Consider the following 72,089-nt stretch of genomic DNA (forward strand, 5'->3'; position numbering starts at 1 on the left):
TGACAGGTATTGCTGTATAGCAAGTACAGTAAAATGTCTTCAGTGCTAGTGTTTGAAGTGGTGGTGGGGTTGGGGTCGGTTGGTAGACTTAGAGAATTGGTCAATATGCATTAGGGCTCGGGCCCCGGATCTTTTGAGACCCTAGTGCCCCTTCTGCAAATAGCTATAAAGAAAAGTACAAGGAAATCTAAGTTCAAAGGAGTAATTCACTGTCTGAAGTTTATCTATAATGAGGATAAAGTATTATTATGTGTGTAATTCAGGTGAAGTTTTAGACTATAATGATAACTTGAATCAACTACGACTCCTCAGTTTTTACTGTGGATCTGTCAGGAAAATATGCTGCCATTTAACTGGCAGTATATTAGAATGACAAGTCAGACTAAGGGTCCATTCACACGTCCGTTGTTTCTTTCCTGATCTGTTCCGTTTTTTTGCGGAACAGATCTGGACCAGATCTGTACCCATTCATTTTCAATGGGTCCTGAAAAAAAATCAGACATTGTGCTGTCCGTTTTTTTTCAGGACCCATTGAAAATGAATGAGTCCAGATCTGGTCCAGATCTGTTCCGCAAAAAACGGAACAGATCAGGAAAGAAACAACGGACGTGTGAATGGACCCTAAGGGCTTATGCACACAAATGTATTTTTTTGTCCGTGTCTGTTCCATTTTTTGCGGCCCGTACGTGGAACCATTCATTTTAATGGGGCCGCAAAAAAAACAAAAACGGAAATGACTGTGTGCATTCCGTATTCGTATGTCCGCAAGTCTGTTCCACAAAAAATAGAACATGTCCTATTCCTGTCTGTTTTGTGGACAAGGACAGGCATTGTTACAATGGATCCGCAAAAAAACGGATGTAACACGTATGTCATCTTTTTTTTTGGGCGGACTGTAAAATATAGTTGTGTGCATGAGCCTTAAAGGGGTTCTGTACTTTGTTTAAATTGATGATCTATCCTCTGGATAGATCATCAGCATCTGATCGGCGGGGGTCCGACACCCGGGACCCCCGCCGATCAGCTATTTGAGAAGGCAGCGGCTCTCCAGCAGCGCTGCGGCCTTCTCACTGTTTACCGCTGGCCGAGTGACGTCACGACTAGTATCAACTGGCCTGGGCGGGGCTAAGCTCCAATCAAGGGAATGGAGCTTAGCCGCGCCCAGGCCAGTGATACTAGTCGTGACTTCATTGGGCCTGCGGTAAACAGTGAGAAGGCCGCGGCGCTCCTGGTGCGCTGCTGCCTTCTCAAACAGCCGATCAGATGCTGATGATCTATCCAGAGGAACGTATGTATTTTGTGGTCTGCAAAAAATGCGGATGACGTCTGCGTGCATTGCATATTTTGCCGAACGGAACAGCTGGCCCCTAATAGAACAGTTCTATGTTTGTCCGTTCTATTTTTTGTGGAACGGAGATATGGAAACGGAATGCACACATGGAGTAACTTCAGATTTTTCTTTTTGCGGACCTATTCAAATGAATGGCTCCGCATACAGGCCACAAAAAACGTTCGGAACGGACACGGACAAAAAATATGTTTGTGTGCATGAGCCCTTATCGGAATCTTTAATGCCTTGGGCCCCTTTCACACGGGCGAGAATTCCGTGCCAGTGCAATGTGTGAGGTGAATGCATTGCACCCGCAATGAATCTGGACCCATTCACTTTAATGGGGCTGTTCAGATGAGTGGTGATTTTCACGCATCACTTGTGCGTTTCTATCTTCATTCTGCAGGACCTGCGCTGATGTCACCTGAGCACGATTACGTCATCAAAGGTCCTTTTGCAAGTCCTGAAAGAAGAAGAAAGATGATGATGCCGGTTGCATGAACAACAGGATGAGGTGAGTTAATTTTTATTAATTTTTTTAACCCCTAAAGCCACATTTTAGTAAGCATTCTGTATTAAGAATGCTATTATTTTCCCTTATAATGTTATAAGGGAAAATAATAAAATATACAGAACAACTAGTGAAGAAGTCCAGGTTCGGGTCTGGGTACCACAGTCAGTTTTTTATCACGCACGTGCAAAACGCATTGCACCCGCGCTATAAAAACTGAACATCGGAACGCAATCGCAGTCAAAACTGACTGCAATTGCGTACCTACTCGCACGATTTTCCCTGATCGCAGACGCAACGCATCCGGACCTAATCCGGACATGCCCGTCTGCAAGGATCCTTACTTTGCTCCACAGAGGTCTTGGATTTGAATCCCATCATTTTCATGGAGTTTTTCTGTTCTCCTTTTGTGTGTGTACGTCTCCTCTGGATTCTCTGTTTTCTTCCCAGCCTCCAAAATCATACTGATAGGTTAATTTTTTCCATATGAAAATAACCCTAGTGTGTCTGTGAGGCGGGGAGTTCAGATTGTTAGCACAGCGCCATACAGAGAGTGATGACAATATCTGTCCAGCTCTGCAGAATATGGCAGAACTATAAAATAGCTGCTATGAAGCAGGGCTGTGGAGTTAGAGTCAGTGTCCATTTTGGTGGAGTCGGTATAAAATAGACACCGACTCCAAAAATATATAATAAAGGAGTGGAAGAACTTGCTGTTTTGCCTGTCCCAAAGAGGGGGTTTAATTGCAGATGGCATTGCTGCTTTAATGAAACGGAGAGAGACACTGGTATTTAATAATACAATTCTTTTGGCAGCTGTTTACCTGGACCCAAGTCATCGTATATTGCTGGATGATCAACAGATTACTAAAGGAAAAGAAGCTCTGACTGAGGTAGCAACTAGGTCTCTTGCACACAAACTTTTTTTTTTTTTCCATTTACGTTCCGTTTTTGCGTTCTGTATACGGAACCATTAATTTCAATGGATCCACAAAAAAACTGAAGGTTCCCCATATGCCTTCCGTTTTACCGTTCCATTCAAAGATAGAACATGTCCTATTATTGTCCGCATAACGGACAAGGATAGTACTGTTCTATCAGGGGCCAGCTGTTCCGTTCCGCCAAAAAACGTAATGCACACGGACGTCATCCGTATTTTTTGCAGAACCATTTTTTGCTGCCCGCAAAATACTGAAAAAGCCGTTGTGTGCAATAGGTATTAGGGGAAATTGAGGAGTCAGGGCTTTGGCTTAGAAACACCCATTCAACAAAATATTGTTGCACTAGAGTTTTAAAGGTTGCAAAAAGGAGGTTGTAAAACATTTTTATGCTAAAAACAGGCGTAAAAATGTATGTCAATGACTTCGACCTCACCGATCGAAACCTTTAAAATGTCTGAGTGTTGAGACCCCCACCAATAGTTAGAACAAGGCGAGAGAGGCGTTGATATCACGCTGTTGTCACGGAATGTGTACAGGTAACAAGGCAAAGCAACATGTATAAACGACTCGCTGGATCCAAAAACTAAGGAACCAAGGGAGACCCCTGCAGAAGACCTGGCACTTTCCCTGGCTGCTCAGCCTATGCAAAGATCCGAATGGTGGAGGTTTGCATATCCACGAACCTTGACTATAAAGCCCTGAGCACCCTACAATAGTGAGGGGACACGACCACCGGCTCCCTACACGAGACACGGAGGGAGTCAGGGTCACCTGGGATCCAGCAAACAGATATTAACCGATAAAGGTACACTTAGCTTTGAAGCAAACAGGAGGCCAGATCAGCGTGCACACACACTCCAGGAAGTAATATAAGCCGCCCAGAAAAGCATTCTGGGGAGGCATTTAAAGGGAAGCAATTAACACATGACAGCTGAGAGAGGCTGACGAGAGGAGGAGCTGAATACCACAACACAGAAATTCAAGGAGGAGGTTCTGAAAGGCCTCTGTCAGAGCTTCTCAGCTGTCTGGTTGTGACAGCTGTCTCATCTCTGCAGGGGCTCACTGGAAGTCAGTTGGCCCGTCTCGGTTGTATCTACTGCAGTGAGGAGAGTGAGTGTCATATGCCTGCGCCTCTTTCTCCTCGTTTTAGCGATCATTCATTTATATGTCTCTATGACATATCAAATATTTTACCAAAACTTTTAACTAGAGTGACGGGTTTAAAGGACCAGGGCAACATCTTTAAGTTGTCACTGCACTCTGAAAAGTTTCTTTTATCTACACCTGTTAGATCCTGAACCTAAAACATTTTACCGCCCATGAAATCTGTGTGTGCTTAAGAAATTAGATTGTAAGTCTCGCTAGGGATTTTCACCTTCTTCCAGAATACTAATATTCTGGAAGAAGGTGAAAATCCCTAGCGAGACTTACAATCTAATTTCTTAAGCACACACAGATTTCATGATGATGGGAGACTTGTGATTTAAATCAGGGGTGCACAAGCTGCGGCCCTTGATACCAGTCTGTGCGGCCGCCAACCATCTGTAACAGATATGTATGTCTATGTCTTGCGGCTGCTCACATGTATTGTTCATGTATTCTCCCATTAGGTGGAAGTGTAACTAGACATTACTGATATATACTGTGTGTTCAATATGCCATAAATATAGTATTTCAGTTGTTGATACCCCTTTAAATTTTATTTTTGGCCCTTGTCATTGGTTTATTCTGGCAATGTGGCCCCCAACTATAAAACATTGTGCACCCCTTATTTAAAGGGAATCCGTCACCCTGATTTTTGACTATTTCTACACTAATACATGACTGGTACTGCACATAAGGAGTCCATATTGCTTCTTTTTAGTTTCCTACTGCCCCCCCCCCCCCCCTGTTCCGCTCTCAGCGATCAAAGCTGCACTGAAATACCCAGTCCAGACTGCTCTGCTGACATAATGGAGAGGATGCATGCGCGCATGCATGGCAGTCCCGACAACTTATTTCAGTGCAGCTTTTAGCACTGACAGAGGGGTAACAGGGGGCAGTAGGAAGCTAAAAAAAAATAGCGACCTGGATTCCTTATTTGACTCGTGTCAAGATCGCGGTGGCAGATTGTGTTTTATTTCCCAGCCAGCAGAGCCCACACAAGCTCACTACTGTATACAAAATTCCTTGCCGTGACTGTGATTAATGATAAATCAGAAGGGAGGCGAGGAACGGCAACCTATTTTGTGTCTCTTCATAATGGCATCCATCTTAAACTTGACTCTTAACACAGCACAATAATGTAATCTATGTGAAAATATTCTTAGCTCGTCTTAAGAAATGCACCTTCAGTTGCTGGAAACAGTCCTGGTATTCACAACATTCGTTCTCACCTCTGTATAAATCCCGCTCTCCGGGCCCCTGATATGAAGAGCAGCTTTCACAGTCACATACATAAACACCAGCAGTTAGAACCGGCTGCACTTCTGGAATGTAGGAGCTTACTTCATGAAAATGCCACTTTGTCTTTGGAAAGGGGAAAAAAGCCCAGAAGGCGTAACTGTATTCAGACTGCATCGCTGTTATCCTACTCCACAGTCTTCCTCTTGCAGATATGGTGACATTGGTCACCTTGGTCTGGATTTCAAAGGGAATATGTCACTGATAAACCAGGCACAAAGCTCGGCTGAATGTAATCATACCTGTCACTTAAAGATTTGTTTCTTTATTCAGGTGAAAATGTACTGTTAATCCAAACCGGAGAGGGGGAGGGGTCTGCCATTAGGTCAAGTCCTGTCTAAAGCCCACAGTCCGGGAAGATATAAGTGAGGGACGTGAACATGTGGAGTCACTGTGGGTAGAGATACATAAGGGAAAAACAATAATAAATTACATATAGGAGTTTATTATAAACCACCTAATATGGCAGATTCCACAGAAAATCTACTACTAAACGAGATAGACGAGGCGGCAAATCATAATGAGGTCGTAATTATGAGAGACTTCAACTACCCAGATATAGACTGGGAAACTGATCTCATAAAGGAAACCTTGGGAAAAGGAAATTACCTTTCCCAACTGACTAAAAAAATAATCCCATTTTGTGGCTGCATTCCTATTCCCAAGAACGTTCTCCCAGTTAGTGAGGCTAATGGCCTCTCTAAGGCTACTTTTACACTGGCGTTTCTGGCTCCGCTTGCGAGATCCGTTTCAGGGTCTCCGTTCCGCTTTTGAGGTGGACACCAAAACGCTGCTTGCAGCGTTTTGCTGTCTGCCTGACAATGCAGAGCCAAACGGATCTGTCCTGAATTACAATGTAAGTTAATGGGGACGGATCTGTTTTTCACTGACACAATATGGTGCAATTGAAAACGGATCCGTCCCCCATTGACTTTCATCGTAAGTCTGGACTAATACATTTTGACTTAGACTTTTTTTAAAAGAATAATGCAAACGGATCTGTTCTGAACGGATACAAGCGTTTGCATTATCGGTGCGGATCCGTCTGTGCAGATACAAGATGGATCCGCACCAAACGCAGGTGTGAAAGTAGCCTAAGCTTTAGAAACCAGTGTCAGGCAGCTGCTGCCAAGGCAATAAGATAATGGGTTGCATCAAAAGGGGCATAGATGCCCGTGATGAGAACATAGTCCTGCCACTTTACAAATCACTAGTCAGACCACACATGGAGTACTGTGTACAGTTCTGGGCTCCTGTGAACAAGGCGGACACAGCAGAGCTGGAGAGGGTCCAAAGGGGGGGGGCAACTAAAGTAATAACTAGAATGAGTGAATTACAGTACCCTGAAAGATTATCAACATTAGGGTTATTCACTTTAGAAAAAAGACAACTGAAGGGGAAGATTTAATAACTGTGTATAAATATATCAGGGGTCAGTACAGAGATCTCTCCCATCATCTATTTATCCCCAGGACGGTGACTGTGACGAGGGGACATCCTCTGCGTCTGGAGGAAAGAAAACATAGAAGAGGATTCTTTACAGTAAGAGCAGTGAGACTACAAAACTCTCTGCCTGAGGAGGTATTGATGGTGAATTCAATAAAAAAGGGGCCTGGATGTATTTCTGGAGTGTAATAATATTACAGGTTATAGCTACTATAGTGGGGTCGTTGATCCAGGGAGTTATTCGGGAATTGGCTTCTACCTCACACTTTTTTTTTGCCTTCCTCTGGATCAACTTGCAGGATAACAGGACGAACTGGATGGACAGATGTCTTTTTTCAGCCTTACAAACTTTTGGGGAATTTTTCTGACACAATGGAGAACATGAAGGTGCTTAGTGCTGTTGCCCTTTCACTGGGTTTTGACATTTACGGCCTATCCTTGGAATAGGTCATCAGTATCAGATTGGTGGGGGTCCGACTCCTGGTATCCCCACCATTCAGCTGTACGAAGAGGCCACAGTGAGTGCTTAGGCCTCTTCCTAAGCCATATGACGTTACATTCATCGGTCACGTGAGCTATGCGCTGAGCAGCAATACCAAACCCAGCCGCTTTTCAACAATTGGTGCTGTGCATGGTAAGCTGGGAGCTTTGGTGAACACTGCTGCTTCCTCAAATAGCTGATCGGCGGGGGTGTCAGGAGTCTGACCCCTGCCGATCTCATATTGATTACCTATCCTCAGGAAGTATCTGTTGCTGAGTTGACCGCATTAAAATTTTGTATGGGTATGGTCTTCCTGTGGTTGGGTATTCGTATGCTGGTTATTTTTCCTAGTAAGATTTTTTTTTAAGAAGCACTTCACATGTTCCCAAGTGGCACATGACCCTGCAGTATCGTGTTGCTTGAGGACATTTCAGCACTGAAGCCAGTCATTGGCTCCAGCAGCACAACCTGTTTGTGCACAGGGACCGGAAGTTCTGTGAAGGGAGAGAGAATGAAGTGACCGGCAGCAGGTGAGTATGTTTTTTTTTTTGACAGATACAGCAGGCTAAGGTTGAAATATAAAAAATCTCGACAACCCTTTAAGTTGTGAGGTCGGGCCTCTTTGGATTGGACTTGTTTTTACAGCACCTCTCACTGAAATTTGGAGGCCAAGTCAAAACCATGAACTGTGTGGCAGGGTGCATTATACTGCCATTGGGGACTACTGCTGCCCTGAAAGTGTTTACTTGGTCTGCAACAATGTTTAGGTAGGTGGTTTCTCTAAAAGTAACATCCATATGAATTCCAGGACCCACGGTTTGCCAGCAGAATATTCCTCCGGGCATAGCACTGCCTCCACATGCTTGCATTCTTCCCATATTGTATCCTGGCGCCTCAACTAGCACACACCCGGCTGTCCACATATAGAAGAAAACCTGATTCTTCAGAACAGCCATCTTCTTCCATTTTTCCATGGTCCAGTTTTGACGGTCATGTTCTATCCACTGACACCTTTCTAATTGTAGCCAGCATTAACGTTTTCTGCAAATTGTGCTACACCCACTTCTAGTATAGGATCAGACCAGACGGGCTAGCAGTCGCTCCCATCATGTGTCAATGTGCCTCGGGGACCCATGACCATGTAACTGGTTTACCAGTTGTCTGACCTTAAAACACATTTGGTAGGTACTTACTACTGCATATCGGGACAACATGGAAGTTAGAAAGTGATGTAATGTTTATATTGCTCGTATTGCTATTATTGCTTCATCAAATCATCAAGAAGACATGACACATATGCTAGTTTTAGATTAGGTATTTGTCACACAGCTCAGGTACCCACCCATGTTCTGGTGCGTCCCTGCCAGCTACAATAGTGATGCCTGGGCTTCTCTAGTGGTTAAAGGGGTTTTCCATGACTACAAAATTGATAGCCTTTCCTTCACATATGCCATGAATATCAAAACTGTGGGAGCGATAAGTCCTGTTCATTGTTTACCAGGTGCAGGTACTTCTTATAGCGGCTGTGATTGTTACTGCAGCCCACTACCACTCGAATTATACTCATACACTGCTTCAGAGTATATCAGGAGGGATTTGCAGTGCCCCATGCGCCATATTATAAATATAACAACGTACAGTACATGCCATCTACCAACACTTGTTACATTACACTCATCTGCTGCTTACTTACTATAGACCTATATGTGCATAACCAGAACATGGTATATAAATACAGACTCACTACATACAGACGTGGACAAAATTGTTGGTACCCTTTGGTCAATGAAAGAAAAAGTCACAATGGTCACAGAAATAACTTTAATCTGACAAAAGTAATAATAAATTAAAATTCTATAAATGTTAACCAATGAAAGTCAGACATTGTTTTTCAACCATGCTTCAACAGAATTATGTAAAAAAATAAACTCATGAAACAGGCATGGACAAAAATGATGGTACCCCTAACTTAATATTTTGTTGCGCAACCTTTTGAGGCAATCACTGCAATCAAACGCTTCCTGTAACTGTCAATGAGACATCTGCACCTCTCAGCAGGTATTTTGGCCCACTCCTCATGAGCAAACTGCTCCAGTTGTGTCCGGTTTGAAGGGTGCCTTTTCCAGACTGCATGTTTCAGCTCCTTCCAAAGATGCTCAATAGGATTGAGGTCAGGGCTCATAGAAGGCCACTTTAGAATAGTCCAATTTTTTCCTCTTAGCCATTCTTGGGTGTTTTTAGCGGTGTGTTTTGGGTCATTGTCCTGTTGCAAGACCCATGACCTGCGACTGAGACCAAGCTTTCTGACACTGGCTAGTACATTTCTCTCTAGAATTCCTTGATAGTCTTGAGATTTCATTGTACCCTGCACAGATTCAAGACACCCTGTGCCAGACGCAGCAAAGCAGCCCCAGAACATAACAGAGCCTCCTCCATGTTTCACAGTAGGGACAGTGTTCTTTTCTTGATATGCTTCATTTTTTCGTCTGTGAACATACAGCTGATGTGCCTTGGCAAAAACTTCGATTTTTGTCTCATCTGTCCACAGGACATTCTCCCAGAAGCTTTGTGGCTTGTCAACATGTAGTTTGGCATATTCCAGTCTTGCTTTTTTATGATTCGTTTTCAACAATGGTGTCCTCCTTGGTCGTCTCCCATGTAGTCCACTTTGGCTCAAACAACGACGGATGGTGCGATCTGACACTGATGTTCCTTGAGCATGAAGTTCACCTTGAATCTCTTTAGAAGTCTTTCTAGGCTCTTTTGTTACCATTCGGATTATCCGTCTCTTAGATTTGTCATCAATTTTCCTCCTGCGGCCACGTCCAGGGAGGTTGGCTACAGTCCCATGGATCTTAAACTTATGAATAATATGTGCAACTGTACTCACAGGAACATCTAGTTGCTTGGAGATGGTCTTATAGCCTTTACCTTTAACATGCTTGTCTATAATTTTCTTTCTGATCTCTTGAGACAGCTCTTTCCTTTGCTTCCTCTGGTCCATGTCGAGTGTGGTACACACCATATCACCAAACAACACAGTGATTACCTGGAGCCATATATATAGGCCCAATGGCTGATTACAAGGTTGTAGACACCTGTGATGCTAATTAGTGGACACACCTTGAATTAACATGTCCCTTTGGTCACATTATGTTCTGTGTTTTCTAGGGGTACCATCATTTTTGTCCATGCCTGTTTCATGAGTTTATTTTTTTACATAATTCTGTTGAAGCATGGTTGAAAAACAATGTCTGACTTTCATTGGTTAACATTTATAGAATTTTAATTTATTATTACTTTTGTCAGATTAAAGTTATTTCTGTGACCATTGTGACTTTTTCTTTCATTGACCAAAGGGTACCAACAATTTTGTCCACGTCTGTACATACAGCCCCACTACATACATTCGAAGCTCACTACATACATACAGCCCCAGAACTAACGTCAGCACTAGTGTTGAGTGAAGCGAGCTTCGAATGCTTCATGCACAATATAGAACATACTGCGATTTTTCCTGAACGTAGAGATCAGTGATAAACAACGCTTGTGTACACCCATTGAAATGAATAGGGTTAGGATTCAGTCCGGATGCTATGCGTTCACTGACCACATCACATCCGGATGGAAAAATCGCTTGTGTGAAAGAGCCCTTAGGCTATGTCCAAATGTAGCGTAGTTTTTCCATGGATTATGCTGCAGGTCTGCTTGTGTGGATCCAGTTTGTGATACCTGTCATGCGTATTCCTGGATTACACCTACTGCCATGGGTCTGTTAGGGTACTTTCACACTAGCGTTTGTTTTTTCCCGGCACTGAGTTCCGTCAAAAGGGCTCAATGCCGGAGAAGAACTGATCAGGTATATTCCCATGCATTCTGAATGGAGAGCATTCTGTTCAGGATGTCTTCCATTCTGTCATTTTGACTGATCAGGCAAAAGATAAAACCGCAGCATGCTATGGTTTTATCTCCGGACAAAAAAACTGAAGACTTGCATAAATGCCTGATCCGTTTTGCCGGATGACACCGGAAACCTGATCAGTCTTACAAATGCCATCAGTTGGCATTCGTTTTGGCGGAACTGCTTGCCGGATCACTCTGCCGCAAGTGTGAAAGTAGCCTTAGTCTTCAGTACCCTGGCCCAACCACGTGTTACTGTCTGACCTGTGATACAACTCATGGCCTTGCCCAGTGTCAGACTTGTGGAGCCTGGGGGCCTGCTGTACAGCTACATGCAAATACTACCTGCCTACACAGCGGCAGGCAGCAGCAAGATGCTGAATATGATTGATTAAGGAGTCCATGCAGTGATTTCCAGAAGACAGGTTATGGAGAAAGAGGATACTGTCTGGCCTGACTTTCTACATAGAAGTCCTCTCAGCCACCCAATACATCTATAATGATAAACTGCCTATCTGTATGTAGTGCAGTCTACTGCGCCATGTGTGCAGGGGGTGGGGAAACTAGGGGTTCACCTTGTTCAGGGTCCCAACGGGTGAGCCACCTGTTCCCCTGTGAGCCAGTCAAAGCCTGTACTCCAGGGCTTTTCTTGCTTTGCTTCCGAGGCTTCACTCATTTTGTACACCTTTTATCTTGTTTGCAAAAACTGATTTTCACATAGGGATTATTGATCTTATGATTATAATGACACTAGGCCATGTCATCGTAGTTAGATGGCAGGAAAGGACAGTTTCACACTAGCGATAAAATCTTATGGCAGGCTGTACCGGCAGAGGAACAGCCTGCCATAGTTTATCGTATCTGGTATAGCAGGAAAGACGGAGCACTACCAGGCCTTGTTTCTGGGATTCGGCAGGCACAGTTTTTTTTGTCCTGCCGAATCGGGGCACTAATGCCTGAAACAAGCCAGATCTTATTATAGCCAATGGAGCCTGGCAGTGCTTCCGACCTTTCCGGCTATGTCACATACGATGAATTCCAGTAGGCTGTTCCGGCAGAAGATTTTAAAGCTAGTGTGAAACTAGCCTAAGGCTACATGCACATAAACGTTGTTCGTTTCCGTGTCCATTCGTTTTTTTTTTTTGCGGATAGGATGCGGGCCTATTCAGTTCAATGGGTCCTCAAAAAATGTGTGTCTGCATCAGTATGTCCGTTCCGTAGCATGTCCTATTCTTGTCCGCTTTAGGCATTGTTACAATGGATCCGCAAAAAAAAAAACGGATGGCGGATGTCATCAGTTTTTTTTTGCGGACCGCAAAACACATACGGTCGTATGCATGTAGCCTAAAGGCGTACAAGGATCTGGAATTTTTGACAAGTATTTTCTCTCTTTTAAATCTGTTTTTACATTTTTCCTACTTGGTCAGGAAGGAAGTTGGCCCAGCAGGTTTGCTGTTTACTAGCCTCTTAATTGTTCGAGACATTCCTGGAATGTGCACACATACAATAAAGCCAGGTTACATATTGGAAATCATTGCACCAGATTAAATATGTACCTGCCATTATATCAAGTAGATGGTGTCACTCAGATCTGCATGGACCTCGCCGTATGTTTCTTACGTGACACAACGGCAGCGTGTAAAGAGAACTGAAGAATACTCTGGTAATGCATGTTCTGTACAAGGCTAAGTGAGATCGCTTCACCCTATCATACCTTATAATGACACCAATTATTGCCCATTTCATATATATTTTATAGGTACATGCACACGGCTGTATTTTTCATCCATGTGCTTTGTGCAGTTTTTGCGGATAGTACACTGACCCATTCTTTTCTTTGGGGCCATGCAGACATCAGTGTTCTTTGTGCATCTGCTTTTCCATTCCGCAATTTGATAGAACATCTTATTCTTGTCTGTATTCTATTGATCTGTATTTTGGGGATGTTTTTATTTTTTTTGCGGACTAAAATACAGACATGGCCATGTGCATGAGGTCTAAAATCAATGAGTCTGTGATTTACTGACTTCTGAAGGAAGCCCCAACAGACAGTTCACATGTGTAGAAAGCTGTCTTTAGAGAAATTCAAATACTGACACTCTAAAGGTACCTCTACATGGGATGTAATTTGCATTAGAAATATTCAACATGGGTTTTGCGGAGGTCCCACGGCAAAATGCGAATTGCGGCTTTCAACAGTGAATTCCACAGTGGAGATCCACAGTATAAATTGACATACCGTAGATTTAAAATCTGTACTGCAGGTGAATTTATACAGAAAACTTTCAGCAGCGTGTCTATGAGATTTGCTAAAATATCATCCATGTGGCTGGTACTATAATAAGCTGAAGATTTACTGCAATGGGGACGGATCGGCAGTCCGGGGGCACACATGAACTAGCAGCAGGACAGATCCGACAGGCTGTTCACCCGCCGGAACAGCCTGCCGGACTCCGCGTGTGTGAAACTAGCCTAACCAAACTCACAGCATCATAAACTCATAAGGAGCTGGCCTTATGCTGTATTTACCTTTGTAATGTCTTTGTGACTATGACAATCACAGGAAGAAAATGCGATGAAAAGACTCCTGTTTAGTACACCCTTAGGCTTAATTTACACTTTTTCCACACACGTACATTGCACATATAATACTAGTGCATAAATACATACAAATGCATCTCAAACATAGCACAGCACACAGGGAAGGACTGGCCAGAGACCCTACAAGGAATTTTTCTGGTGGGCCAATGCCCACAGGGCCACCTGAGCCCTTCTCACTGCTGCTGGGTACATACTACTGGGAGAATTGTACGGGTCATTATTAGATAAATGAAGGTAGGGCTGGCTCAGTGTTGTGGCCCACATGTCACACCCTAAGCCCCTGATCCATAATCATAATAGAGACAGAGGGCAGAACATGGCAGCTATTGATGACCACCACACAGGGACAGCTTCTGGGAGGGTATTTTGTGCTGCACTGTGGTTTTTACTTCTGTGGTATAGTATTCTGTGCTGCACTATGGTATTACTGACCCTGCCTACTTGTATTGGCTCCCTCTACTTGTGTTGCCCCAGTTTTTTTTCCAGGGCCACTTTAAGTTTCCATTCCGCCCCTGGCAGCACAGCCGATAGATGTAGATCCAATAAAAAAAACACTTTATTATACTCACAAGAGAAGGGTATAATGCACATTCAATGTATATTAAAATCCCAGGCGGCATACCAAGTGAATAGCTTGACCCGGGATTTCGTCACTCAGGGTGTTTCCGGGACATTTCTGTTTACAATGCGTGAAGTACGGTAAAAAAACGAGGATTTTTAACACTGTATAAAATAAGCGATCACCCGATAAACGTGCTTGTTTGTTGGGTGATCATAGACCTGTTTACACATGGCAATAAAAAGTGGTAATGAACATTTGTACAAATGTTTGTCCGCATCATCAGGCTGTATAAACGGTCCCTAAGGTTACTCAAAGACAGAAATTTCACTGTGACCCTTCCAGGACCTTACACACATTGATGTCACAGTTTAGCAGTTCATTGTGATGGCAGAAAAAGGTAATGCGGTGTAGCAAGACCAGGACTAAGGACTAAGCACGATTTCCATCAAGATCATCAATATTACAAACGTGGAAAAATCTGCTGTATGGTTCATTACATTGCAGGGCAGCAATAACTGTTCTGTAACTATAGTAAGTGATTGTCCCATAACCTGGGCAGATTTTTATGTCCAGGAAGTAAACAATGACGTTTCCTAGTAGAGATCCTGAAAACTGAGGAATTTATACAGAAAGTATAAAGGAAAATTGTGTAATATTTCATTATTCCATCATTTTTATTTGCTGAAACGGTGATACCCCTAGAAACTTACCCCAACCCATGTTTCCAGTCTAATTTCCTTCACTTGTCAGTAAACTGAAGCGAATATAATTTCTTTGTACTAAACCTGTCAAAGAAGAGGAATTGACATCAGAGGGTGATAAAATATTATTCTTTAGTGGTGTCATAGATGCCCCAGCCCCACATCAACCTTCTGGTGTTCAGGAAATGGCTTACAAAAATAAACAGTGCCATTATTAGCGTAATTGATAAAAGCCATACGGCCTGGGCTGATAGAGCCTCGAACAACGTTATGGAGAAAACAAACCCCTGCCATGCATGTAATGCCAAAATGTGAAAGCAAAATGAGGATCATTCATGGGAACCAGATTGTGGTTTAACTTTCTCAAAGTGATTTTATCATCTTAAATGTTGATGGCATATCCATAGGAAATGCCATAAATGTGTCTAAGATGAAAATAAAGGATATTAAAGAGAAACTAAAGAAAGAACTATTTCTGTATATTGATTTTTTATTAGAACATTACACACTTTCAGTGGCTGTAGACTTTCAACAGCCTGTGTAAATCCAAAGTGCCCATTATGGTTCCAATACGATCATGATTTTTGTCTTTTAACTATTAAAAAAAAACAATAAAAGTTAGAATAACCATGATTTTATGTGGCCTAAACAGTGGTGCAGATTTACTAATAGTGTCACACTTTGCACTGTGTAAGAAGACGTTTGTGTGCCAAAAATGTGTCCATGCGCCACAATTTCCTCTGTGCGCCAAAAAACTGTTTAGTGTAAGTTTACTTCAATTATAAAATGACCTCCAAAAATGTGCGAAAAATTTTGGCGCATAGATGTGCATTTGGGTCATGCCCCTTTGACATGAAGCCATGCCCTGTTGTTGTAAAGCCACACCCCTTGTCGGATGAGGTGTAAAATGCTTAGAAAACAGTGCAAAACAGTTAGTAAATGTGATACAAAGCATGCATGCCATTTTTGGGGCGCAAAAAAATAACACATTTTCAGTAGTACATCCGCTCGGCCCACTAGCGGGGGGAACATTATCCTGCTGAAAAATGCTAGTTGGAAGCTCTGCCATGAGAGGCAACACATGTGGCACAGGATATCCTGTACATATCACTGAGCTGTTGGTGTCCCTTGTATCACTAGGGGTGACCGACTGTCATATTTGATGGCTTCTCAGATCTTCAAACCAGCAGTTGGGGACGTGTGTCACTCCACAAAAGAGGCAGGATTGAAGAGCTTACCACCAGGCCTCCATACTCGAACCCAACCATGGAGGGATTCCAAACAGAATCTGGATTCATTGCTAGAGATGATACCGTTCTAGTCTGTAGCAGTCCAGGTTTCTCATTCACAACACCACTGCAAACAAAGGCAATGGTGGCTGGCGGTCAATGGCAGGACACTTAATTGGAGCCATGACACCAAATTTTTTTCCGCTAAGTGCCTGGAAATGGTCCGGACAGAGATGGGTCTGTAATGATAGTGCAGCCTGTGTCTGGATGGTGGACAACGAAACTGGGAACCATGGGCAGATTGGCCATAGACCTTACAGGGAAATTTTCCGGTGGGACGATGTCCAGGGGGCCGTCCTGAGCCCTCCTCACGGCCGGCCAGTGGAAGTTTTTGGGGGATGTATTTTGTGCTGCTGGCAGTATTTTGTGATGGACTGTGGTATTAGGCTCTGTTGGGTGGTATACTTTGCCACAATATGGTATTGCTGGCCCTGCCCTCCATCAATTTGGACCCAACTACAAAACAGGGCCAATTTTTTTTTTTTTTTTTTTTCAGGTGGGAACTGCTCATGCTTGTTGGCAGATCAAGCAATCCTCTGTACTGGTGGTCTTTCTGGGCCATCCGGAACCTGTTTGCTTTATGTGTGCACCCTCACCATTGCTCCCAACACCTCCTAACAGCTTGGTCACAGTGCCTAAATGACGGAAATTCATCAGACTGACCATTCTGCTTCTTTGAGTGCATCATAGAGGCATGTCTAGTATTTAACGATCTCTAACAAAGTGGTAAACTACCCAAAAGTAACCTCTGAGAGCCATTTTATGGGGAAGCACTTTTACGTCCTCTTGTGGCAAGACCAGTGTCTAATCAGACTACATCTGTAATTTACATATCTGCCTGAGACATAACTGCATATCGAGTTTTGCAGCTATCCGACATTTCTATCTTTGGTGCGTTACTATATTTTTTGTTAATGACAGTATTTCCCATAAAAAGCCACTAAAAATGTGTGTGTGAATCCACCTTCTCTCTGTCCTAAGATTTCAATCTTGCGGTAATCACTTTTCAGTATATTCCTTTGATAATGCAGTTTAGTTGCAGATAAGGGTATATTCACATGAGTGCACATTCCTGTGACTGTCCCAGTTATCTAAATGGTGCTTGAAGACATCTATGTGCTTGCTGCTAAAACAGGCTTTTTAAAGGGGTTCAGGAGGAAACCGGACAACACATGATCTACCAGCAATAAAGAAGTCTATGGCCTTCATGACGGATCCGTCCCATTTCCGTTATGCAGGGGAGTCCTTCCCCTGCATAACGGAAACCGTACGGATCCGTTTTGCAGCCCATAGACTTCTATTATGACGGACTGAATAACGGAATGCCTCTAAAGGCATTCCGTCATAAAATTGCGTTATAGTCCGCGGTAACGGAATCTATAACACAATTCTGGCTTTACCACCAAACGAAGCATGAACGAATTTCAAAATATGAAATTCGTTCATCTCTAGATGTGATAATACAAAATATGTAGAGGTATTTTTTCAATTTCTAAACTTTTTCTTTACTTGGGGATTTTTTTTTTTTTTTTTACTATTTATTAGTCCTACAAATGGACTTTGACATGTGATTGATTTCTGCTATAATACACTATACCACTTATGTAGTACAGTGTATTATGTTGTCATTAGAAAATTGACAGGCAACCTATTAGGCATACACCGAAGGCAGACCTGGGAGCTTTCATTAGACTCTCAGCTGCTATGCAAAGGCTTCAGCAACCTATGTTTACAGTTACAGGGGGCAGATGGATAACAAAGGGAGCCCCTGCCTTCTGAAACCACTTCAATGCCGTGGTTGCAACTGACAGTGGAATCTATGGGCTTAAATGGCAGAGATCAGGGGGTTTCTCTGATCCTGTCCTTTAGAGCAGGTGCCCAGCTGTCATTAGTCAGCCAGACACCCGTGCCTGTGCTGGGCTAAACCTGCACCACCATAAAAAGGTGTATCTGCAGGTTTAAATCCCATTAGTGACCACTTTAAAGAGAACCTTTCATGAATCCAGACATTATGAAATAACTAGCAGGTTTCATAATGTCTGGATTCATGAAAGGTCCTCTTTAAAAACATGTATGAGTGGTCAGTAACAGGTTAAATTCACATGGCGTGAAGAGTGTGGATTTGCCACTGCAGATGATTCTACTGCATTGTACAGTAAGAAATCTTATCCACACCTGCCGACTTGAAATGTCAATACCTTCTGCAAATCTCCACCTTTGCAATGCAGCGGTGAAATCTGAAGCCATATCTGTGACACAATTTGTACATAATTCATTCTGCAAGGATTCTGCAGAAATATCATGCAGATTTGGCTACAGATTGTCCCCTTTGCATCTGCCATAATAAGGGAGAGCCAGAAAGCCCCCATACATGTAACATGGGTTGGCAAATATGTCTGACATTAAAGGGATATTCCCATCACAGACAAAAGGGGCATATCGCTAGGATATGCCCCCATTGTCTGATAGGTGCGGGTCCCACCTCTGGGACCCGCACCTAAAATGAGAATGAAGCGGGGAGAGCTGTGGCTGGAGGACCATGGATTTACCGGGGTCTGTCCACCACCAAGTGCTGCTCCCGTAGAAGTGAATAGGAGCGCACCACGCACCCCTGGCTCCTGCTCCCATTCATTTCTATGGGGCAGACGGAAATAGCCAAGCCAGTGCTCGGCTATTTTTGGCATCACCATAGAAATGAATGGAGGGGGATGCGCAGTGCGCCCTCCGCTCATTTCCCCGCTCTGTTCTCATTGTAGGTGTGGGTCCCAGAGGTGGGACCCGCACCTATCAGACAATAGGGGCATATCCTAGAGATATGCCCCCATTGTCTGTGATGCGAATACCCCTTTAATGTGTATGGGCAGCGTCAGTCTAGGTTCACATCATGTTGTTGTCACTGTGGTTAAAATGCTGCGACCAGATCACCTGATGTCTGGTCCACATGGACCATATATAGCATGAGGGGATGCAGGACACCCATGGAATGATACTGGACAGGAAATGGTAGGTGAAATATATTGCAGAGTTATGTATTTTTACATTTTGTGGCTAGAGAAGAATGGAGGCTGTATATTGTTACCTGCTGTTTGTATTTTGTGTTAAGCGATGTATTGTGTGCTTGGTAGAGGGCCTGGTAAGAAAAAATATTTATTAGGGAGTCTAGAGGCGCATTTACACCTGCCGTGGAGCAGCAGGTTGCCGGGAAAGAAGCATTCCTTCCCAACAGTTGGCTGCTCGTTCCGTGGAGGTGAAGAGCTGTATTTACATGCAGCAATCCCCTCCATAGTATGAGGGCAAACGGACTGTTGGAATCCCTCGTCCTCATACAGTTGCATTGTTTCTGGGCAGCAGATCTCCGTTTAGACCACACGATCTGCTGCCCAAAAGTGATTATTTAGGTGTCTGCATGTTTTGCTCATTCATCGGGTGATCGGCTGCACCTTTATACGGGCAGATTGTCACAGGAACGTTTGTTCCTGATATCCTGTATGATTATTGCACCATCTAAATCCACTTTAAAGGGAGTCTGTCACCAACCTTTCATGTTTTACACTGCTTATATACACTACTCACAAAAAGTTAGGGATATTTGGCTTACGTGTTAAATTTATTGAAAATGTAAAAAATTCACGCTATAGTGATATTATAGCATGAAAGTTGGGCATTTAAGTAGAAGCATATAAAGGTGATTTCCTCATCTCAAACAATTTATTGAAACAAAAGCCAACAACAGTGGTGGGTATACCCCCCACAAAAAATGTTAATGTCTCATAACTTGTCATGTGGCCTTGAGCATCAAATACAGCCTCACAACAACGTATTCGGCTGTTCATAAGTCGACTTATTGTCTGCTGAGGCATGGCATCCCACTCTTCTTGAAGGGTGGCCCTCAGGTCATTGAGGTTCTGGGGTACAGAGTTACGAGCCTCTACACAGTGAATAGGCTGATCCCTTAGGTTTTCAATGGGATTCAGGTCTGGAGAAAGTGCAGGCCACTCCATTTGAGGTACCGCAGTCTCCAGCAGCCGTTCCCTAATGATGCAAACTCCTCGATGAACTGGTGCATTGTCGTCAATGAAGATGAAATTAGGCCTGTGTTGTTAATGCAGAGTAGCATGGGCTTGTCACTGTACCATTCAGGAAGTGTAGGGCAGTTCTGTATTGACTAGACACACCTGCCCACACTGTAACACCACCACCACCAACGGCTTTTCTGGTGACAACAGTGGCTGATGCATAGCGCTCTCATTGATGGAGGCAGATTGGGAACTTAAAGTGGCCCTGGAAAAAATAACTAAAAGTGCCCCCATGTTGGAGTGTCTATATTGACCAGAGGTGGGGCAAGATAAGTAGGAGTAGTCAGCAATACCATAGCAAAAAATACCATATACCACAGTGCAGCACAATATATTGAACTAAAAGCTTTCCAGTGTTGGACATCAATAAATGCCATTTTCCTCCTCCAGTTGTCTCTGATTAAAATATGGAGCAGGGGGCTTAGAAAGTGAGATGCGGGCCATAGTTGAATTCAGGAGGACATGTGCGGTCACTGGCTCGGTACGTGAATGCTTGAGTCTCACAGCATTAATTACCACTGAGATCTTATTATGTACATGGCCAGCGGCAGACAGAGGCGTTAGGGCAGCCACCTGGGCATCAGCCCACCAGTAAATTTCCCTGTAAGGTCTATGGACAATACTCCCTTGGTTTGTGGCAAACATTTCTGCTCAGCATGAATTGACTTTCATCAGTGAATTGCACTGAAGCCCACTGGTCTTCTATCTGGCTGGGTGAAGGTGAGCTGGTTTTTCTCTATGGCTGTATGTGTCTGCTCCTCCCTGTTCCGATGCTATTAATTAGCATACAGAGCGCCTAAACAAAATGAGGGCACAACGGAGGAGCAGATCATGAAAACAATTAGCGATATGACGTCTAGGGAACATGGGCTACAGTGTGAGGTATCACTTATATAAAGTAAAAATTGCTAAATGGTCCTCTTTAACTTTATCCACTATGTATGCTGCTAGCATTATCTGATTACCCTAGAAATTACTGATATTTCAGTGATGTGCTAGCCTGCTTGCAATTACTTATGCTTCCCATGTTCTCTTTTGCTGGGTACAGGAACATGCCGCAGTATGTTCATGCCTCTGTGTGCTGCTAGCACCACCTGTGTTCATTACTGGAATAGTTGACTCTTTACATGCATTCCCTCATGCAACCACAAGAGGGTGCACTGTGTAGAGGAAGTGACTAGCAGGACAATACAGTGCTTTGTTATTCCACAAGTTGGAGCTCTGTAGCCACTGGAGGAATGCAGCCGGCCTACGCCCTAAACACTGCAATGTGCATACATCACATAATTACCTTAAGCCTCGTACTGCAATGATCTAAAAAGGGGCATTAAAAAAAAACACTTTGCACGTCATTAACTAAAGCTTTACTGTTAACAAAATTGCTAAATTTTACATTTTTGTTTTGTCTTGTTACTATGTTTTGTTTTGGTTTTTATTTAATTGCGGGCAGTTTTATGACATGATGGCTACAAGATGTATATATGAATTGTTTGCACTCTAGACTTGTAAAACCAACTTAAAGTTTATTAGGACTTGTAAAGCTCATAAGATCCGCAATGGCTGGCACTATGCAGATGCTGGTGACATGGCAGGTGGTATATTACTGGACTGTATTGTCTCAGCTTTAGATCCTATTTCTGCTGATATTACTTATGACATTGGAAATCTATTAGTGAGCTCATTTCTGGGAATGCAGCCGACAGGATGCTTTTTATGGCAGACAGAAGTGGCTTTGCAGTTAGAGCTGCTGCATCCAAGTCATGATTCAGAACCCTCGTGATGAGGAATGCTGGTCTGTAGTCTGTGCCCTGAGATTTATGAGAACTTAGAAATGATGGAGAGTGGCCATGGGGTGGTCCTTCTTCACTCTTGGTTTTCTGGTATAGATACTGCCCCAAAGCTCACCCTAGGAGCTGCACATGCTGTGAGCCATAATGTGATTGTATTGTCTTCCATAGGTAGGGGTGAGTGTGTGAGTCTATGGGTATATGAAAAGATGAGTCTCATTCTTTCATACACCCATAGATTTACTGCATTTAGGCTACATTGTGAAATCCTTTCATCGGACGCGGCATAGCAAGATAATGTTGCAAACTGCTGGATCTTCACTAACTACAATGGGATGGAAATCTTTAGATACGGCTTTTTGTCTGGCCAAAAGCCTGCATTGATGCCGGACAGATCCCATTGTAGTCCATGAGGATCCAGCTGTTTGCTATACCACATACGGTGAACTCCAGCAGGCTTTTCCTCTGCCGGATTTCATAATGCAGATGTGAACTTAGCCTAAGGCAGGCATGCTCAACCTGCGGCCCTCCAGCTGTTACAAAACTACAACTCCCATCATTCCCGGACAGCCTACAGCTATCAGCCTACAGAAGGGCATGGTGGGAGTTGTAGTTTTACAACAGCTGGAGGGCCGCAGGTTGAGCATACCTGGCCTAAGGGATCCTGTCTCTTGGTTTACTGCCACTAAACCACAAGCACGCTGTAGACATCTAGGTCTTAGGGTCCCAAACCTGCCCATATCAAACCCGTCCACTGTTAAATTACTCTGGAGCTCATCTCCAGCACGTCCAGGTACATGTGGATTGCATCAATGAAGCCAAGGATGGCACACCTCACCTGAGACTTTTTTTTATGCGTACATATACAGTTTGTATATAACTGATAATCCTCTGATGACCTGAGTCTGTACACGTATTATTTGTTAAAAAAGGTTGTCCCACGAAAAATAGTCTAAATTTTTTAAACCAGCACCTGGATCTGAACACTTTTATAATTGAAACTAATTGCAAATTTTGTATAGCCGCTGAGTTATTCAATAAATGTATATGTCACGGTCCCGCTTGTGACAGGGACTAGAAGATCGAGGAGACTGGCTGCACGTGATTGACGGCCTCTTTGGTTTCACTTTTCTGTGTTGTTGCTGGGGATGACCACACCTCTTGTCTCAGGTGTAGCTTAAGTGGTCATTCCTTCTCCTCTATTTAGTCTGGCCTCACCCATCATGCTATGCGGTTGATAGCTCCTTGTTTGTGGAAGTCCTGGTGTTGGTTCTCTCTAAGTTCCTGCTCGTCCACATACTTCTGGAAGTTAAGTTTATCTTCTTTGTTGTTTGTTGTTTTCCCCTACCTGCTGATATTAGGCCTGAGGGGGTCTCCTATTCTTTCATCTGGGAAGGAATAGGCCACCCGTGTTCTGACACTATCTGCAGGGCCCTGTTGGGGAGATTCGGCTTAGGTTCTTGCGTATGAACATTCCTACCATCAAGGTCTGTTCATACTGATAGTAGTCAGGGCTCGGCGTAGGGACTCACTAGGTATGACCATTTCCCTTTCCCTAGGTTCCAGGCCTAATACCTTTTCCCATCCCTTCTGTGTTCAGTGTGGAGTGTATTTACCACACTGCACCGTTGTCACAGCCAGTTCTGTGAGAAGATCTGGCAGACGTTCTTCTCTGTATGATGTTCTTTGTTTTGGTTTCACTTTCTCATCTCCTTTCCTTCTGCCAGGTATCACTTATTTCGACTAATCATCTTCCTTTATAACCCCTCCCATACTGCCTCACTTTGCAGTTTATACTACTTCCTGGATGAGGTGTTCACTGCTGGAGGCTGCTTCTGCTGTTTGTTCAGATAAGTCATTTACTTTATTGTGTTTCCTTGCTGGCTTGATTCTAGGTGACCCTGACTCCGTCCGTATTAAGTGCAGGGAGTCAGTGGTCGTGTCCCCTTACTATTATAGGGTTTTCAGGTGTCACACAGTATTCGGTACGCGGGCATGCAATCGTCTACCATACAGACCCTTGCATGTGCACAGCAGTCAGGGAGAGCTCTTAGGGTTTTATAGGGCTCACCTATAAGCTCCTTAGTTTGGGATCAAGCCAGTCGCTCATTTATTTATATGTTCCAGCTATCTGCTAACTTCATCTGTGACATTATAAACCGCCATAACCTAAGCATGGATCCGGTTTCAGCCTTGATTGACCGCATACAAGGTCTTTCGCTGGAGGTAGCAGATCTCCGTAAAACTGTGTCTCAGTTTCAGGTGACCGGTTCTGCTGGCGTTCATGGAGTTTGTTCCGAGCCTAAGATCTCGCTCCCAGATACGTTCTCCGGGGGTAGTGAGAATTGTGTTCGCTTTAGAGAGGCTTGCAAACTCCATTTTCGCCTGCTTCCCCATTCCTCTGGCGATGAGGAGCAGAGGGTGGGGATCATCATCTCGCTGCTCAGGGATAACGCTCAGTCTTGGGCCTTTTCGCTGCCGGTGGGGGCACGGCCCCTCCAATCGGTGGATGAATTTTTTGTAGCCCTGGGGCAGATGTATGATGACCGGATCGTATTGCTCTGGCTGAATCTAAACTGCGTCTTTTATGCCAGGGTAAACAGTCCGCAGAGATCTATTGTTCTGAATTTCGGAGATGGACAGCTGATACTGGTTGGAATGATGCTGCACTCCGAAGTCAATTTTGCCATGGTCTTTCGGAAAGATTGAAAGATGCATTCGCTTTTCATGAGACCAGCGTCGTTAGAGTCAGCCATGTCTCTAGTTGTTCGTATTGACAGGCGTCTTAGAGAGAGAGAGGAGACTACTCTTTCCTGTCATATTCAGCCCAAGGACAGTGGGGCTGTCTCATTCAGTGCGCAGGGGTCTCAGTCTGTCTCAATCCCCTCTGAGGAGGAGGCCATGCAGCTGGGTTTGCTTGCCTCTGATAGTAGAGGATTCAGATCTCAGAGGAGGGTTTGTTTCTGTTGTGGGGGTATAAATCATTTGGCTAATGTTTGCCCCTCTAAGAGATGCCGTTTCTGAGGGTAATAAAAAGAAAACAAAAAACCCTCTAAAAACTTTCCATTTGCTACTATTGGCAAGGTTGATGTGGAAATTGAAGGTTTGCCGTTTGCTTGTAGTTCCCATTTTCTCCTACCTGTCAGGGTGGCGCTAGACATTGTTTGTGAGATTTTTGTAGATAGTGGAGCAGCTGTCAATCTCATTGATAATCAATTTGCAACAACGCATGGTTTCCAGGTATGCACTTCGGAAAAGGATATACCTGTTTTTGGTATTGATTCCGCTCCACTTTCTCAAAGATCGTTAAAGGGCATAGTTCACAATATCCGTTTGACTGTGGGTGACGCTCATGTTGAGGATATGTCATGTTTCGTCTTAAGAGGATTACCTACTCCTCTAATGTTGGGGCTTCCCTGGCTCACTAAACATAACCCCACCATTGATTGACTCCTGTACTCCACTTTGAGTTTCAGTATAAAGCTTTTATTTTGTGCGGTTCCAGTCAAAGGAAAGGGATCCCTGTAAAAGGTTTTTTCACATGTGATTCCACCAACGTAATTTATGTCATTAAATGCCCCTGCGGCCTAACTTATGTGGGCGAAACAACCCAGACCATTAGGGACAGAATATGTCAGCATAAGTCCAACATTCGATGTGAAAACAATCACCTGCCCATTCCCGCACACTTCGCGGCTAAACGCCACACTATTGCCCAACTGCGATTCCAAGTATTGGAACAGGTAACAGTCCCCAGAAGGGGCGGAGACCTATCACGTCTCCTCATGAACAGGGAAGCCATGTGGATCCACCGTCTGCAAACGCTGGAACCCAAGGGACTCAACCGGGATTATGAAATAGGAAGCTTCATATAGCTCCTGCCGTAATAAAAATCCTTTTTTTCCTCCCTTTCGTCAATGTTCACAAAATAATAGGTTATTTACCAAAATCAAATGAACACCACCAGCGGACGATATGTTCAATATATTGTAAATTTGGTAAATTTTGCAATCAAATACTTTTGAATTATAAGCGACGGTGACACCGGTGCCAACGGTCTTCAACTTAAATATAACATGCAACATGTACATTTATTACATTTGGTATATATATTACTGTATTAATGCAAATTAACCGCATGACTGTATTAATGCAAATTAACCGCATGTATTATCCGCATAGAGCACTGTAAGCCAGACCACTATTTTTGTATATATTGACCTTTGCAAACTTGGACCTTTGCTTTCAACGGATACAGTACTAATGACACCTCTATTCCGATTCTAGAGCAGATATTGAACTTCATCCAAGTTCACTAACAAGAGATGACTAGATCATATCCTTTGTAAGATTCATCCCTCTGGTGGCCATCTATAGGTAACTATATCAGAAAGTGCACCACTAACTCTCCCAACTCTCAGCCGCAGCGCTTCCCCAGCGCAGACAGCTACTGACACTGCAAAGAGACCCGGCGCATGCGCAGCTATAGAAGCAGCCGGCCGATCCAACACCCGGCGCATGCGCAATCATAGAAGAAGCAGGCCGCTCCAACATCCGCCCAGGCACAGCATGCGCAATCCCTCACTGAGAGCCCCGGACGCCATCTTGGCTTACCCGGAAGTACGCCAGCCAGTACCCGCCCCCCAACCACGCAGCACAGCCGAACCTCCTCATAAAGGGGAACAGAGACACAGCAAACACTATGGCCATCCGGATTACAGGCCTCAGCCTCCCGGACCACGTGCCAAAGCGACAGAGAGCCCAACTAAAAGCAGCGTATCCTGCTACCCACTGAGGGAATTCACCCCCACTCAGCTTTGCACACCTTGCGGCCACAATCCGGGTAAGAACAGACGATGACTAATGCCACATTAACATTGCATGTACAAAATTGCCTCTCCACCTGTGTACTTTTTGCTATTTTGCTATCCTGCATGATTATGTCTGATAATAACCTATACTGAACTGGACTCTGCACATGGCTGGACTAGCTTGATGCAACAACATGATTTTTTAACCCTAGAGCATACGTATTATATGGCTTTATCTGTATACGCTATGTCAGATTGTGCATTGATATGTCTTGATATGTCTTTTGCAACATTTACCAAATTGGATTCTGCACAGGGCTAGACCAGCCTGATGCAGGAACAGGGTTTTTAATTCCATAGTACACGTATTACAGGGATCCGTTATTTTGCGCCATGTCAGAGTTTGCTTTTTATTCCTTAATTCCACCAACTACTGCCTATTACCCCACTTTAAATTGGGTGGAGCACCGAGTGATTCACCACAGAACAAACCCACGACCAAAGCCACCTACCCACCACGGATTACCCCGATGGAGATGATCCCACAGGGTCCCCAGATGACAGACGACGCTCTCTTGATATGCCATATCGACATGTCTTCCTCTTTTGTACACAAGTCTATCGAAATGTCATGTGCTGTATGTCTATTCCGCACCTATTTGCAAGACTATATACAGTGTACGAATTTTCTTTAAACAATTCAAATATTGTAAGCTCTTTTACACATGTATTGTGATTACTGTACACGTATTTATTGTGATTCTTTATATGCCTTTCCAGTTACACTGAAGAAGGCTATTCAGCCGAAAACATTTTTTGACTGGAACCGCACAAAATAAAAGCTTTATACTGAAACTCAAAGTGGAGTACAGGAGTCCTTCTATATTGTATATATCTGGTTTGGGAACCATCTCCTAATACCCACTCTATCCAATTGGAGAACTATCCAACCTTATAACGCCCACCATTGATTGGCAAGCAAGGCAAATAAATGGTTGGAGTGAGTTTTGCAGAGAGAATTGCCTCACGACGTCTCTTTCAGAGGTTTCTACCAAGACTGTGCTATCTTTTCTCTCTGAATTTTCGGATGTGTTTTCCGAGAGTCGTGTCCAGGAGTTGCCCCCTCACCGGGAGTACGACTGTCCTATTAATCTCATCCCAGGCGCCAAGCTGCCAAAATCACGACTATACAATCTCTCCCAACCTGAAAGAGTCGCTATGCGTACTTATATCTCTGAGAGCCTGAGAAAGGGACACATCCGACCCTCAAAGTCACCTGTTGCCGCTGGTTTGTTTTTTTTTATAAGAAAAAAGATGCTTCTTTAAGGTCTGGATTTCAGGGAGCTGAACCGTATCACGATTCGTGACCCTTATCCGCTTCCTCTGATCCCAGACCTTTTTAACCAGATTATTGGGGCTAAAGTTTTTTCTAAGTTGGATTTAAGAGGGGCATACAACCTAGTCAGGGTCAGGGAAGGGGACGAATGGAAGACGGCCTTCAATACCCCTTAGGGTCATTTCGAGAATTTGGTTATGCCCTTTGGTTTGATAAATGCTCCGGCCGTCTTCGAACATTTTGTGAACAGCATTTTTTATCATTTAATGGGGAAATTTGTACTGGTGTATCTAGATTATATTTAGATTTTTTCTCCTGATTTCAAGACTTATCGGGACCACCTATGTCAGGTCTTGCTGATTCTGCGGGAGAATAAATTGTACGCTAAACTGGAAAAATGTGTGTTTGCGGTTCCGGAGATTACATTTCTTGGTTTTCTTCTCTCCGCTTCTGGTTTTCGGATGGACCCTGAGAAGGTCCGCGCTGTGCTTGATTGGGAGCTTCCTGAGAATTACAAGGCGCTGATGCGGTTTTTGGGTTTTGCCAACTATTACAGAAAGTTTATTTTGAATTATTCCTCTGTTGTTAAGCCACTCACTGTTCTGACTAAAAATGGGTTGGATTTTTCCTCGTGGTCGGTAGATGCGCTTAAAGCCTTTTCTAGTATTAAAGAGAGTTTTGCTTCCACTCCCATTTTGGTACAACCTGATGTCTCTCTACCTTTTATTGTTAAGGTGGATGCTTCTAAGGTGTGTGTGGGTGCGGTCTTATATCAGGGTCCCTCTCCTGCCAAATGACTACCGTGTGCCTTTTTCTCAATGAAACTCTCCTCTGCAGAGAGAAATTACAATGTGGGAGATAGGGAGTTGTTGGCCATCAAATTAGCTTTTGAGGAATGGCGCCATTTGTTAGAGGGAGCCAGACACCCTATTACCGTGTTTACCGTCCATAAGAATCTGGCCTACTTAGAATCGGCCAAGCGTCTGAACCCGACAGGCCAGATGGTCTTTGTTCTTTTCTAGGTTTAATTTTGTTGTTGTGTTCTGCCCTGGGGTTAAAAATGTGAAGGCGGATGCTCTGTCACGTTGTTTTCCGGGAGGGGGGAACTTTGAAGACCCGGGTCCCATTTTGGCTGAAGGGGTGGTCGTCTCTGCTCTTTATCCTGATATGGAGGCAGAGGTTCAGGCAGCCCAGGCAGAGGCTCCTGATCTTTGTCCTCCTGGGAGGTTGTTTGTGCCTCTCGCTTTATGACACAAGGTTTTTAAGGAGCACCACGATACTGTCCTTGCTGGGCACCCAGTGGATCTCATTGCTCGGAGATTCTGGTGGCCGGCTCTTCGTAAGACGGTTGAGGGTTTTGTGGCACCTTGTGAGACCCGCGCTCGCGCCAAGGTCCCTCATTCACGGCCATCGGGTTCTCTCCTCCCGTTACCCATTCCTTCCCGTCCTTGGACGCATCTGTCCATGGACTTCATTATGGACCTGCCTCGTTCTTCGGGGAAGACTGTGATTCTGGTGGTAGTGGACCGTTTTAGCAAAATGGCACATTTCATTCCCTTTCCTGGGTTACCCAATGCTAAGATGCTGGCGCAAGCGTTTGTTGATCATATTGTTAAATTGCATGGCATTCCTTCAGACATCGTTTCTGATAGGGGCACGCAATTTGTTTCCAGGTTCTGGAAGGCCTTCTGTTCTCGCTTGGGGGTTCGGTTGTCGTTCTTTTCTGCTTTTCACCCGCAGTCGAATGGTCAGACTGAACGCGTCAATCAGAATCTGGAGACATATCTACGCTGTTTTGTGGCAGAGAATCAGGAGGATTGGTATTCTTTTTAGTGCCTTGCTAAATTTTCTTTAAATAACCGTCGCCAGGAGTCCTCTGATAAGTCACCATTTTTTGGTGCATATGGGTTTCATCCGCAGTTTGGGACATTCTCTGGAGAGGGGTCTTCTGGTTTACCTGATGAGGAGAGATTTTCCTCGTCTTTGTCATTTATTTGGCAAAAGATTCAGGGTAATCTGAAGAGGATGAGTGAGAGATATAAGCGCGTGGCGGATAAGAGATGTGTGCCTGGTCCGGACCTGAATGTTAGTGATCTGGTGTGGTTGTCTACAAAGAATATCAAACTAAGGGTTCCCTCCTGGAAGTTGGGTCCTAAGTTTATTGGGCCTTACAAGATCTTGTTCGTCATCAATCCTTTTGCCTTCTGTCTTGATCTTCCTCAGACTTGGAAGATCCATAATGTTTTTCACAAGTCCCTATTAAAACCTTATGTCCAACCCACTGTACCCTCCTCTTTGCCTCCTCCTTCTCCGATTATTGTTGATGGTAATCTTGAATTTCAGGTCTCTAGGATTGTGGATTCTCGCATTATCTGCGGTTCTCTTCAGTACCTCTTCATTGGGAGGGTTATGGTCCTGAGGAGAGGAGTGGCGGACATTAAGGCCACTCGTCTCATCAGGGCTTTCCATAGGTCTCATCCTGAGAAGGTGGGCTCTGAGTGTCCGGAGTCCACCCGTAGAGGGAGGGGTACTGTCACAGCCAGTTCTGTGAGAAGATGTGGCAGACGTTCTTCTCTACCTCTTGTATGATGTTCTTTGTTTTGGTTTCACTTTCTCATCTCCTTTCCTTCTGCCAGGTGTCACTTATTTCGACTAATCATCTTCCTTTATAATCTCTCCCATACTGCCTCACTTTGCGGTTTATACTACTTCCTGGATGAGGTGTTCACTGCTAGAGGCTGCTTCTGCTGTTTGTTCAGATAAGTCATTTACTTTTATTGTGTTTCCTTGCTGGCTTGATTCTAGGTGACCCTGACTCCGTCCATATTAAGTGCAGGGAGCCGGTGGTCATGTCCCCTCACTATTATAGGGTTTTTAGGTGTCACACAGTATTCGGTACGCGGGCATGCAATCGTCTACCATACAGACCCTTGCATGTGCATAGCAGTCAGGGAGAGCTCTTAGGGTTTTATAGGGCTCACCTATAAGCTCATTAGTTTGGGATCAAGCCAGTCGCTCGTTTATTTAAATGTTCCAGCTATGTGCTAACTTCATCCGTGACAGCCGCGACAGTATAACTTCATCCGTGACAAGTATATGTATAGTGCTACTTAATTTATTATTTTTTTGACCTGCTCATTAGAAAAGGCTGCACATGCTCAGTTTCATCTTTCAACTGCCTCCTGAGCTGTGATAGGGAGAGCATAGATACGCCTCCTGAGCTGTGATAGGGAGCTCACAGACACGCCTCCTGAGCTGCAGCAGAAAAGTCACTCCCCTTGAGCTGTCAGCTTGATATAAATCTAGCAGAGCAATGAATGGAGAGATCTCTGGATCCAAGTGAGGTACAGGGCTGGTTCTAGCTTTGTTAGAAAAAGATTGTTATGTTCTATGTGATGTCTGATTTTCATTTTTTACATTATTCATGGGATTACCCCTTTTAAATGACTCTGCAAAATCTTCAAATAAACCGAGTAAAAAAAAAAAAAAAAAAAAAAAAAAAAAAGAGTTCTTATGGAATCCATGCCTTGACTGGTCACCCATTTTGGTGGCAATAGGGGGATATGCCCAGCAAATTATGGCTGATTGGTGTATAGCTCAAGAAAGGAGTTAAATGTTAGGTGGGCAGAGGAAAGGGTACATGATATGGAAAGCTGAGCATAGCTGTTCCAAGAGCATCATAAATGGAGAAATCTATAATTATCCAGCAGCATAAAATTGAGCTTTTCATTAACTATTTAACAAGAAAGACTGTGAGCTTGACCTCAGAGCAGTTCTTCCAGATTTGCCGATAAGGAGACTTTCCACACTTTAACCCCTTGATGACCAGGCCTTAAAGAGGTATTCCAGTTTTAAGTAATCCAATATCCTACCAATCACGAGCCCCCTGAAATGAACGGAACAGCTCATCAGGCATGCGCGCAGTTGCTCCAATCATTTCTATGGGAGTTCCGGAGATGGCTCTCCCCACCCAATTTCTTCTGTTTTTGTTGATGTATCACATTGAAATGTGAGAGATCATTCAACTCAATTTAAACAAAACACTAAGTACATCTTTTAAATGATCAATCTATTCCAGAAATTGAAGATAAAGAACTATTCAAGATGTATTATACAGCAGGGCAATGATCCGAAGCACCCAGGCAAGGCCACTTCTGAAAACACCACTGTAGGGGCTTATGCAAACGGCTGTTGCCTGACCGTGCCTGAAAAAATCACAGAAAAAGATAAAAAAAAAACATCTTGTACGATGTAATAAATGTTTTTTTTTTATCTTTTTCTGTGATTTTTGTTTAGTCTGTACTAGGGCTGAAACAATTACTTGATTGAATAGATTAATTAGACACAAAGAAATCATTGATGCAAATTTTTTGCATCGAGGATTCGTTTTTGCCGCGTGACCACGGAACGGGAGTGAAGCGCTTGCTATTACTTACCGCTCCGTGGTCACCCGCCAGCCCGTACAACGCTGCACTGGATCCTGACATGCTGTGTGACGTCAGGATCCAGTGCAGCGCACGGAGAAGAAGAGGAAGGCGCTGTGGAGCGGCGCCCCTACAGGAAAGGTATTTTATTTCACTGGCGCTGGGGACATGGCACTGAAGGGGGACAGCCGGCAATGGAGGAGCAGATGGGAGTGGGGGACATGAAGGGGCTGACTGATGGCAGTGGGGGACATAGAGGGGCTGATCTGATGGCACTGGGGGAGTAGGGGACATGGAGGGGCTGAAATGATGGCACTGGGGGAGTGGGAACATGGAGGGGCTGATCTGATGGCACTGGGGGACATGGAGGGGCTGATCTGATGGCACTGGGGGACATGGAGGGGCTGATCTGATGGGAGTAGGGGACATGGAGAGGTTGATCTGATGGGAGTAGGGGACATGGCAATGGATGGCATGAATGGGCTGATGGCACTGGGGGAACGGAGCTGATGGCACTGGGGTGGGGGGAAGCTGATGGCCTTGGGGGTATAGTGGAGCTGATGGCACTGGGAAAACTGATGCACTTGGGCTGATCGCACAGGGGGGAACGAAGGGTGTTGGGGACTGATGGCAGGGGGTCCACAGTCTATTAATTCATTTTTCTTATTAGATTACTCGATTAATCGTAAAAAATAATCAATAGAATACTAGATTACTGAAATCATTTACTGTAGCCCTAGTCTGTACTATACAGTGGCACCTTCAAGAGTGAATGCGCTTCTTTTTTTTATTTTGGGAGCAGCATTTTTGTGCATTTTTAACCAGCCTATCCCACAGGCGACCTTGATTAGGTGGTACATTAACCCCTTCAGGACCCTGCTATTTTTCACCTTAAGAACCAGGCAATTTTTTGCGAATGTAACTTTATGTGGTGATAACTTTAAAACACTTTTACTTATCCAATTCATTCTGAGATTCTTTACTGGTCACATATTGTACTTCATGACAGTGGTAAATTAGCGTCAAAATATTTCATTTTATTTATAAAAAAAATAAAAAATTTATTTGGAAAAATTCTGAAATTAAAACAGCTAGTGATACCTCCTAAAATAGTTATTACTTTACATTTGGATCATTTTTATAAATTACATTTTCTTTTTTTGGGACGTTAGAAGACTTAGAAGTTTACAAGCAAGTCTTAAAATTTTTAAGACAATTTTTATTTTTAAGGACCAGTTCAGGTCTGAAGTCACTTTGTGAGGCTTACATAATAGGAACCACCCATAAATGGCCCGATTTTAGAAACTACACCCCTCGAGGTATTCAAAATTGATTTTACAAACTTTGTTAACCCTTTAGGTGTTCCACAAGAATTAAAGGAAAATGTAGATGACATTTCAGAATTTCACTTTTTTTGCAGATTTTTCCATTTTAATCCATTTTTTTCAGTTACAAAGCAAGGGTTAACAGCCAAACAAAACTCAATATTTATTACCCTGATTCTGTAGTCTACAGAAACAACCCATATGTGGTCATAAACTGCTGTACGGGCACACAGCAGGGCACAGAAGAAATGGAATGCCATATGGTTTTTGGAAGGCAGATTTCACTGGGATCAATTTAAGTTGCCATGTCACATTTGAAGACCCCCTGATGCACCCCATGAATAGAAACTCCCAAAAAGTGACCCCATTTTGGAAACTACGGGATAAGGTTGCAGTTTTATTGGTACTATTTTAGGGTACGTATGATTTTTGGTTGCTGTATATTACACTTTCTGTGAGGCAAGGTAACAAAAAATAGCCATTTTGGCTCCGTTTTTTATTTTTTGTGATTTCCAATGTTCATCTGACAGGTTATATCATGTGCTTTTATAGAGCAGGTTGTTACGGACGCGACAATACCAAATATGACAACTTTTTTGGGTTATTTGTTTCAGTTTTACATAATAAACCATTTTTCACTATATTCTGAAAGCCATATATATTTATTTTTTTGGGCGATTGTCTTAGATAGGGTCTAATTTTTTGCGGTATGAGATGACAGTTTGATTGGTCTGATTTTGGGGTGCGTATGACTTTTTGATCGCTTGGTATTACACTTTTTGTGATGTAAGGTGACAAAAAATGACTTTTTTTTTACACCGTTTTTATTTTTTTTATGGTGTTCACTAGGGGTGCACCGAAATGAAAATTCTGGTCCGAAACCGAAACCGAAAATTCAGGATACCCCTTGACCGAAACCGAAACTGCCTTTTTGCCCAAATACTTTTAAAAGACCCCCCACCCCATAACAGTGCCATCCACAGACCCCCCCACCTCATAACAGTGCCATCCACAGACCCCCCCACCTCATAACAGTGCCATCCACAGACCCCCACCCACCCCATAACAGTGCCATCCACAGACCCCCACCCACCCCATAACAGTGCCATCCACAGACCCCCACCCACCCCATAACAGTGCCATCCACAGACCCCCCCACCTCATAACAGTGCCATCCACAGACCCCCACCCACCCCATAACAGTGCCATCCACAGACCCCCACCCCATAACAGTGCCATCCACAGCCCCCCCCCCCCCCCCCCATTGTACAATTAATAGAAAATAGCGGGGAGGGACTGGGAGGAGGAGCTGGGGGCCGGTGCGTTCATTGTGCTCCGGCCCCCAGCTCCAGTAGTTATAAAATGTTGTACAATTAATAAGCATTCTATTCATGAGGCCCCCTCTGCAGTATTACATTCAATACAGCCACATCATACTCACAGGGCTGTCATCTTAATGCTGGCCGGCCGGGCAGAGGAGCGGCAGCGTCACAACTGACGTCATGTGCCCGGCCTACTTTCTGAATGAAGGAGGCGGCGCAGGCATGTGACGTCAGTCGTGACGCTGCCGCTCGTCTGCCCGGCCGGCCAGCACAGCCCTGTGAGTAGGATGTGGCTGTATTGAATGTAATACTGCAGAGGGGGGGCCTCATGAATAGAATCCGTATTAATTGCACACTTTTTATAACTACTGGAGCTGGGGGCCGGAGCACAGTGAACGCACCGGCCCCCAGCTCCTCCTCCCAGTCCCTCCCCGCTATTTCCGGCCGATATGTAAAAATATCGGCAGAAACAGATTAGGTGCATTTTCGGCCGCCAAAATTTCGGTGCACCCCTAGTGTTCACCTGAGGGGTTAGTTCATGTGATATTTTTATACAGCAGGTTCTTACGGACGCGGCGATACCTAATATGTATACTTTTTTAATTTATTAAAGTTTTACACAATAACAGCATTTTTGAAACAAAGAAAATCATGTTTTAGTGTCTCCATATTCTGAGAGCCATAGTTTCTTTATTTTTTGCCCGATTGTTTTATGTAGGGTCTCATTTTTAGTGGGATGTGGTGACGGTTTGATTGGTGCTATTTTGGGGGGCATATGCCTTTTTGATCGCTTGGTGTTGCACTTGATCGCAGTTGACAAAAAAATGATTGTTTTAGCACAGTTTTTATTTTATTTTCAGGTGAGGGGGTGGATCATGTGATACTTTTGTAGAGCCGATTTTTACGGACTTGGGAAATACCAAATATGTCTGCTTTTCTTTTTTTTCAATTTGTTTTACTTTTTATTTTTGTCCCACTCTGGGACTTCAACTTCTGGGGTCTGATCCTCTCTGCAATGCATTACAATACAACCTGTATTGTAATGCATTGGCTGTTAGCATTTATGCTAACAGCCTGCCTGTGAGACCCAGCCTAAGGGCTGGATCTCACAGGCTTCCGTAGAAGTCAAGCTCCGATGCCTATGGAAGGCATCAGGCTTGCCTTCTCTGTCATGTGGTCCCCGCCACTGCAGCGCGGGGACCCGATGGGGAAGCGGAGGGCACCGTACCCTCAGCGAACCCTCTGCATGCTGCAGTCAGCTTTGATTGCGGCATACAAGGGGTTAACAAGCCGGCAATGCACCATATGCAGCAGGGGCCTGGCTGTCAGTGACTGTTGGGTCCGTGCCGCTGATCGGGCGGGTGCAGCTCCTGTACCCCCTGATCAACCCGCAGTACATGTACGGCGCTGGTCCTTAAGTAAAGTCCATCAGCGCCGTACATGTACGGCGCGTGTCCTTAAGGGGTTAAGCTGTGTGTGCTTTTGCTCTCCTTGGTCGCTTGATTGCATACAGAGGTAACCAGGGGCGGATTTGGAACTTAAAGTTGCCCTAGAAAAAAATACCTAAAAGTGGCCTCATATTGTAGGAGATTCTGAATTTACAGGAGGCGGGGCAACAAAAGTAGGGGGGTCAGCAATACCATAGCGCCGCACAATATATTTTCCCCAACAGCTGTCCCTCTGAGTTGAACATCAATAGCAGTCATTTTCTCTCCTCCTCTTCCGGTTGTCTCTAATATTGAGCAGGGGACTTAGGGTACTTTCACACTTGCGGCAGAGGATTCCAGCAGGCAGTTCCGTTCAGTCCGTTTTTTCTGCGCAGGTGCAATGCGTTTTGATAAAATACTAAAGGTTTACAAACAACATCTCCTAGCAACCATCAGTGAAAACGCATTGCATCCGCACTTGCTTGCGGATGCAATGCGTTTTTCACTGAAGCCCCATTCACTTCTAAGGGGCCAGGGCTCCGCGAAAAACACTGATTATAGAACATGCTGAGTTTTTCACACAACGCAGAACTGATGCGTGAAAAAAATTAAAATGAATAGGTCCGGATTCAGTGCGGGTGCATTGTGTTTACGTCACGCATTGCACCCGTGTGGAAAACTCGCTTGTGTGAAAGGGGCCTAAGAGTAGTTGTTGCTTCAGTCTGTACTATCTAAAATGTTGTGAAAGAATGACTCCTATAAAATAACCACCCTGCCCGCCTTTGTCGTAATTGTGTGTTGGATAACATATGCAGACTGGTGTGATAATTTTATAACATTTGTGAGCTGTGTAGCTTTATATTTTGTCAGGAAGGTCACGCTGTGCAGATATGGTGTGATAATATTAGCTGGAAATCTTGGCAGGTATTGTTTTTATATATAAATAGTACAGATATGTGGTTTTTAGTTATTGTTGGTTATTAGTTATTGCTGGCAGTCAAAAGGTGAGTTTTATTTTTTAACACACTTTTTGCCTGTCCCTGCTGAAACTTTTTATTTTTTTTCCAGATTATCTTTAATCTATGCCATTTGTTTAAGCATTACAGCTTTTTTGTCTAAACAATTATATTCATGCTGATTTATGTTCCTGTAAAAAAAACTTTCAGCTGTTTAAAGCCAGATAGTGACACATTCTTTTTTTCAAATTTGTATTTTATTTTCTGATTATGGATTTTTTCATTCGTATATGTTCATATTTGCTGGACATAATTGTGAGGCCGGCCATCTCGTCTGAGCTATTGTTAACAGCATTTACAGATACGCTCTATGCTTTTACCTGTCATTGTATTCCTGCCTGTGATAAGCAGATGACTGCATTGTTATATAAATAGTGACATGAAAAAATAATATAACCAAAAATTCTATAAAAATATGTTTAACACAAAAGCTTGATTTAAACAATAGGTAATTTTCTGATTACACATTCCCTTTAAGGGGTTGATAAATGTATAGAAAAAGCTTTTCATCTTCTCATGTTTAAATATGCTGGACTGAAATAACACACATTTAACAGTGTAACAGAAAAAAAAAAAAAGCATGCTACAATGACGGAAGCCAAAGCTTCTAACCGCTATGAGGCAGGACATAACAGTACTGCTCCCTTCTGCCTCATGGCGGTTAGATCTGCCTTGCACTACACTTAGCTTCATAGAGGTCACATTGCATCAAAATGTCGCTATATCTGGATATCTTTTTTTCTTGATCTAAAATGTCATTGAGTATTTGTGGGGCTTGAACACACACTAGCCGCAAGATTGAAGGAATGGCAGGGCTGTATCACTTGGAGATTTCTGTAGTTGCACTGATGGCTCTCCCTATGAAATCAATGGGTTGTAAAGTGCATGTGTATGTGTCTCGCTGACCCTGACCATACGTTGGCTAGCTGGGGTTGGATATGCTGTAATATTAAATATGGGAAATCAGTTGCAGCGTCCCATTAACAGCACTTTAAAGGGGTTGTCTAGCTTTATGCAACTTTTTAGAAATTTCAAGTCCAGCCTGCTGTACCTGTTAAAAAAAAAAAAACATATAAACTGTATCTTTGCTTTGACATATTATTATTATTATGCACAAAATGAATAAAAACCTATTGTATTTCATCAGCATTTTCTGGAGAAAAGTTTTGCATGTCATGTAAACAAGTGGGTTTATGAGCTCAGACTTTACAGACAAGACAGCCTTTTTTTTCTGCAGATTTTATGCAAATATAGCTGATATTATACGGCTCTGTTCCAATCATGTCAGCCTTCAATGGGAATGTACTGTACAATGGGAGTATTTCCTGACGAATGCAACTGTATAATTAACCAACACCATAAATCGTTAAATGTAGTGTGCAAACGTGATGTAAACACAGGCTAAGGCTACTTTCACACTAGCGTTCATGGGTCCGTTCGTGAGCTCCGTTTGAAGGAGCTCACGAGCGGACCCAAACGCCTCCGTCCAGCCCTGATGCAGTCTGAATGGATGCGGATCCGCTCAGACTGCATCAGTCTGGCGGCGTTCAGCCTCCGCTCCGCTCGCCTCCGCACGGACAGGCGGACAGCTGAACGCTGCTTGCAGCGTTCAGCTGTCCGCCTGGCCGAGCGGAGGCGAGCGGATCCGTTCAGACTTACAATGTAAGTCAATGGGAACGGATCCGCTTGAAGATGAGCCCATATGGCTCAATCTTCAAGCGGATCCGTCCCCTATTGACTTTACATTGAAAGTCTGAACGGATCCGCTCAGGCTACTTGCGCACTTGCGAAATTTTTCTAAGTTATTAATGCAGACGGATCCGTACTGAACGGAGCCTCCGTCTGCATTAATATGATCGGATCCGTTCAGAACGGATCCGATCAAGCGCAAGTGTGAAAGTAGCCTAATGTGGACTGTCAATAGAGCATTTGGTTCTGACTGTGCATCCGTAATTGGGGACCCCACTCGAAGAGTAATAGGCAGTAATAGGTGGACACATTGCGGAGGGAGGGAGTGGGGGGGGGGGGCGGGGGGCTTTTAGACACTTGATGGTTACTGAAGCAGTATGTACAAGGCTTGGTAGTTCCAGAGTCTATATAGCTTTGATTGTTATTAACCCCAACAGAACAGACTCTCGTTGAGTCCACCATGTTGTATCGTAGTCAAACAGGCTCCAAAGGCAACTCGCACATAGCAGGGCACCTTTGCTTCGCACTCTCACAGTCTCCATTGACACCGCCAAAATGACTATTCACAGACATTTATGACACATCCACAGCACATGTGATAGTCCACCCCATATATAGGCTACTGTCATGGTGGCACTCCGAGCCTGCTACCATACCACTGTTCAGGGCAGGGGTTGCATGAGATTCTGCCAGACTCTTGTGTCCCACGTTGCAGGCAGCAGAATTACTGAAAACTGATTCTGTGTCACCTGCCCTGACCCTTGGCCTTTTTTACAGAATTGCATGAACTCTGTCCGCTCTGACCTTGACCTGTTACTGACTATGTGTATTGCCTGATCCCTCGGTGCTTGGTACTGATGTCTCTGACCCTAATAGGTCAGCAGCCAACCACACCCAGACTATTCCAAGAGTTAGCGGCCTGGTGGCTCCACTGCAGCAAAGGCCAGATCCCTGTATAGGGGATAAAGGATGAAAACCAGGGGACCACCAGGATAACACCGTCAGGACTAACCCAAAGTTAATCCAGTTAGTTGAGACAGTAGGTCCACACTCACTGCCTGTAACAGCGACTCAGCCCTCATGCAACCTACGCTCCAGTGTCCGCAACCTGTAACCAGAATCAGTGTGGTCCAGGTGCCTGCCTGCAATATACATGTAACACATCCAGTGGTAAACTGTTAACAGGTACAGAAATTGGGACATCATCATTTTTGCATTTTATCACTCGACGATAAATCTAAGCTTATCACAATGTTTCCAGAATAAATCTCATAGTCTTGACTCAGCTTGGGTCCTGCAGCCTGGCTCGGTTCTGCTGCCTACGAGCTGCAGTGTTTCCAGCTGTATCAAGCAACTACTCAGCCTTTTGTTCTATGTTAATATGTGGCTTCTTGAGCCAAGGTATTTGTTCTTGTTTCCTTTTTCAGTCAACATCCTGCAGAGTAAAGTAGCTGCACCCTGAGACACTAGCTCCTTGGTTTAATTAATACTGTATAAGTATACATAGGTCGTAATCACAGTTGCACTGTGCATCTAGAATATCGTGCTGTAGAACATATAGGGTCCTAAATGCTGCATAAAGCATCCAGTCAGCTGCCCTGGGAAAATAAAACATGGCCTACAAGGTCACTGCTCTGTCAGCTTTACATGAGCTCCTGTATATTTGTATTCTACTTGGTTGTACCTAGTCGGCCTAAATTATCTGTGCTATTTCTTAAAGGGAAAGAAACTAGTAAGACCAGGCACTCAAATATGGGGTAAAATGAGAAGACTATTTAATAGGGGATTTTACTCCCACGGTGGCAGTAAATATAACAATAAAAACAATACAATATGTAAATACAATAAAATCACATAAACTCAACAGCGCATTGGTAACAGCAACAGTCAGTGCAATGTCTCAATACGGAGATATTATTCATCAACAGTCTAAATCGCAAATATACTATGTGAATCTGAAAAAAACGCAATTCCTATTTGAAACGGATGTTATTCTTTCATATAATCGTAGGATCGCATACAACTCCAATGGGATAATTAGTCTTATGTATCGCTCTTATCAACGGAGCGTGGGCAAGTGTTGCCAGTCCTTTATAGGTAGTCACAAAGACACAGTGCAATAATATATCAGGGTGGCGTCCCACCTATTCATGCAACCGCGTCGATTTTACCTGGCCAATGTACTCTCGTCCTTATCCGAACTTGAAAGATTTGCTGTAAACACAACGTCACCTGGATATCTGCTCACGTGGCTCCTTTATACCTCGTATCGTTGGAGCTGCTTATGCGGGGATTCCTCCGGTGTTTGTCGGTCGCAGACACAGCCGTTTGGTTTCAAAATCCAGGTGAACTACTGTCCCAGCATGCCGGTACAAGGTATAGACCATACACGTTTCGGGGCTGCTTAGATGACCCCTTCCTCAGTGGGCCCCACTGAGGATGGGGTCATCTAAGCAGCCCCGAAACACTTGGGGGGTGCAGTTGCAGCAACTTACGAGTCAAACTACGAACCCATTGATTTAAATGGCTGAACTAGTTGTGTGACAAGTGTCGTGGCCAAAATCACTGTGTAGACCGAACTATATGGAATGTAAAAAGCAGCCTGATAAAAACGCAATGAACCAGCATCAAATTTGGGTTCTTGATGTAGATTTGCCATGAATTGAAATCCACAGTGAAAAATTGCGTTGACATCGCAGTGGTGAGCAAGGTGTAATTGCAGCTCTTCCATCCCCATTCACTTCAATGGGAAGGAGCAGACGGAGTGTAACTGCAATGTAGATGGCAAGCAGGTAAACAGTGAAGAAAAGGCAGCGCTCATATGAGCTCTGCGTTCTCTTCAAACAGCTGACCAGAGGGGGTCCTAGGTGTCGGACCCCTGTCAATCTGAAATTGATTACTTAGGGCTCGTTCACACAAATGTTTTTTGCGTTCCGTATATGGGTAATGGTTCCGCAAAAAACAGAATGTACTCCGTATACATTCCGTTTCCGTTTTTCCGTTCTGTTGAATGATAGAACATGCCCTATTATTGCCCGCAAATCACGTTCCGTGGCTTCATTCAAGTCAATGGGTCTGCAAAAAAAAACAGAACACATACGGAATGTACTCCATATGTTTTCCGTATCCACTCCGTTTTTGCGGAACCATCTATTGAAAATTTTATGCCCAGCCCAATTTTTTCTATGTAATTACTGTATACTCAGGGGGTGAGAGAAAAGAACGCAACCGGCACTGCTACATGCACCCGTGCAGTCACTGGAGCACATAAACCACTTGGATCCCGAACCTTCACGGTGGTGCTCTGTCGGTGGTATAGTAGTTATGATGATAGCAAAAGAAAAAAGCACCGCTATCATCAATTACTGTATACTGTATATGCCATATAGAAAAATGGAATGGAAAAACGGAACTGGAAACACTACTGAATTTGCAGAATGGAACGGGCGCCATATTGTAGAAATGCCTATTCTTGTCTGCCAAACGGACAAGAATAGGACATGTTATATTTTTTTTGCGGGGCCACAGAACGTAGCAACGAATGCGGACAGCACACGGAGTGCTGTCCGCTTTTTTTGTTGCCCCATTGAAGTGAATGGGTCCAAGCCGCAAAAACTGCGGCTAGGATGCGGACCAAAACAACGGTCGTGTGCATGAGGCCTAACTCTGCCAATCTGTCAGGAAAAAAGACATGGATTACACATTCATATAAGGCCTGCTGCATATAAACATGTGCGCCCCGTGGTCGTGCTGCGGCCCGCAAATTGCAGGCTGCAATGCACGAACACCGTCTTTGGGGCAGCCGCAGCGGATCGCGGACCCATTCACTTTAGTGGGTCTGCGATCCGGCCGTTCCGCAAAAAAGATAGGACATGTTCTATCTTTTTGTGCTTCCGTTCCCCACCATTCCGCATCTCCAGATTTGCAGACCCATTGAAGTGAATGGGTCTGCATCCGTGATGCGGAATGCACACGGAACAGTGGCCGTGTATTGCGGATCCGAAAATGCGGTCCGCGATACTGCAACAGGAAGCACACGTTCATGTGCAGGAGGCCTAAGTCTTTTAGTTAGGCTAGTTTCACACATGCGTCTGGCTGTCCCAGCAAAGAATCTGCCGGATAAAGAACGCTGCGTGCAGCATTTTTTGCCCGGCCGTTTTCCGGCATAGTGGCTGTATCTCTGCCGGACCCCATAATAGTTAATAGGGTCCGGCAAGTAAGCAGCAGTATTTGGCAATGCATATCTGGAGATCTAAGACAGCCTGCAGGAGAGGCCACCCGAAGGTGTAAAACTAGCCCGACTGTTCCCCTACGACTGCCTGCTACGACATTATTTCAGACGGGGAAGGGAAAAACATCATTGCTTTCAGTATGGATTTTTCTCCCAGTCATAGCCGGAGCAGCCTTGAGTTTACAGTAGTCTCCTAGATACAAGAAAGCCGCATCTGGCTCTGCACACCCCACCCTAATCAATATGGAAATGGACCAGAAGCAGGGGGGGTTGTGCGAAAGACAGGAAGTCATATGGAAAATTGCATTGTCACAGCAGTGGTTTTACTGCAGAGTTCTGCCGCATTGCAGTGTCTCCTTCATCCCCTCCCCTTGTTTCACATCCTTCAGCTCCCTCCTTGTGTCTGCAGAAAGCCAGACACCACCCTTTGTGTGCAGGCACTCGCCAAGGAAAGCAGATGCTCAATGCACGTAATGAGCGAAACAAGTGCCAATCTCACAATGGGAACCCTGTCGCAATAGCACAGAATGTCACATATGGAGATTTAATGAACTAAAAATGGCTTAAGGGGGCTTCCGCACGTAGTCATTGGCTTGTTAAAAAATGCAACCATTTTTTGTGAGGTGGCAATTTTTTTAGACTTTTTTTTTGTATAAAGTCTATGAAAAAGCGCCTGAAAAATATGCCACACCTTGAGCATGCTGTAATTTGGGAGGAAAAATGCAGTGTTTAGAGCATATTATATTTTCCTACTGGCCAAAATGTAACGTATGACCACAGTGGTTTTTGCAGCAAAGAAATGACATGTGCAATAATCCTTAGGGCTCAGGCACATGACTGTATGTATTTTGCGGTCCGCAAAAAGAAAAAATGGTGACGTCCGTGTTACATCAGTTTGTTTTTGTGGATCCATTGTAACAATGCCTATCCTTGTCTGCAAAATGGACAAGAATAGGACAGACTATTTTTTTTGTGGAACGGACTTGCGGGCATATGGATACGGAATGCACACTGAGTCATTTTCATTATTTTTTGCAGCCCCATTAAAATTAATGGTTTCGCATACGGGGCCGCAAAAAAAAAAACATAACGGACATGGACAAAAAATAAGTTTGTTTGCATGAGCCCTAAGTGTCTGTAATATATATATATTTTTTCATAATGAGATGTATTATAGTGTTATATTAATACAGTTGATGTGTATAACTTGCAGCCCAGGGTCCACGTGCCGCCTGTTGTGCCCTTCTATGTGCCCCCAACCATCATGTGTTCGAGGGCAGTCAGATATTGTCTATTCCTGACATCTGTGTCATACACTTTCAGTATGCCATCAAGTCTCTGATGGTACACCCCTTTAAGTTTTAGTGTTGCCCTTGGGAGTTGTACAGTCTGACGTTGTGTGGCCCTGATATAGTGAGACTGCCTGGCCAATAGACATCTCTGCTGTTCTAGACGACCACAATCAGTAACATTTACCGGGATACAAAACCAAATCACAAATACCACACAAATAGTACAAAAACATCTTTATTGTGTCCCATATGAAGGACATACGCATAAATAACAAAAAATATAAAAACACTGCAGATAAGTGCTGAGAAGGTGAGAACCCCCCAGTCTTTAGGTCCCCAAGTATGTCTAATCAAAATGAGATATAAAATCACTAATACAGGTGTACAATAAGTGTGACCCTCAGGGCTGTTTCACACGAGCGCGTCCATTGCGGGAATCACGCTCTGTGTGTGAGTGTGATCCTCTGCAAGTCCAAAGCGGACACATGACTTTTTGTTATATGGCGGTTCTTCTTTTGTTTTCTACATTTACTGGGTTGCAGAGCGTATTCATAATGCCGATTAGATTGCAGTATCTGTACCTACCACTTGTCTTACATAAGACGTTTCCATAGTGTAATAGCTTTAGGGAAAACGCTAATATTCATCAACACGGGGCTCAGGGGTCACCAGCGCTGTGTGGCTTTGCCTTCCCTTCCCCCACCTGCTATGATACACTATTGATGGGCTTCCTTGCCGTTACTATGGTAACATTGGGAGGTGGAAGGAGCGCTTATGAATAAGTGAGGATACACTAGCTAATGCAATGCAGTTGTCATGGAGACAGAGACATGTCTGTGTGAGATTTATCACTTCATCTGTTGTCACAGCGCTGTGAACGATCAGTGTCTGAAGCTAGCTGTAATGATAGATACTAGGCGCCGCTTCCTACGTTATCCATGGAATTGCAGGTTGTCAGTCTTTGCTGAGTGAGGATTCTGTAATTTTATTTATTTATATATTTTATTTATTTATTTTACCCACTTATATAGCGCTGACATATTCCGCAACGCGGTACAGACATTAGCATCACTCGCTGTCTCCATTGGAGCTCACAGTCTAAGCACCAGTATGTCTTTGGAGTGTGGCAGGAAACCTGGAGGAAACCCAAAAAAACACAGGGAGAACATACAAACGCCATGCCATGAATACAGACAGGGAAAAATTTCTCCCCATACTTCAACATCTGCTCGGCCGGTCTCCATTGATTTCTATGGGACTGCTTGCTCGGCTATTTTCGGAAGTCCCATTGAAATAAATGGGAAGCGCACTACGTAAGTACCATTTCAATTAATGGGAAGCGCACTACGTAAGTACCATTTCAATTAATGGGAAGCGCACTACGTAAGTACCATTTCAATTAATGGGAAGTGCACCGCGCAAGCGTGGCCACCGCTCCATTCACTTCTATGCATTTACAGAAATAGCCAGCTCGGTTATTTTAACTGTCCCATAGAAAAAAATGGAGGCCAGCTACGCATGTGCTGTGCGCCCTCCTACACTTTGCGGGCTCCCTTCTAAGGGTAAGTGTGGGTCCCAGAGGTTGCATCTGCACCTATCAGACATTGGTGGCATATCCTAGCAATATGCCCCCAATGTCCAAGATGGGACAACCCCCTTAAAGGAAACCTGTCACCAGGATGTTGCGCATAGAGCTGGGGACATGGGCTGCTAGATGGCCACTAGCACATCTGCATTACCCAGGTCCCATAGCTCTCTGCGCTTTTATTGTGTTAAAAAACAGTTTTGATTGATATGCAAATGACCTGATATGAGTCCTGTATCCGGAGATGAGTCAAGCGGAAAGGAGCCCAGCACCGCCCCGCGTCCTCCGAATCTCCTCCTTGCTGGCTGACGTCACAGAGCTGGAGCGCCGAAATCTCGCGATGCGCGAGCTAGCGCATGCGCAGTGTCGGCATAATGTTCATTCCCTGTACTGGCATCAGCACAGGGAACGAACTATGCATGCGCTAGCTCGCGCATCGCGAGATTTCGGCGCTCCAGCTCTGTGACGTCACCCAGCAAGGAGGAGATTCGGAGGACGCAGGGCGGTGCTGGGCTCCTTTCCGCTTGACTCATCTCCGGATACAGAACTCATATCAGGTCATTTGCATATGGATCAAAACTGTTTTTTAACACAATAAAAGCGCAGAAAGCTATGGGGACTGGGTACTGCAGATTTGCTAGCGGCCATCTAGCAGCCCATGTCCCCAGCTCTATGCGCAACATCCTGGTGACAGGTTTCCTTTAAGGCAAGGATTCTGTTTCAATTTCTGGTTGGTTAATGTAATTGCAGTAAGATAAAAGCATTACTAAAACTTACATGCTACCTCCATGCTTCTCTATGGAGGGGAAAGTTGTATGGCATAGGGAAATATTAAGATCATGTGAGCTAACAAGATCAGCATAGAATGTAGTATGTAAAAACATCATGGTGGTAAAAGGTGAGGTTTGAGTGGTTATATTACAAGCGTTTATTTTATATGCTCCTTTATATATATATGCCAAACCTGACTGCTAATCTACTACGTTCACTCAGATCCAGTGACAGAATTGGCCCTTCTGTGAGTGCATCAGGTTCATACTCCTGTAATATAGGCGGTTGTGGAAAGGTGCTAACATTTGTGGGAATTTGTGAAAAACTACTAAAATGACCACAGTCATATTATTAGGGCTATAAAATATAATTTGCTTTACATTATTTCAATAGTAAAGCATTATAAATAATGTGAAGCACCAACCAGGATTAGCTTTAAGACTGGAAATGAACCTCCTCAGCTGGTCGTCTGCTCTGACTCAGCTGCTGGACTCTTGCCTGTGGCCTCCGAGGGATGCCAGCTGTCTCTGGGTGGAGCTGCGGTTTATTGCAGAGATCAAATTCATTCTAGTTCTGTGGCATGGTTAGTCATCTCAGTTATGATAGGAACGGGAAGTTTTCATTTCATAAAGAGTTACAGTGTCCCACTACCTACCAGTGTCATTATTCTTAGCTCAGAAAAGGCAAGTTGGTATTATATTTATGATAAAATATTATACTTTATCATCCATAGATTGTCCATCCAGCCATTTCAAAAGAAAAATCACATTGACACATGACTACAATTCATATTGTACTTTTCAGAAAAGGAAAAAAAAAAAATCATCTGTAAGCCAGACTCGGGATAGTTGTCGACCACCGGCAGCTGCTTGTCTCGCACAGTAACAAATAATTGGGTAATTTGACATCCACCATGACCAGTCCTAATTTTTTATCCCATCTGCCATTGGGGGAGGGTCTGAAGACCCTTTTATACAAAAAAGAAAAAGACAAGATAATAAGTGAAGCCAACATTTAAGCTGGCCATACAGAATTAGATCTATGATAGCTGAACACACAGATTGCATCTTCCCAACTACTCCTATAGCAGATATCAGGGGAAATATGGATCAGGCATGTTGGATTTCAGCTGCCCGATCCTTTTGATCTCTGGTAGATAAGCCGCTGTCAGATGTCTAGCAGCGTCTTTCTCCCCTTTCCCCATTCACTACATATACAATGCTCAGCCAAGCATGTATGTGTGTGCATTGTGGGAGCTGCTCTGGTAGACAGGCTAGCGGACGCAGTATAGAGGCAATCACAAAGTCTTTAACTTAAACAGTTCGAGGTTTATTAACACATAAGGAAACACAAAATGACAGTTCACAGTCTTGGTGTTTGTTCACACCATGCAACATCCATAGAACAAAATCTTCACCTGGTTAGCAGTTTTACCCCAGCCGTCCACAGCAGGCTTTAGGGGCCTGTTTTCCAGCATGCGGCTTTCAAGCCTTTAGCATGGCACCAATTCACAGATCCCAAAACAGAGTCTCCACAGCTTCCCTGTCAGATGGAGGATCAACCACACCCAGCTGAGACTGCTGGCTGGGTTTTATATAGGCCAATAAAGACCAGGCCTGGAGCGTGGGGAGAAGCCACCCACCCAGCACTTTGGCTACTCCCAGTAAGAGCTGGCCCGGATCGGCTTTACAGCCATACTAACAACAAACAGTGTCAATCAGCACTAGCTGCCGCTGACACTTAAAGGGGTTCTGCAGTTTGTTTAAACTGATGATCTATCCTCTGGATAGATCATGAGCATCTGATCGTCGGGGGTCCGACACCCGGGACCCCCACCGATCAGCTGTTTGAGAAGGCAGCGGCGCTCCAGGACTGCTGCGGCCCTCTCACTGTTTACCGCAGGCCCAGTGACGTCACGACTAGTATCAACTGGCCTGTGCGGGGCTAAGCTCCATTCAAGTGAACAGAGCTTAGCCGCGCCCAGGCCAGTTGATACTAATCGAGACGTCACTGGGCCTGCGATAAACAGTGAGAGGGCCGTGGCACTCCTGGAGCGCCGCTGCCTTCTCAAATAGCTGATCGGCGGGGGTCTCGGGTGTCGGACCCCCAATCATCAGATGCTGATGATCTATCCAGAGGATAGATCATCAGTTTAAACAAACTGCAGAACCCCTTTAAAACTACCGGCTCTTAGCTCACCGAGGCCAGGAACCTCGGTGATACATACCTTCCATCAATGACAGCCTCTTGCGCCTTCCTACAGTGTGTATGTGTGTGTATAAATATATATATATATATATATATATATATAAGCAGAAAGATTCACCAATAGTTATCTCACGTTCCATTACATTAAAGGGAGGGTTAAAGGGTGAATATCAGGGGACTGCCAGGATAACGCCCTTATGTCTAGCCCAAAGTCAAACTGGTTTGTTGGCACAGTGGTTCCACAACCATTGCTGTAATAAATGGCCACTACAGAGTGTACAAAGCTGTGGCGTACAGTTACATACATTAACTTCCTGGAACCTTGGCTGCAGGTAACAGCTGATCAGTAGGGTTGCCAGGCATTGAACTCCATCAATCTGATATTCCTATGGATAGGTCATGAATATCTCCCAGAAAACCCATTTAAAAAACTCAGCAAGTTTTGTCAGTAAAGGGCCCAGTTATTTTTTTATTTGTTTTTGCTTCAACACATTTTAACATCCATAACTTTTTTATTTTTCTGAATGAGCAGAATAAGTAGGTCAGTAATCTCTGTGCCTTTACAAAACGTGATAATTACTGACATGCCACTTACTTTTTCATTTTTTTTTGCTATTTAAAATATACATGTTTTACAAAATCAAAATAGTCTTTGTATGTGATCACTTGTATATGTGTCACGGTCTGTCCTGTGACAGGGGTCTGAAGATCTAAGAGACTGGCTGCACCTGATGTTATCTGACAGCCTCTTTGGTTTCACTTGTTTCTGTGTTATTGCTGGTTATGACCACGCCTCTTGTCTCAGGTGTAGCTTAAGTGGTGATTCCAACTCCTCTATTTAGTCTAGTCTCACCCATCATGCTATGCGGTTGAGAGCTCCTTTCTGGTTGTGGAAATGCTGGTGTTTGGTTCTCCACGGAGTTCCTGCTAGTCCGCGTACTTCGGAGTTAAGTGTCTTTTTCCTATTTCTAGTTTGTTGTATTCCCCTATCTTTTGGTATTAGTCCTGAGGGAGTCTCCTGTTCCTTCAGCTGGGAAGGAACAGGTCATCTTTCTCCTGACACTATTTCCAGGGCCCTTTAGGGTCAGATAGGGCTCTAGGTTCCTGTGTATGAACATTCCTACCATCGAGGTCTGTTCATACTGATAGTAGTCAGGGCTCAGATTAGGGATTCACTAGGTTGTGACCTTTTACCTAGTTTCCAGGCCTAGTACCTTTTCCCTTCCCTCCAGTGTTCGGTGTGGAGTTTACCACCCACACCTCGCCGTGACATTATCAACCGCCGCGAACCGTCATTTTTGGTTTGTCAGTGAGGCACGCAGATCCAGGAATCACAGGCTGCTGGTGCCAATAGTAGTTACCAGACTTGTCCTGAACCTAAGTTTGCACTTCTGGACAGATTTTCAGGGGAAAGCGATAATTTCATTCGGTTCAGAGAGTCGTGTAAATTGTACTTTAAGTTACGTCCGCTCTCATTGGGGGATGAGAGTCAAAGAGTGGGTATTATAATGTCACTGCTTAAAGGGGACGCTCAGTCTTGGGCTTTTTCTCTACCGAACGGGTCACAGTCCCTCCGGTAGGTAGATGGATTTTTCAGAGCTCTAGGTCTTATCTACGATGACCTGGATCGGATCTCCCTGGCTGAGACCAAGTTACGTGGCTTACAGCAGGGAGAATGTTCTGCGGAGATCTTTTGCTCTGAATTTAGGAGATGGTCTACGGATACGGAGTGGAATGATCCATCTCTCCGTAGCCAATTCTATCAGGGATTATCCGAGAGGCTAAAGGACGCGTTGTCCTTTCACAAAAATTCTGCGTCATTGGAAGCAGCTATGTCTCTTGCTGTACGTATGGACAGACGCCTGAGAGAGAGATCTAAGATCCGTCACTCTCAGGATGAACTATCATATAACGTGGCGGCTTCCTCTGACACCTTGGGTGGAGAGACTCCTGAGTTTATGCCTGGTGACGAACCTATGCAGTTATGGGAGCTACCCCTGGGCCTGCTTGCAATAGTTTTAGTCATAAGAAGGGAGTATGTTTTTTCTGTTGAAAGAGGAGGCATTTTGTTAATGTTTGTCCTTATGTTCAGCACCAAGGTGAAAAGAAAAAACGTTCAATTCTCATCTTACTCTTGGTGGTGTGGTGGGGAGTCAGAGAACTTACTTTTGTCATTTACTGGTAGTACCCGATTTCTCCTGTCTGCTGAGGTGGCGCTAGTCCAAAACTGTGGGAATTGAGGTGTTTATTGACAGTGGGGCAGGGGTTAACCTAGTTGATGGTCAGTTCGTCTGTTTGCATGGGTTCACAAGTGCATTAGAGAAAAATATTTCGGGGTTTGCAATAGACTCCGCATCACTTACTCAAAAATGTTTGTCACAGATGGTGCAGGACATCCGTTTAAGAGTGGGTGATTTTCATCAGGAATCCATTTTGTGTTTTGTGCTAGAGGGTCTGCCTGCTTCCTTGGTTCTGGGTTTGCCATGGCTGAGCAAACATAATCCTACCATTGTCTGGCAAGAGAGACAGTGCGCCGTGACACGGTTGCCGTGCATGCTGTTGCCAGCGGCAAAGTGTTGTGGTTGCAGCATGTAGATGCCTTCTCCTTTCTCCTGGGGCCTTCCCTGTCTGGTGCCAGAGGGGCTAATTATCTAGCTGGTGGGGATTTAGGTGTGTACTAGGTGTGACCACAAGGTTTATATTGTCTGTGACCTGTTGGCTGGGTTCAGTGTTCCTCCAGCCTTGTTGTGTGCTGGAGCCGTGCTCCTGCCAGGCCTCTACCAACTGCCCAGTGCTTGAGGGACACCTTGTGGAACATCAAGGTGTCTTCTATGTTTTACTGGTGTCACCTTCTCTTCTCTACCCCTCTTATATGTGTGGTGTTGTCTGTGTGGTGGGTCTTGTCTTTTCTAGTGTTGTTACATGTTTGGTTTTTTGGTGTCTGTAGTCTAGCATGTTTGTAGACATTTTCCCTGAGTGTGGTGCCTCCGGACGAGGGTCTCAGGGTTCCCCAGAGCGGGAACCACAGCCCGTGTGTAGCGCTGCCTGGGGTCGCCATGCATCTTGCTGCATGGGGGTCCAGGTAGTAACTGGTGTGCTGGATACCTGGGTGTGGTTGTTTGCACTATGTCCTGTTTTGTGTGTGGGCACCAGTACTCATGCTCGGGTACCAGTCGGTGTTGCTGCGGCAGGTAAGTGTGTTGTATTGTGTGCTTACCTGCCAATCCAGTTTGTTGGGGATATAAAGCAAATGGTTTATATAAAAGAAAGGATCAAAGGAAAAATTTCAAAGGGAATTGATGCTAGAGGTGGACATATAAAACATCTCAAAAATAGATTGTTGTTAATTTAATTATGTTGTGCAATCAGTAAAATAAGGTACAAGCGTCTATGCAAAAATATAAATTCTTTATTATATTTATTATACAATAATTCAGAATACAATCAAAACTTAATCAGTAGAAAAATAATATGCAATAACACACAGTGATATGCAGTACCCAAAATTCGCCACAAGATGTCTCTAACACGACTACCAGCGTTCCATAACACTTCTCAAACATAAAAATGTAATACAACCGTCTCGACGACAATTATGACAAATTCAAATATCAGATGATAATATGCAAAAAACTCAACAATGATTAGGGTAAATACAAACCCTTGCTCTGCTCAAACTATAACCAATCTCGGATATCAGGTAGTATTACTACACAAATTATAAATGATCAAGTCTGATATGACTAAGGAATTAATATTCCAGTAAGAGATTCTCTTTTATATCAATATTGGATCTTTTATTCAATAATATGCATCTTTACTGAATAGTGATAATATTGTTGTAGTACATCTAACATTGCACAGCCGCAATAAAGCGGGGATTTTCCTAAATATCAAGCTAATTAATTCAATCAATACTACATATAATAAAATTATACGTTACCCAAGAATGCAAATGATATGCAGAGTCTAAGGGAAGTCAGCTCTAAAATCTGTTCTGATCATTAGGATTTTCTCCTGGAGTGTGCTTCCTTTCTTTGTTTCTCTATGTTTCTGTGTATTCTATTGCTCCCTCTTGTTCTTCCTGTTGTTCTTTCTCTTTCATGTGTGTGTGATCACAAACTTATCAGTTAGACACACCTTCCTAAACGGAGTTTTCCAATAATTGTCGGTTAGGCGTGTACATATGATAACTGTGATGTCACTTTCACCCAGAATGCATTTCAGCTGTTGGTGCAATGTTATCTATTCATACCTAGGTGGCACTATTAATGTGAGAACATGGCTAACATTAACTAATAATACCTACACTCACACACACTAGAATCTCGATCCCACTGCTGCCACCAATATGTGACGAATACCGTACCTCAACTGATGTCGGATGTCAACTACGTAGAGCCAGCGAGATAAAGTAGGGTCACTGGTTACCAAGGCGTGACTGTAACGGATCTCCTGGCACCCCGACCAGGTACCTCCGTTGTTAGATGCTCCTAGTGCTTTCCGAGGACTCCAAGCACTCCACTTGACACCGTAAGCACTGCAGACCCCACGAACCGCCGAAGCTTGGTTGAGGTCTCGCCATCTCCTACCCACCCTGGACCTACGACAAGGCTCCAGGCTCCAGTGGGTGAACCTCTCCTAAATCCAGAGAGCAGGAACAGCTCTTACAAGAGCTAGTAGTTATAGCCAGGGGAGTATAGCAAATCTTCAGCGTATAGCAATCCCCCAGTGTCGATCAGTTACCCAAACACCAGCCTCAACTTGGTAAAGGGTAAAAACAGGAACTCTTTATTTGAACACACAAGCATTGATTTATAGACATCTTCCAACAAGTTTACCACCCACAGGGTTTTGTAAAAACAGCCAATAACCACGTACAATACACTCAGACACTCCCACACAAAATCCTCCCCTCTGCCTGTGATACAATTACCTCACACTGGGTTGATGTAGTTGATGTAATCATCACAGGCAGGAGAATACACATATCTTCTGTCCTGGAGACAACCGAGACGTAATTCAATTATCTCTTAGGACAAAGGGACATCGCCAATACACACAGAAAGACAATGGAACATAATTCACTACTCAACGTATACAATGTCCCACCCTTTACAATACACATAGACATTTAACATCCCAAAATGGCACGAATTAGACCAGGGGTTCAAGTTAGTACAAGTCCCTTGTGAACAAAGGAGGCCTGGCTGATGAGAGGGCCCGTAATCCAGAGGCAGTAGGCGGGAAAAAAGCCCCCTCCAAAACACCATGGCGAAGTGGCTTTCGCCACAGTGACGTTACGCCATCCCTGAAGAGCAGGTAAGGTCAGCTTGGTACAGTGTTCACAGACTCCTCCTGTCCACACGGGCACAGAGAGACAACAAGCTGAGAGAGCCTTTTCACTGCCCCAGTGAAACAGCGCGTTCTCAGCCCGGGTATACTACCATCAGTTTCTTGTTTGATATAAGCTCGGTCCGCTAACGGGATTATATAGGGTAAGAAACCAACCCGGGGTAGCGTATTACTAGGCCAAAACACGGACGTGGGGATTCGTGATCGAGATATCAGAACAGCACAAGATTAGATTATATATTTAATCGCCTTAAGGGCTCACTGCACATAACACAACATATATATATAATATATAATATACACAGAAAATATATACAGTGGTCAGAGTGGTAAATACAGATGGCGTGGTACAAACAGGGCTAAGCAGAACAAAAAATGGTCAGTTTACCACATGGCATGTTGTGACCTCTCTTCAGAGAAAAGACACGCCCGCTTGCTGGCACAAGCCTTTTAACCTGTAGCCAGCCCCTCCCCTCCCGGCCTCTGGGAGGGGTCCACTCCCCCTTGGCTGGGTATGGCAGCAAATGAGCCACAAAACCGATAAGGGCTCATGGCTCCAGACTAGAATGTTGCAGGGAGGTGTTTCTGGGACCTATGGGTCCGCCTGGGTTTCGGCTACCAGTAGAGTCTAAGCATGGTACCGTTATTTGGTTTCTGTGGGGAGATATGTATATATCCCCTCCCTGGCATCCCACTACCAAACTATGACCCAGGGCCTGGTTATCGTGGCCACAGGGAAACAAATATGTATCTGGTTTATGTAGGTGATGCAGGGGCGATTCATAATTCCTTATGAATCGCCAGTTCCAATATGTCTGATAATCTGATTGAAGTGGTAAATGGCTTAGACCCGCTGCAGAAAGGTTTTTCCTGTTCCATTAGCTGAGTTCCTGGCTAGCTGTAGTAGAGTTGTAAGATGCAAACAAAGGTGGCCTTCTACAAGTTTTCTGCCATTTGGCTGGGCTTTGAAGCAGGGCCCTCTGTGGAGTTCACTACCTCTGCTATCTGACAGCAGATGGCTGGTGTGGGAACATGGCTGACATTGAACAATAATCCATATTCCTCACAATTGCATAAGCTATTAGCATCATCACTATTAAGGGTTAACTGTCCAGGTCTGATTTATCTTACATTCTATACACATAATATATGGAATCCTAAATCAAAGTTAATGGATTATTTTTTACACCTAAACCCATTAAGGCATAGACTTTGTGGTACCATTTAGACTTTTCCCATACTCTCAAATTTATGTACCGATAAGAATATAATGGACCTTGTACTTGAGTCTAGAGAATATCTTTATCTCAGTAATAAATCCATAAGGAGACAAGAATGACTCTTCTCAGACTGGCACATCTTATAGAAAAGAAATTATATGAACCGTGTCCTTGCCATGAACCTCTTTTGGCATACTTTAAAATACATACACAATGGTAATTATAACACAATATGGCCTATTATATATCAAATCCACTATAATTAGGATAGTCGTCTCTGCCCTTTCTTTTTTGAGAGATTATCAGGGAGACTCAGGGTCCTAGGTTTCCTGGGTATGAGCCGTCCTACCATCCAGGTCCGCTCATACGGTGAGGATTTAGGGTGAGGATTAGGGATGCTTTAGGAAGTGACCTGCTCCCTTATCCCAGTCGCTGGCCGTTGCTTTCCACTGGGTCCACATTGTACGGTGGGGAGCTTCCCCTACTCCCCATCGTAAAAGACTGATTCTCAATTGAAGTGATTATTGCATAGACAACTGTCTTAATACATCTCTTTCTGTCTTGACCACTAAAGCTGTTCCCTCTTTCAGTTCTGATTTTTCTGATGTATTTTCCTGGCGTGGTTGCCAGGGTTTACTCCCACATCGGGAATATGATTGTCCAAGTTGCCCAAATCTAGGTTATATAACCTTTCTGAACCCGAAAGAGCGGCCATGTGAGAGTATATTGCTGAGAGTTTGGCTAAGGGACATATTAGACCTTCCAAGTCCCGAATGCCAGCAGGATTTTTCTTTGAAAAGAAGAAAGACAGAACTCTTAGGCCATGTCTGGACTTCTATGAGCTCAATCGGATTACGGTCCGTGATCCGTACCCCCTTCCTTTGATTCCTGACTTGTTTAATCAGGTTGTTGGTGCCAAGGTATTCTCCAAGTTAGACTTAAGGGGGGCATATAATCTGGTCAGGATCAAGGAAGGGGATGAATGGAAAACGGCATTTAATACCCCAGAGGGTCATTTTGAGAGTCTAGTCATGCTGTTTGGGTTAACTAATGCTCCTGTGGTTTTCCAGCATTTTGTTAATGATATCTTTCATTATCTGGTGGGGAGGTTTGTTGTTGTGTATCTGGATGACATACTAATTTATTCGGAATTCGGAAACTCATCGGGATCATGTGAGGCAGTTGTTACAGGTCCTAATAGAGAATAAACTGTATGCTAAGATGGAGAAGTGTGTATTTGCAGTTCAGGAAGTGCAATTCCTGGGTTACCTACTCTCATCTTCAGGTTTTTGTATGGATCCAGAGGAGATCCGTGCTGTGTTGGACTGGGATCGACCAGAAATTCTGAAAGCGCTTATGCGGTTTTTGGGGTTCACCAACTACTACCGTAAATTCATTTTTAAACGACTACTACTGTGGTTAAACCTTTAACGGACATGACTAGGAAAGGTTCGGATGTTTCAGTCTGGTCTGATGCGGCATTACAAGCTTTTCCTGCGGTGAAGGAATGTTTTGCCTCTGCTTCTATAGTGGTACAACCGGATGTGTCAGTCATTCATTGTGGAAGTTGACGCATCCGAGGTTGTGGTAAGAGAAGTCTTGTCGCAGGGTCTTTCACCTAGTAAATGGCGCCCCTGACCATTCTTCTCTAAGAAACTTTCGGCTGCAGAAGGGAATTATGACGTGGGTAATAGAGAGTTGATGGCCATTAAGTTGTCTTTTGAGGAGTGGCGTCATTGGTTGGAAGGAGCAATTCATCCTATTGCTGTGCTTACTGATCACAAAAATCTGGCTTACCTGGAGTCGGCTAAAAGACTGAACCCAAGGCAGGCCAGATGGTCATTGTTTTTTACCAGATTTAATTTCATCGCCATCTGTCGCCCTGGGGTTAAGAACGTCAAGGCTGATGCTTTGTCGCGTAGCTTTCCTAGGGGGGTGATTAGGCAGAGCCTGGTCCGCTATTGTCTGAAGGGATAGTTATATCCGCCCTATATCCCGACCTTGAGGCAGAGGTGTTAAAGGCCCAGGGAGATGCACGGGATTCTTGTCCTCTGGGGAAATTTTTTGTTCCTTCTGAATTACGTCACAAGGTGTTTGAGGAACATTACTGTAAAGTTCTCACAGGACACCCTGGGAGCAGATCCACTGTCGATCTCATCTCTCGTAGATTCTGGTGGCCGGTGTTGTGTAAGTGTGTTGAGGACTTTGTGTCTGCTTGTAGTATTTGTGCACGTGCTAAGGTGACACATTCTGGGCCTTCCGGGTCTTTACTTCCGTTGCCCATCCCGTCCCTACCTTGGACTCTTTTATCCATGGATTTTATCACAGATTTACCTAATTCTTCAGGAAAAACTGTGATTTTGGTGGTTGTTGATCGCTTTAGTAAGATGACGCACTTCATAGCATTTCCAGGTCTACCTAATGCTAAAACTCTTGCACAAGTGTTTGTCGATAATATTGTGAATTTACATGGTATTCCGTTTGATGTGGTGTCTGATAGGGGGACTCAGTTTGTTTCCAAATTCTGGAAGGCGTTCTGTACTCGTCTGGGGGTACAACTGTCCTTCTCTTCGGCCTTTCATCCTCAGTCGAACGGACAGACTGAACGCACTAATCAGAATCTGGAGACTTATTTGAGATGTTTTGTCTCGGAGTGGTCTTCATTTTTGTCTTTAGCCGAATTTGCCGGCTGTAGACAGAATGGGCATATGGGTTCCACCCACAATTTGGCACATTTTCTGGTACGGAGACTTATGGTATAATGATTATCCTCTTATATAATGATTTTCCTCTTCTTTGTCAACTATTTGGCAGAAAATTCTAAATAATCTGAAAAAATGGGCTACAGGTATAAACGTATGGCTAACAAGAGGCGTATGAATGGTCCGGACCTGAGAGTGGCTGATTCTGTGTGACTGTCCACAAGAAACATTAAGTTGAAAGTACCTTCTTGGAAGTTGTGTCCAAGGTTTATTGGTCCATATAAGATCAGTACCATTATTAACCCGGTAGCCTTTCGTCTTGAACTTCCTCAGGCTTTGAAGATCCATAATGTGTTCCATAAGTCGTTTTTGAAGAGATATGTTGAACCTGTTGAACCGTCCTCCGTGCCACCCGCTCCTGTTATTGTGGACGGTGATCTGGAATTTAAGATTGCCAGGATAGTGGACTCCCGAGTTCTCCGTAGACCCCTCCAGTATCTTGTTCACTGGAAGGGTTACGGAACAGAGGAGAGGATGTGGGTTCCAGCGGCCGACGTTAATGCTAGTCGTCTGGTGAAAGCCTTTCACAAAGCTCATCCGGATAAAGTCGGTCCTGGGTGTCCGGAGGCCACCCATAGAAGGAGGGTACTGTCACGGTCTCTCCTGTGACAAGGGTCAGAAGATCTAAGAGACTGGCTGCACATGATCTGATCTGACAGCCTCTTTGGTTTCACTTGTTTCTCTGTTGTTGCTGGTTATGACCACACCTCTTGTCTCAGGTGTAGCTTAAGTGGTCATTCCAACTCCTCTATTTAGTCTGGTCTCACCCATCATGCTATGCGGTTAAAAGCTCCTTTCTGGTTTGTCCTGACACTATTTCCAGGGAACTATAGGGTCAGATAGGGCTCTCGGTTCATGCGTATGAACATTCCTACCATAGAGGTCTGTTTATACTGATAGAAGTCAGGGCTCGGATTAGGGATTCACTAGGTGGTGACCTTTCCCCTTTCCCTAGTTTCCAGGCCTAGTACCTTTTCCCTTCCCTACTGTGTTAGGTGTGGAGTTTACCACCCACACCGCGCTGTGACAATATGATCGTGCACATGAAAGTCAGCAGTCTTATGCATATAGGGAGTAGCATGACTGTCCCACAAGGGAAGGTGTCATGGCTGAGGATGGGGAAAACCCTCAGCCGTGTGATGACAGAAGATGTTAGTCGCCACTTGGCCAGGAGCACAGGATCAGGGAGCAGGTCACCTCCTATAACGTCCCTAATCTGACCTGACTCCTAGCTGTATGAGCCGACCCTGATGGTGGGAGGGCTCATACTCCGAAAACTTTAAGTCCCTACTAACCCTCAGGGTGGCCCTTACTAGGAGCAGGGTAAGACGACCTGTTCCTCCTGGATACGGAGGAACGGGAGTCTCACTGGCCAAGCTGCAAGGAAGGGGAGACATATACAGACATATAGATATGGCAGGTGAACAACACTAGTTCCAAACTAACCTGCCACAGCCTTGCTGACTGGAACTCATGCACCAGGTATTGCTGTCCACACAAACACTAAGGAGACAGAACACACAAAACACACAGGAAACCAGGACATCTATAGCTGTAATTAACATAGAAAGAAACACATCAACTAGACATCATACATGGGTTTTATGACCACAAGGGTGGCCCTCACTGGCAGATGGAATAGTATACCAGGAGGATGACTCCAGCAACATGCCTGGAGTACCCCTCGGACTTCTGATCTCCACAGAGGCTTTATAGCCCAAAGTGGCCACACCCAGACAGAAACACACAGGAAAGTGAGTTAACCTTTCCAACACAAACCAGGGGAGTGAAACCACTTAAAGGGGAATTGTCCAAACAAACCTTACACTGCAGCTGTTACCGCAGGCAACGACATGCGTGGCAACTATGTCTTGGGAAACAGCCAGAAGGCCGAGACACTGCCACCACATGTACAACACCACACGTTGCCACAGACAGCCACCAGTGAAGGGAAATGACACAGTGCACACCAAACAAGGAAAGTGCATACAAACACACACACAAAGCCAGTGGCAACTGCACGCATACCTGTTGTCCGCGGCAACCGCACTTGAGGCGAACAACTAAGTGCCCCCAGATGCGGTTGACACAACACCCAGACCGCGGGCAACTGCATGCGGCTCCCAAGGAGTCACGACCATAACCATGGGTGTGACAGAAGGTTTGGACACAATGGATTTCATCTTGCATGATCCTCTGTTCCCTTATAAGCAAATATGAGTTTGCAGGTTAATGCGGGGATCAAGGGAGACGGCTGTCCAGCAAATGCTGTCTTTTCTGCTTAACCAGTATTTCCGTGCAAATTCAGTGTTACAGTATGGTTTCTACATTGTAGCAGCTCATGCTTACAAATGTATTAGATGTAATCTAATTATTAACTTTCCTTCCACAGATGTCTGATGGTCAGTGCACAACGCTGTTCTCCAGATAAGCTCAGCTCCAGGTACGGAACTACAATGCAATAATGCATTATACCATCCAAATAAGATACAGTAATAAGATTTATATTCCCATTGTACATTTTATTCAGTGCACCGGTGGTATCTCATTTAGGTATAGTCATGGTGTTATTGATTTTCTTTTCTGTGTGTAACCGGAAAACCCCTTTAATGACCAGAGTTTTCCCTTCATTTTCAGCAATCTGTTTAGTGTTTGTGACTTAGGGTATACAATAAAACCTTTCCATTTGTTTGTTTCAAAAATAGTAATATAATATCCCGTTCTCCTCCCTAACTAAAGTAAAAACATTTAATTTTGTAAAAAAAAAAAAAATGTTCAAACCATTTCTAGGAAAGTTACTTACTGTGTGCATTTCAAACCCAACAATGTGGGTCCTAGTATCATAGCTAAAGAAAACTTCCAGTTGAAAATGACTGGGCCATATTGCTGGGTTTGAAATGCATAAGGTTCTTTTCTAGGAATAGTTTGGCCTGTTTTTAAACAATGTAATCATCATACTTCAGTTTGAATGAGTGCTCGATATTAACTCACCTGCGCTGAGGTGGAGTCTGACTCTGAATTCATGACCTTCTTTCTTATTATAATATAGGTATGTGCCAGGAACTAGATAGTTTGGCTTTTATTAGTGGTTTTCCCATCTCATAAAGATTTGCCATCACTTTATGATCCTGTGAATAAAAGAGCCTTGCTACTGTGTTCGGAAAGACCATGAGGGTGACCCACAGCAAAACCAGTTCTGTAGGTCCCTTTATTTTCAAGATTGGTGGAGTACCCTGCAGTTGGACCCCCACCACTCATGACATATCTGTGCACTGTGAGCCTCGTGGTTCATTAGAACAAAGGGTACAAAAAAATTAGCGACTCGCTGGTGTGTGCATTGCAGGCTCGGTTGCTAATATGATGAAGTATCCAGTTCCAGCGCTTGGCCTAGCCTCGCACAGCAGTACGAAAACAATTGTTTTTATAGAACAAAGGGTAATCATTACATCTTTGAAAACTGCCACCCTTTGTTTTTTGTTTGAGAGAACTTCAGATCTCAGCGGCAGTCATTGGGTTTTCCCATTGCAGTTAATTGGAGGGTAAAGTACATGTGCAAGCAAACACTATAACAAGTTCAGAGATTTCAGGATGTCTTCTCTTAGTGTTATGGCATCACTTTTTGGGATAGGAAATCTTTTAAAGACCCAAATAGAAGTTAGTAGAAACTAGATCGCTCCCTCAATGTGTGTATATATATACACTCACCTAAAGAATTATTAGGAACACCTGTTCTATTTCTCATTAATGCGATTATCTAGTCAACCAATCACATGGCAGTTGCTTCAATGCATGTAGGGTTGTGGTCCTGGTCAAGACAATCTCCTGAACTCCAAACTGAATGTCAGAATGGGAAAGAAAGGTGATTTAAGCAATTTTAAGCGTGGCATGGTTGTTGGTGCCAGACGGGCCGGTCTGAGTATTTCACAATCTGCTCAGTTACTGGGATTTTCACGCACAACCATTTCTAGGGTTTACAAAGAATGGTGTGAAAAGGGAAAAACATCCAGTATGCGGCAGTCCTGTGGCGAAAATGCCTTGTTGATGCTAGGGGTCAGAGGAGAATGGGCCGACTGATTCAAGCTGATAGAAGAGCAACGTTGACTGAAATAACCACTCGTTACAACCAAGGTATCCAGCAAAGCATGAGGCGGATGGGCTACAACAGCAGAAGACCCCACGGGGTACTACTCATCTCCACTACAAATAGGAAAAAGAGGCTACAATTTGCACGAGCTCACCAAAATTGGACTGTTGAAGACTGGAAAAATGTTGCCTGGTCTGATGAGTCTCGATTTCTGTTGAGACATTCAAATGGTAGAGTCCGAATTTGGCGTAAACAGAATGAGAACATGTATCCATCATGCCTTGTTACCACTGTGCAGGCTGGTGGTGGTGGTGTAATGGTGTGGGGGATGTTTTCTGGGCACACTTTAGGCCCCTTAGTGCCAATTGGCCATCGTTTAAATGCCACGGGCTACCTGAGCAGTTCTGAAGGCAAAAGGGGGTCCAACACCGTATTAGTATGGTGTTCCTAATAATTCTTTAGGTGAGTGTATATGCACTAAAGCTTTGTTCTGCTTTACAGTTAGGCCTTCAAGAGAGTGAAGCCACGCACTCTTAGGTAGGGTTGAGCGATATACTGGTCTTAGCGATATACCGCGGTATTAAGAAACAGCGATATGGTGATATCGCTGTTTCCTAATAACTGCGGTATTTTGTGACATAGAAGCAGTCATGTGCGCTAACTGCTTCAAAATCTGCCCCTGCATGATTACATTATGCCAGTACAATTAGTGCCCGCAGCGGCTTCCCCTGGCTCCTGTTCGCTCCCATAATGAAGTCTCCGCCCACCGATGTCTGAATTAGATAACGGACGAGACCGCCGAGCAGCACAGGACAGGAACTACTGGCGTGAACATTCTCTCAACTCAGAGTTTAGCTCCCACAGAGTTTGCCTGCGAGTGACTGTACAAGGAGGAGGAAGACGCGTGTGAGAGAAAGAGATATTAGAACCGGTCAGCCCAAGTGCCTTAAGTAAAGGTGTTAAGTCTATAATGACTAAGTATGTCTTCTTCAACTGTGGCTCTGGCCTACTCCTTCCTGCAAGCTGCATTGCACTGCACTACTGCACATTAAAATAGCAGTCATTAGGGAATGAGTCATGATGAGTCCCTCCCCACTCCCCCATATATGAGCAACAAGAAGACATTACTGCATGGTGGCCACAAGACATTGTTATATTGAGGCGGGGTGGGCTTAAAAATAGTTGTCCAAATATCAGTATAATGTCTCATAGTGGCTGCCCCAGTGCCCCATACAGTTTAATGTCTCCTTGTTGCTGCCGCAGGCCCGCAGTCCACAGTCCATACAGTGTATAGTATAATGTCTCCTTGTGGCTGCCCCATACAGTATAACGTCTCATTGTGGCTGCCCCATACAGTTTAATGTCTCATTGTGGCTGCCCCCATACAGTAATACGTGGTCTTGTGGATGCCCCAAATAGTATAACGTCTCCTTGTGGCCCTCCTTTTCAGTATAATGTCTCCTTGTGGCTGCCCGATACAGTATAATGTCTCCTTGTGGCTGCCCGATACAGTATAATGTCTCCTTGTGGCTGCCCCATACAGTATACTGTCTCCTTGTGGCCCTAAGTGTTTTTTTCTTTTAAACGGGTATTTATTGTGATATAAGTTATCGCGATAAATTTCTTAATATCATTATCATGGGAATATTTCTGATATCGCCCAACCCTACTCTCAGGTAAGTATGATTTGCAAAAAAGGTTTTAATGTGAAGACACGTGCTCGTATATATAATCAAGCGGTGTCAAAAAATAATCATAACAATATGTTAAAGCCAAACATGTTTATGTGTGTGTATATATATATATATATATATATATATACAGTGGATATAAAAAGTCTACACACCCCTGTTAAAATGTCAGGTTTCTGTGCTGTAAAAAAATGAGACAAAGATAAATCATTTCAGAACTTTTTCCACCTTTAATGTGACATATAAACTGTACAACTCAATTGAAAAACAAACAGAAATCTTTTAGGTGGAGGGAAGAAAACAAAAAAAAACTAAAATAATGTGGTTGCATAAGTGTGCACACCCTCTTATAACTTTGGATGTAGCTGTGTTCAGAATTAAGCAATCATATTAAAAATCATGTTAAATAGGAGTCAGCATACACCTGCCATCATTTAAAGTGTCTCTGATCAACCCCAAATAAAGTTCAGCTGCTCTAGTTGGTTTTTGCTGAAATTTTCTTAGTCGCATCCGACAGCAAAAGCCATGTTCCACAGAGAGATTCCAAAGCATCAGAGGGATCTCATTGTTAAAGAGGACCTTTCATCGGTCCAAACAGTGTGAACTAAATATCATGACATATACAGCGGCGCCCAGGGATCTCACTGCACTTAATATTATCCCTGGGCGCCGCTCCGTTCTCCTGCTATGCCCTCCGGTATGTTCGGGGACTTGGTTATAGTAGGCGGAGTCTGCCCTTGTTCTGCTGGGCGTCTCCTTCTCCTAGGCTGTAGCGCTGGCTAATCACAGCGCAGAGCTCACAGCCTGGGAGTTTTTTTTCTCCCAGGCTGTGAGCTCTGCGATGCGATTGGCCAGCGCTACAGCCTGGGAGAAGGAGACGCCCAGCAGAACAAGGGCAGACTCCGCCTACTATAACCAAGTCCCCGAACATACCGGAGGACATAACGGGAGAACAGAGCGGCGCCCAGGGATAATAGTTAGTGCAGTGAGATCCCTGGGCGCCGCTGTATGTCATGATACTTAGTTCACAATGTTTGGACCGATGAAAGGTCCTCTTTAAAAGGTATCAGTCAGGAGAAGGCTACAAAAGAATGTCCAAGGCATTAGATATACCATCGAACACAGTGAAGACAGTCATCATCAAGTGGAGAAAATATGGCACAACAGTGACATTACCAAGAACTGGACGTCCCTCCAAAATTGATGAAAAGACGAGAAGAAAACTGGTCTGGGAGGCTACCAAGAGGCCTACAAATACATTAAAGGAGGTGCAGGTATATCTGGCAAGTACTGGCTGTGTGGTACTGTCATGGTCTTACCTTCTTGCTGTTCTCCTTCGTTTGACATGTGCTGGCGGCCATCTTGGTTTCTGGGTTTCTTGTAGCCTCCCACCCTGCGGCTTCTCCTTCCCACTGGGAGGAGCTTGATGCCTAGCTCATATATATAGGAGGTCTGTGGCTTCAGTTCCTTGCTTGGTCCTCCTGTGTTCACATGCTTCTAAGACTGCTGCTGCTTCTGGTTCCTGATCCTGGCTCCGTCTGACTACCCTGCTGGTTCCTGATCCAGGCTTCGTCTGACTACCCTGCTGGTTCCTGATCCTGGCTTCGTCTGACTACCCTTCTGGTTCCTGACCTCTGGCTTCGCAAGACCCTGCTTCGGTTTAGCCATCCGTTTGGACTTTTGCCTTACAGCTTGATTTTCAATAAAGCCTTCTTATTTCCATTTATCTCTTGTTGTACGTCTGGTTCATGGTTCCATGACATTAGGACCAAGCCATGAACTCTGACGGTACAGGGCCATCCTCGCTACCTACGCTGGTTGCCAGACTTGATCAGCAGGATCACCTGTTGGGTCGGTTCGCTGTGGCGTTGCAAACCCTGCTTGAACGCACGGCTCATTTAGCTTCCGTTGACGATGGGTCGGTTGTCGCTCCTGGGCCCGCTCCTACTGCCGCTCCGGTTGTTGCGCCAGAGTCTACCCCGACACCTGTTGCTGCGCCTGCGGTGTTTCGGGGTATGACCGGTGCTGCCCCCCTTCCACAGCGCTTTGGGGGAGAGCCAACTCAGTGCCGAGGTTTCCTTAACCAGGTGGGCATTTATTTCGAGTTGCTGCCACATGCCTTTCCTACTGAGAGATCAAAGGTGGGCTTCTTGATCTCGCTGCTCTCGGACAAGGCCTTGGCCTGGGCCAGCCCTTTATGGGAGAACAACAATCCGGTGGTTGCCGAGTTTTCCGGTTTTGTTGCTTCTCTTCGGAAGGTATTCGATGTGCCGGCTCGTGCCGGCTCGTGCTGCGAAGCTCCTTATGTCCATCAGACAGGGTTCACGATCCGTAGCTGAATACGCCATTGAGTTTCGTACCCTGGCAGCAGAGGTGGGCTGGAATAATGAGGCTCTGGTCGCTGCTTTCTCTCATGGTCTCTCGGATGCCTTGAAGGATGAGGTTGCAGCTAAGGACCTACCAGTGGAGCTCGAGTCTCTTATTTCTTTCCTGATTTTGATTGACACCAGACTCAGGGAGAGACCTTCCTTTAAGGAGAGCCTGCGGAGGTCTTCTAACAGATTGGCGCCTACGTTTGCTGTCCCACCCGTGCCTCCCTCTCCTCCCACGCCTCCTGGGGATGACTTGTCTGGGGGTGAACCCATGCAGCTGGGGTTTGCTCGCCTGTCCGAGGGGGAGAGGGTACTCCGGAGACGCGAGGGCCGATGCATGTACTGTGGTCTCGGTGGGCATTTTCGGTTGGCATGCCCGAACCGTCCGGGAAACGCTCGCACCTGAGATCCTGTCGGGGGCAGATCTTGGGTGGAGTCTCCTCGTCCCCGGTTTCCCGTGTTGACAAACCACTGATTACTGTTGTCCTCTCCTGGGTCGGGGGCTCGGTGACGACCCAGGCGTTGGTGGACTCTGGTGCTGGTGGTTTGTTCATTGATAGTGTGTTCGCTGCCGCCAATTCCATTCCTCTGCAGCCTCGAGGTTCCCCACTGGCTCTTGAGGCGATAGACGGCAGACCCCTTCTGCCGCCACACGTGACTCAGGAGACCCTTCCAGTGGGGATGGCCATTGGTGCCGTTCACAGAGAGTCGGTCTGTCTCCAGGTTATTTCGTCTCCACACTACTCGGTGGTCTTGGGGTACCCCTGGCTCCAGAAGCATAATCCGACTTTCGATTGGAGATCGGCCGAGATCCTCTCGTGGTCACCGCAGTGTGGGGCTAGTTGCATCCATGGGCCTGTCAAGTTGCTGTGTACTTCCTCGGACTCACTGTTGCCTCCTGAATACGAGGAGTACCGGGATGTATTCGATAAGGTGCGTGCGGTTGCCCTACCTCCGCACCGCCCATACGATTGTGCCATAGAGTTACAATCTGGTGCCGTTCCTCCTCGTGGCAAAGTCTATCCACTGTCGGTAGCGGAGAATGAGGCCATGGAGGAGTACGTGAGGGAGGCGCTTTCACGCGGACACATTCGCAAATCCTCGTCCCCGGCAGGGGCTGGATTTTTCTTTGTGAAAAAGAAGGGCGGTGAGTTGAGGCCTTGCATCGATTATAGGGGTCTCAATCGCATCACGATCAAGAACGCTTACCCGATACCCTTGATTTCCGAGCTGTTCGATCGCCTCAAAGGGGCCACGGTCTTTACCAAACTCGACCTGAGGGCGGCATATAACCTGGTAAGGATCAAGGCGGGCGATGAGTGGAAGACCGCGTTTAACACCAGGACCGGTCATTATGAATCCTTGGTTATGCCCTTTGGGTTGTGCAATGCGCCCGCAGTCTTCCAGGAATTCATCAACGATGTTTTCCGTGACCTGTTGCAGCAGTGTGTGGTGGTCTATTTGGATGACATCTTGGTATATTCTGAATCCATGGAGGCCCACATTATGGATGTCAGACGAGTGTTGCAACGGTTACGAGAGAACAAGCTGTTCGGTAAGCTTGAGAAATGCGAATTTCACCGATCCCAGGTAACCTTCTTAGGTTACATCATTTCCGCTGAGGGGTTCTCCATGGATCCTGAGAAGGTTTCGGCTGTCTTACAGTGGCCCCAGCCCAGTGGTCTTCGTGCCCTGCAGCGCTTTTTGGGCTTCGCCAATTATTATCGGAAGTTCATCAGGGACTTTTCCATGCTAGCCAAGCCTCTCACGGATCTGACCAGGAAGGGCAGTAATCCCCAGGTCTGGCCGCTCGAGGCCATCCGAGCTTTTGAGGCTCTAAAGTCCGCCTTTGTGTCGGCTCCGATTCTGTCGCATCCCAACCCTGGGTTGCCTTTTGTCCTCGAGGTGGACGCGTCTGAGACGGGAGTAGGCGCCCTTCTGTCTCAGCGTAGAACACCAGAGGGTCCTCTGCTTCCTTGTGGGTTTTACTCCCGGAAACTGTCTTCCGCGGAGTGCAACTATCAGATTGGTGACAGGGAGTTATTGGCCATCGTGCAGGCTCTTAAAGAATGGAGGCACTTGCTCGAGGGCTCGGTGGTTCCGGTTCTCATCCTGACGGACCACAAGAATCTGACCTACCTCTCTGAGGCCAAGAGATTGACACCACGTCAGGCCAGATGGGCTCTGTTCTTGTCACGTTTTAATTACGTGGTCTCCTACCTACCCGGTTCCAAGAACATCAGAGCGGATGCCTTATCACGGCAGTACTCCGAGCTGTCCGGGGAGGAGTCGATTCCGACTTCGGTCATACCTCCGAATCAGATCCTGGCCGCCATTCGCACCAGCCTGACTTCTCCCCTGGGTGAGAAGATTTTGGCGGCTCAATCTGGTGCTCCCTCTGGGAGACCCAACGGCAGATGTTTTGTGCCTGAGGAGTTGCGCACTCGGTTGTTGCGAACCTACCATAACTCCAAGGCCGCGGGGCATCCTGGAAAGAATCAGCTGTCCTGGGCTGTTTCACATCTGTTCTGGTGGCCTTCTCTACATTCCGACATCGCCGCATATGTAGCGGCATGTTCCGTTTGTGCCCAGAGTAAGTCCCCTCGGCACCTTCCATTGGGCCTTTTGCAACCCATAGCCACCGGGGAGCGTCCATGGTCACACCTGGGGATGGATTTCATTGTGGACCTCCCTGCATCCCGAGGCCATACGGTCATTCTCATGATTGTGGATCGGTTTTCCAAAATGTGCCACTGTGTTCCTCTCAAGAAGTTACCCTCTGCACAAGAGTTGGCCTCGATTTTTGCCAGGGAGGTCTTCCGGTTGCACGGTTTGCCCAAGGAGATTGTGTCGGATCGGGGGAGTCAGTTTGTGTCCAGGTTCTGGCGCGCCTTTTGCTCCCAGTTGGGGATTCATCTCTCTTTCTCCTCGGCCTACCACCCTCAGTCCAATGGGGCCGCAGAACGATCCAATCAGGCCTTGGAGCAATTCCTTCGTTGCTATGTCTCCGATCACCAAGACAATTGGGTTGACCTCCTGCCTTGGGCTGAGTTTGCCAGGAACACGGCGGTGAACTCTTCCTCTGGGACGTCTCCCTTCATGGCCAATTATGGGTTCCAACCTGCCGTGTTACCGGAGGTATTCTCTCCCCAGGATATTCCGGCTGTGGAGGATCACCTTTCCGTCCTACGTGCTTCTTGGGTACAGATCCAAAGGTCCCTTGAGGTCTCTGCGCAGCGCCAGAGACTCCAGGCTGATCGCAGACGAGCGCCCGCTCCTTCCTACCAGGTCGGAGACCGCGTATGGTTGTCCACCCGCAACCTCAACCTTCGAGTGCCCACTCCCAAGCTGGCGCCTCGCTTTGTTGGTCCCTTCCGAGTGCTTCGCAGGGTAAACCCGGTAGCCTATGCCCTTGCGCTTCCTCCTGGCATGCGGATCTCCAACGTGTTTCATGTCTCCCTGTTGAAGCCACTGGTGTGTAATCGTTTCACTTCCTCGGTTCCTCAGCCTCGTCCGGTCCAAGTGAGCAATCGTGAGGAGTATGAGGTGAGCAATATCCTGGACTCACGCCTGGTCCGCGGTCGGGTGCAGTTTTTGGTCCATTGGCGTGGTTATGGTCCAGAGGAGCGTTCCTGGGTTCCCTCCGCAGATGTCCATGCTCCTGCCTTGCTCCGAGCCTTCCACGCACGCTTCCCTCAGAAACCGTTCTTTACTCCGCGGAGGAGGGGCCCTTGAGGGGGAGGTACTGTCATGGTCTTACCTTCTTGCTGTTCTCCTTCGTTTGACATGTGCTGGCGGCCATCTTGGTTTCTGGGTTTCTTGTAGCCTCCCACCCTGCGGCTTCTCCTTCCCACTGGGAGGAGCTGGATGCCTAGCTCATATATATAGGAGGTCTGTGGCTTCAGTTCCTTGCTTGGTCCTCCTGTGTTCACATGCTTCTAAGACTGCTGCTGCTTCTGGTTCCTGATCCTGGCTTCGTCTGACTACCCTGCTGGTTCCTGATCCAGGCTTCGTCTGACTACCCTGCTGGTTCCTGATCCTGGCCTCGTCTGACTACCCTTCTGGTTCCTGACCTCTAGCTTCGCAAGACCCTGCTTCGGTTTAGCCATCCGTTTGGACTTTTGCCTTACAGCTTGATTTTCAATAAAGCCTTCTTATTTCCATTTATCTCTTGTTGTACGTCTGGTTCATGGTTCCATGACAGGTACATGTGACAACAATCTCCCGTATTCTTCATATGTCTGGGCTATGGGGTAGAGTGGCAAGACGAAAGCCTTTTCTTCTGAAGAAAAACATCCAAGCCAGGCTACATTTTGCAAAAACACATCTGAAGTCTCCTAAAAGCATGTGGGAAAAGGTGTTATGGTCTGATGAAACCAAGGTTGAACTTTTTGGCCATAATTCCAAAAGATATGTTTAGCGCAAAAACACTGCACATCACCAAAAGAACACCATACCCACAGTGAAGCATGGTGGTGGCAGCATCATGCCAATGGGCTGTTTTTCTTCAGCTGGAACTGGGGCCTTAGTTAAGCTAGAGGGAATTATGAACAGTTCCAAATACCAGTCAATATTGGCACAAAACCTTCAGGCTTCTGCTAGAAAGCTGGACATGAAGAGGAACGTCATCTTTCAGCATGACAACGACCCAAAGCATACATCCAAATCAACAAAGAAATGGCTTCACCAGAAGAAGATTAAAGTTTTAGAATGGCCCAGCCAGAGCCCAGACCTGAATCAGATTGAAAATCTGTGGGGTGATCTGAAGAGGGCTGTGCACAGGAGATTCCCTCGCATTCTGACAGATTTTGAGTGTTTTTGCAAAGAAGCGTGAGCAGATCTTGCCAAGTCAAAATGTGGCATTCTGATAGACTCATACCCAAAAGACTGAGTGCTGTAATAAAATCAAAAGGTGCTTTAACAAAGTATTAGTTTGAGGCCTCATGCACACAGACGGGTTTTTTTGCGGTCCGCAAAAACGGTTTCCGTTGTTCCATGATTCGTGTCCATTTTTTTCTTCCGTGGGACTTCCTTGATTTTTGGAGGATCCACGGACACGAAAAATGAAAAAAAAAAATCTAAGTCAAGTTTGCCTTTGAAA

This window comes from Bufo gargarizans, chromosome 3, assembly GCF_014858855.1.
Source record: "Bufo gargarizans isolate SCDJY-AF-19 chromosome 3, ASM1485885v1, whole genome shotgun sequence".
Taxonomy (NCBI): Eukaryota; Metazoa; Chordata; class Amphibia; order Anura; family Bufonidae; genus Bufo; species Bufo gargarizans.